The sequence below is a fragment of the Mauremys mutica genome, chromosome 1 (genome assembly GCF_020497125.1).
Source record: "Mauremys mutica isolate MM-2020 ecotype Southern chromosome 1, ASM2049712v1, whole genome shotgun sequence".
Lineage (NCBI taxonomy): Eukaryota > Metazoa > Chordata > Testudines > Geoemydidae > Mauremys > Mauremys mutica.
The window spans coordinates 309,414,220-309,486,308 of record NC_059072.1 but is presented as its reverse complement, the minus strand read 5'-3'; the positions used below and the strand labels follow the sequence as shown (position 1 = coordinate 309,486,308).

Below are 72,089 nucleotides of genomic sequence, written 5' to 3'. Positions count from 1 at the left end.
CCACTTTGGCTTCTCCCCTGGCTGACTGAAGACCTCTTAACAGTGCAAGGTTTGCAGATGTCCTCTGTCACTACAACTCCCATTCAGATTACCTTTTCACAGGCGCGGGCCCTGGGTTTTAATTATACTAGCAGGAGCCAGTGTAATCCAGGGCTGAAATCAGCCCTTTATGTACAATACATGAGCAGAACATCAAAACAAAGCATTTATGTCACTTAGGAAATGTGTAATACATTATTCCCTTCTCCCATCCCCAAGACTGTGAGGGGGCTAGGTGTAAGCTACGCTATGGTGTCGGTATGAGCCAGAGGTGCTGGAACAATTTTCATAGTGGGAGTGCTGAGAGCCATTGAACCAAACTGTAACCCTGTATATAATGGAATTATGGAAACTACTTCAACCCGAGGGTGCTACAGCATTCCCTGCACCCTTAGTTCCAGTACCTATGGTCTCTGAGCCATCAGTGTTGAAGTGGTCTGAACACTGAAGTTTGACTTAAGTGGGCGTATTGTGGAAGTAAAACAGGCAGAGTTTGGCCCATTAAGACTAATATTTGGTTTAATTTTAAAAAATGTGTTTATTATTTACAGCAGCACCTAGACGTCCCAGCTGAGATCAGGTCACGGCATTAGACACTGTACAAATACATAGGAAACAACAGTCCCTGCACCAAAGGGCACAGAACTTAGACATGAAGGACAAAAAATTCTGCTCTCTGTTACACTGGTGTAAATCCAGAATGAATCTGTTAAAGACAGTGACACCACCCTGGATTTACACCAGTATAACTGCAATCTGAATTACCTGGTCCACTGACATTTCCTGAATACTAAATTACCGTATTGTTCCGAGTATAGGCCGCTCCTGATTATAAGCCGCACCCTTAAAGTTTGGTGCTATTTTAAAAAAATTAAATTTTTAACTTTTTTTAACTTAAAGAAAATCTCAGCCGCCGCCGGGACTCAGAGGGCTCTGGGCTGTCTGCCGCGGGGGGGAGCCCAGAGCCCTTTCAATCCCAGCCGCGGCGGGGAATCAGAGGGCTCCGGGCTGCCCGCTGCGGCGGGGAGCCCAGAGCCCTTTAAATCCCAGCCGCGGCCGGGACTCAGAGGGCTCTAGGCTGCCCGCTGCGGCGGGGAGCCCAGAGCTCTTTAAATCCCAGCCGCGGCGGGGAATCAGAGGGCTCTAGGCTGGCCCAGAGCGCTCTGATTCCCCGCTGCGGCTGGGATTTAAAGTATTTTTATTGGGTTTTTTTTGACAAGATCCCGCTTATAGGCCGCACCCCTAGTTTAAAGACTTAAATTAGGGGGAAAAAGTGCGGCCTATACTCGGGACAATACGGTAGTACTAGCTGCAGAGCATGCTTGAAATGTTTGGAGACAGGTATCTCTATAACCTAGAGCTAGGGAAATAATGCAAAAAAGAAAAAAAAGTTTGGCAAATATTTGTTGATGAATTCACCTTAGCAATGTTCATAACTTATTTGTATTCCATTTCTGCAAACAATTCAAACAAATACGTTTTACAGGCAAAAAAATTTTATGGGAAGAAAATTTCAAAGGTGCACCTTTGAATACCCACAGGAACCAAATGTTAAGTTCACACATATAGGTATTCATACCAGTCAGGGATGAGAAACAATAACATGACTGATTGTGACTAACACAACTCAGATTTCCATTATACATAAACAATTATTTGAGTAAAAAAACTAAAAGGATATTCATTGAATGAACTCATATGATGAATATATTTGAGGAAATCACAATCTGCTCATATGCATGTCATGAGCAGAAAAAGAAGGTAAATCAACCAAATAAATTGCCATAAATTATTCTCTCAGCTCTACTATAAACCATTATAATCTGAACTCGATATCAAACATTTTAAAAATATATGAAAAAATGCTAAAAATACATAGTAATTACATATGTTGTTTACTATGGACCAATAAAATAAACAACAAAAGTAATGTCTGCATAGTTATATCCCTTTTTAATGTGTCATGTGCAATCGTTGACTCAGTGTAAAAGCAGGAGGTAAGAGTTTATCAGGTTTCAGTTTTGACAGAATCATACGGTCCACCCATACGCAAAGGCCAATCTGCCCAGGAGTAAACATACTATGAATAGTGTGTGTATTTTCCAGGGTATCATGTTTCTGTTTTGTCGTATATATGAGCCATTATAATATTCTCTCACATATTACATTCAACATTTTAAGTGAATTCATCATTTGTTTTTTCCCTGATATATTGCTGGAGGAAAAATTGACTTGCATCACATGATAGCATTTGTATATTAAATAATAGTAGGTTTAAGCAATAAACTAAAAACAGGACATTTGACAGTTACACTATAATCCGGGGGTTCTACTTGCTTTTATCCTGAGGAGGCTTCATGATTTAATCCAGTGCAGTGCTTGATAATTAGTTTTTACTTTTTCTCTTTACTTCATTGAAAAAAAATGTTTTCTACATGTCTGTTTGAAGAAGAAGAATTTTATACCCAAAGTCAACATAGAGGCCTGTGATGTAATACAGGTTCTCTTTTCAAAAATTGACCAGGGTTAGGTTGCCTTAATTACATCACTCAAAGATGTGGATATTTATAGCCCCAAGCCCTCAGTGATGTAGCTGCATCAACCTAACTTTTAGTGTGGATTGGCCTTAGTTTTAGCAGTACTCACTCTGCTAGTAGTCCCACTGAATTTGGCCCTTAGGCTTAATTGCTTTCTGCTTTCATTCATATGAATTACCTCTGGGGATTTTCTTCATATAATTTTGAAATAATGAAATTAATATTAAAAAGAACCCACTGACATGCACAGTAGTATCTGTTTATGATGCCCCGTTTGAAGGAGTCTGTGAAGCAGGGGCAACAGATTTTGCCTAAAAGTGTGGGGGCCACAAGGCCCTGCCCCCTTTCTGGCCCTGCCCCTATCCCCCCTTCCCTCTGAGGCCCTGCCCCCTGCCAAGCTGCAAGCCGGATCCTGGCTGGAGAACCCAGGCCCCTCCATCTCCCCAGGGTGGGGGGGCCCAAGAGCAGCCCCCAGCCTATGTCCCTGCCCCCGGGCTCCCCGCCAAGGGCAGGTGGAGTATCTGCAGCCCCCCACAGCTGCCCACATGGCTCTTACTTCGACCTGGCTCCGGCTTCCAGCCTGGCCTGGAGGGCAGGACCTCGGGGACCAAAGAGCCGCCTGGACAGCTGTGGGGAGCCGCGGACCCTCCATCCACCCTGGCCAAGGGGCCGGGGGTGGGGTCATGGGCTGGGACTGTTCTGGGGGCCCCCCTCACCCCGGGCAGGTGGAGGGTCTGCGTCTCCCCACAGCTCCCTGGGCCACTCTTACCTGGGCAAGGCTCCAGGCTCCAGCTTCTGGCCTGGTCGGGGGGGGGGGGGGGAAAGGGCCTCGGGGAGGAAGAGAAGGGGCAGGGAGCTGGGCTCGGTCAAAAAGTGGACAGGACAGGCCCATCCACTTTCAAGAAGCGGGAGGGCCATGGCCCCTTGGTCCCCCCTTCCGCTCCCCCCGTCTTGGCGCCCCCTGCTGTGAGGTTAGATTCAGGAGGGAGACCTAGACATTACAACACTGAGCATTGCAGCGCCTAACTTTTATGTGTACTACTGCCTAGTGACATTCACATCCCCAAGTTAGGCATCAGGCTCCCTATACAATGCATGGAGAGAGTTCGGCACTTAAGAATGGGATTCACAGAAAGCATCATGCTGAGCTGCCTAAGCGAGCCAGTAGCAAATGCTGAGGAGACAGTTGTGGCCTAAGCCTTGTCTTTCAAAGGGAATTAAGCACCTAACTCTGGACCAGAGGGAGGTGCGTCCCTCCACTTAGGGTGACCAGACAGCAAATGTGAAAAATCGGGACAGGGGGTGGGGGGTAATAGGAGCCTATATAAGAAAAAGACCCAAAAATCGGGACTGTCTCTATAAAATCGGGACACCTGGTCACCCTACCGCCACTTGGAATTCATAGCCATGGATCCTATCCCGAAGTTAGGCACCTAAAACAGTTCAGCCCTTTCTTAAGAAAAACCAAGGAGGAGGCATGGACCAGCTTCAACAGGAGACCTTGAGAGAAACCTGTCCCAGAATAGCCTATAGCCCAGTGGGAGGGAGGAGACCTGGGTTTAAATCCTTGCTCCACATCAGGAAGAATGGGGATTTGACATCAGGTCTCCCACATCCTGCGTGAGTGCTCTTATCACTGAGCTATTGAGCATAAAGGAAGCATACGACTACTCCCTTCCTCGGCTGTGTTTTGTGTGAGGCCCAAACTGGTAGGCAGGCTCATAGGCAGCCTGCAGGTGGGATAGGCAGGGCGACACCTAGTTTGTGCATTCCTCCAGGGCTTAGGCATGAGTTAGGCACCAAACTATTCAGTGATGTCAGGATGTAGGCAGATGTATGCATGCCCAGCAGCAGATATTTAGAGAACTTTATCAGTAAAATCTTAGGCACCTGCAGGGTCACTAGCAGCTGAGTAGTGGTTTTGTGAATGCCAGTGGCACCTAAATGTTGGCTTTAGGTGCCTAAAGAGGTAGTTAGGCACCTAAGTTTCACTTGTGAATCTAGCCCTGAGTGCCTCTCCACTGACTTACCTGGCGGTAGTGTCCTGACATTAGGCCTGCATCAAGGTTTTCCACTAACTTGCATTAGGAACACATCCCATATAAGGGCCTGTCTACATGGAAACTTAGTGCGTGGCAAGCTGGGGGGTAAATTACAGCACACTAGCTGGCTGTCTGGACCCTGCTACTGTGCACTAAAATTTCCAGCAGCAGTACATCAGAGCATGCTACGAAACATTTTGTGCATAGTAGCAGTGTCCACGAAGCCAGTTAGTGCAAGGCAAGCTAGTGTGCTGTAGATTTATATCCCAGCTTGCCATGCACTAAATCTCCATGTGGACAAGCCCTAAGTCCGTGAAAAAAGAGTAAATGTTTTACATTTATCAGGAGATTATGACTGGAATTTATCTTTTAAAATTATATTAAAGGAAAATTAACAGCAGCCCTATAAAGAAAATATTGACATAAGGTTTTGGGTCTCTCGTGGGATGAAGTAAAAGCAAAAGTGTGGTGGTGTTTCCCAGCCTGGGAGAGGGAGGTGGGAATCACCAAACTGGGAGACCTGGGGCAAAGGAAGGGATCAGTATTGATGGAGAAAGTTGCAGAACCATTCAGATCCATTTAGCCACGCACACTTCAAAAGTGCTGCTGGATCTGATATAATGCAGCTGGTGGCTCCTTGAAAAACCACTCCACCTTCCCTCTCTGCCCCCATGATGGCCACTAATGTAGCGGTCTGCAAAAGCGGTCAGGCAGCAGCCAGCCTACTCGAGTTTCTCTTCTGTTCTCCAAAGGCCCTCAGTTCAGCTGTGGGTTGCACTAATGGATTCCCTTCATCTGTAGCTTTCTGCAGAGTGGCAGAATGGGAAGGATCAGAGCTAGCAGAGAAGGGGAAACAAGAAAAGGGGTAGGAAGAGGAAAAGTGAGCAAAAAGAAAAAGAGGTGGTAAAGGATTAAAAGAATTCACAGAAAGGAAAAGATGCCAAGAAGGAGGGGAAAAAAGAGCAGACAGAAAAGTGAGAGACTAAATGGATGGAAAAAAGATGGCTGCAACTATGCCAGAATCTGGGGAGTGCCCATTTGTCAACCCATCCACATTCCAGACCCATGGCAGCTTTTCCACCTTACCTGGGACCTTGGCATGGGCGACATGTGAAGCCTCCATTTGGGGACGCTGTGCACTCTCGGAGTGCAGCCCCACCCGAGGGCCCGCCCCCACTCAGCCTCCTCCCCCCGAATCCCCACCCATGCTCCACCCCCCGCACATTCGGCCTCCTCCCTGAGGCCCCTCCGCCCACCACTTGCACCTCTTTGCCCCCTAGCCAGCCGGCCGCTCACCACTCACACGCGCCTTGTCACCCTCTTCCACAAGGCCCCTATGTGGGCAGAGTGGAGCTGGGAAGAGGTGGAGCCTCAGGGGGAAGAGGAGGAACGGAAGCGAGGCCTCAGGGCAGAGCACAGGCAGGGCCACGGGGCCGGGGCACCCCCCCTTTCGGCGGTGGCATGCTCCAAAGGTGGTGGGCCGGCTGTTTGGGGAGGCTTAGCCTCCCGTGGCCTCTTATACCCACTGCTTATGGACCTTGGGAAAACTCCTATGCTGGAACAATGTGGACAGTGGCAGATTAACTTATGTGCCCATGGGGCCCATGCCCAAGGGCCCTAGCCAATTTGGACAGCCCCCCCCCCCGCAGGAGCGCCAGAACCTGGGTAGAAGTGGAGGGGCCACCAGCACTGGAACTGTGGCCCCACCTCTTCCCCTAGAGCCCCACCCCCTGGCCAGGACAGAAGCCAGAGCCGGGCCATGGCAAGAGCCACCTAGGGAGCTCGGGCCGCTGTGGGGAGCCCTAGACCCTCCACCTGCCCTAGGCGGGGGTCAGGGGGCCTGAGAGCAGCCCCCGGCCATGTCTCCACCCCCGGGGCACGCCGCTGCCGGTGGGACCCAGGGCCAGGAGCTCTGGTCTTACCTCATGCCCCCTTCCCAGGACCTGCAGACATGCTTTGCAGGGAGAGGTGGCCCTGCCCTGGCCTGGGAGGTGGCGGGAAGCCCTGGGAAGGTCGTAGGCAGTGAGGAGCCAGGCAGGGAGGGCTCCTCTAGTGCAGCTCCAACTGCTGCTGGCTGGGCCTCAGCTGCCGCCGCACTCTACCTGGGCTCGCTCTGTGCCTGAGCCCAGTTCCCACTGCCAGGCTGCCCCCACCAGGTCCCTCCTGCTCCCAGGGACAGGCTCCCACCGCTGGCGCCTGGGCTTGGTGCCCAAGGCAGCAACCACATGCGGCAACACTCCTCCTGTCGCCTCTGGCCCGAGGCTTGCAGTTTGGGGGGGTAATGTCCCCCCCCCCCAAACTACACCCATGCTGCTGCCGCTCTGTGCCTGACTGAGGCTACTATGCCCATGTTATAAAGTGGGCGGGCCTGGTCCTCTCAGTTCTGGCACCCCTGGGCACCCAGGGTGTGCAGGGCCCAAATGGTCTTTGTGCCCAGGGCTCCAATAAATCTTAATCCACCTCTGAATGTGGAGGCAGTGTACTGCAGGATTCTGGAGTCAGGGCAAGATTGGGTAGGGCAGTGGACGACCTACTGTTGCCAGTATTGTCTTCTACTGGCTCCATGGATTTCTACGTGGAAATCCAATTGGGAGTTGATGCTGCTTTGAGTTGAGCTGCTGCAAAGGAGACCCAGCTAATTGCAGTGCTTTTGCAGGAGCAGCCATGCTAAGGAGGGTGGGTGGAGCCAGCAAAGCTACACAGATGACTCATCCTGTATTTCCTTTCTTCTCAAATCCCCAATACCCAAGACTCTTCCCACCTCAGGAGATAATTGCCCTGAAACTCCATCAGTTTAATTTCAGTTTCCTGGCCACTGTCCCCATCCTCCTACTGATTTCTCTGAGGGAGAGGACAATGTAGCATATAGCCTATAAGAACTTTGTATATCTGATGATGATGCTGGTGACAAACGAAGGCTTCCAGTGGGTGGTAAACCCAATTACACTGTGGATTAAAGATTTAAGATGAGCAGCCCTGAAAGAAGCCGTTTACAACAAAAAGAAAAATATTAGAAAATATCATGCAGTCTGGGTCTAATTCATAAAAAGAGATCATCTTTAAAGGCTTTGGCTCAGGTATGTAACACTAAAGCAAATATGCTTCAACTGATACAATACATGCAGTGTCTATTTCATGGGCCAAAATCACAGCTGATGTAACTAGATGCAGTTCCCCATCCTTCAGTGGAGTAGCCAGCCCTAGGATGGCTCAAATTTATAGTCTTCCCATCAGCTGTGACAGCTTCTCTAACATACCTGAGCAGATTAATAAATTATCTGTTCTGGGGTATCCTTCGGTAGTTATTATGCTTCCCCGGAAAGTTTCATTTTGTTTCTGGTTCCTGACTTACCAGTGAAGCAAAAGTCCCAACATTCTAGCCAAAATGGCCTCTGATAATGATACAATTAATGGCTTTGTTTTTATATTTACAAATAAAGAATCTGATGCAAAACTACAGATAGAGGAATAATTAAATCACAGTGCACTAGAAAAAATAACAATGCTTAATGCTTTCCACTTTAACAGCACTTTTCATCCAATGATCTACAAACACATTGTAAACACCAAAGCAAAACCATCCTTGTGAGGTACGAAGAGACGATTATATACATTTTATAATTTATATTTCCTTTTCATACCTCACAGGGTGTGGGGAGGGGATAGTGTATGAAATGCAGTAACTGTTCAACTGTGCATAGCAATAATACTACCCAACGGTTAGGTACAGGAAGTAAAGAAGAATACCACATACATTTGAAAATGTAAGAGGTAAGTTAGGTAGCCAGGATGTAGTTTTATCTGAGTTGGAATTTGACCCAGTCACTAGGGTTAACATTCTCTTTTGAAAAGTGCCATGGGATCTACAAAGTAGTTTTTAAGTCTATTACTATTGTGCTCTCTCTTCGTAGGTGAAAGTCCCATTGACATCTATGGCAGTTTCACCCAGGAAGTGAGAGCTAACTATCAGAGCAGAAACCCGTTGTGCTGACATGAGAGAAGAAATCTGTACTTGGTTCACAGCTCCAAATTTCTACTTTTTTGGTGGAACAGAAATGAGAATTGTAACAGCCTTTTAATGCAATTCCTTTAGGGAATGTTGTCAGCCCTTTAATGATTCAGATTTGTTTGATTAGAATTAATAATTTACTATATTTTTTCATAGTGTGTCTTAGCTTAAATATACATCTGCCTTGACTGTTTCTGGATAATTCTGGTATCAATGAGATTTTTAAAAAATCAAATTAAACAAAAAGCAAAATCTGCCTGCTTCAAAATATTGTAAAGATAATTTTTCTAGCATTTTTTTTTAAACCAAGTCAATTTTTTTAAACAGGTCATCAAATTTGAGTGGTAACCATTGTGTATTATTTAACCCAATTGCTGAATAACTCTGACCCATTTTTTAAGCACCTACTGCAACTATAAAATTGCTACACAAGCTTTAAAAGACTAAACCTCAATCAGCTTGTCATCACATAACTTTCATAACACCTTTAGGGAGCAGAAACAAACGGTTAAAAGGAAAGTTAGCTGACTCATTTCATGAGTAGCTGGTGTTAGTACTAGCAGCTTGGAAGTTAACAGATAAAAATGTTATCTAGTAAACTGTAAGATACTTTTAACAATTAGTGTACATAGTTATGTACAAATTAAGCTTAGTTAACTCTGTCCTAAATTTGTATGCAATTTGTATTAGATAATACTATTCTGATAGCCTAATTGAGGTAAATTAATACCTAGAAAAAAAGAGTAAGAGAGCCTTTTATTTTCATATCTTTTACAGAACAATTTTAGTAAATTCAGAACTCAGTTACTCTTGACTTCTTCAATGGAGTTACTCCATATTTACACTGCCATAACACAGAGCAGTACTTCTCCTAGAGAGTCTGGATTCATTTCTTTATTTCTATTCCTGTTAAAAGCAGGGGCCGTGCCATTTTATTTTACACGTACAATTCAGTTTCACAGTTAAAAAGGATTCAGGTCTCTTCATATAGATTTCGGTTTGCTCTAACCGGGCAATTCATATGTGTCACCTGAAGTATCAGATATCAGCGGTTATTCCTCGATTTGTTATTCTTGATTTGTTCGTAGTAAAATCATGTCCGCATTTGTGGGGTTGAAGAATTCTGTCAAATGCCACAAAGGGGAGCCATGGCTTTCCACAGCCAAATTAAAATAAGCAATAAGTCTAGTCACAATGCTACAAAGCCTCTCTGAGGAGAGCCACAGAAACAATTTAAATTAGTCACTGCTCTATACTGCCTAATTATGAGTATCAAAGTGAGAAGCGTGTTAAGACTTAGTGTGCTAGGTTTTTTGTTGCACCCACAACTTGTGTAATCATTATCCCCAGTGCGGAATGGATATCAGATGCTACAAAAACAGAAAGCTAGCATTTTACCCACATTATTCCTGTGTAAATCACTACCAAGGTGCAGGACAACAGCAAATCAGGCCCTCTCTCTTCAAAATGTGAATTAGAGAGAAATGAAAGGTGTGAGGGGAAGTGCACCTATACCCATTTGGTCTTACTTTTGGTGGACCTGGAAATAAAAAAGTCCAGAGGAAAGCCATCGTGTGAATTTATTTTTTGTATATAGGCCTACCCTGTAAGTTTGATTCTAGAGTATACCAGAAATAACTCCATCGAATTAAAGGCATTACACCAGTGTAAAACTGGTGGAAGGAAGGAGATACTCAGACCCTATACTGTCAGTGAAGCATAACCCCAACCACTATTCTGGCTTTTGCAAAGCCAGATCTTCCCATTGCTATATAAGCCAGTGCACACATGCACAATTATTGTGACCTTACCTCCACATCTGGGCACTTGCTCCTCATTCATGTTTGTCTGTTGCAGGGGAGGGATAGCTCAGTGGTTTGAGCACTGGCTTGCTAAACGCAGGGTTGTGAGCCCAATCCTTGAGGGGGCAATTTGAGGATTTAGGCCTGGTCTACACTAGGGGGGGAGGGTAGATCTAAGGTACGCAACTTCAGCTACGTGAATAGCATAGCTGAAGTCGAAGTACCTTAGCTCGAATTACTTACCCGTCCTCACGGCGCGGGATCGACGTCCGCGGCTCCCCCATCGACTCCGCTACCGCCACTCGCTCCGGTGGAGTTCCGGAGTCGACGGGAGCGCGTTCGGGGTTCGATATATCGTGTCTAGATGAGACGCGATATATCGAACTCCGAGAAATCGATTGCTACCCGCCGATCCGGTGGGTAGTGAAGACGTACCCTTAGTTAGAGATTGGTCCTGCTTTGAACAGGGGGCTAGACTAGATGACCTCCTGAGGTCCCCTCCAACCCTGATAGCCTATGATTCTGCACTGCAAGAAACAATGCAATGCAGTCAGGAATTTGTTTTTTTCATAACTTAGCATATCATTGTAGAAGCTAATGCAAAGGCACTATCTAAGGTTGCCAACTCTCTAATTGCACAAATTGCTCTGCCCTTGTTCACTCCATCCTCCGTCCCTCTGTTGCTCACTCTCCCCCACCCTCACTCACTCACTCATTTTCACCAGGCTGGGGCTGGGCAGGAGGGGGTGAGGGCATCAGCTGGGGGTGCAGTCTCTGGGGTGGGGCCAGAGATGAGGCATTTCAGGTGCAGGAGGGCGCTCAGGGGTGAGGCTGAGGGGTTCCACATGTGGGAGGGGGCTCTATTTTGAGGCAGAAGGTTGGGGTGTGGGAGGCAATACAGGCTCTGTGATGGGGGTGCAGGATCTGGGATGGGGCCAGAAATTAGGGGTTCAGGGTGCAGGAGGATCCAGGCTGTGGTAGGGAGTTGGGGTGCAGGGAGGCTGAGGGCTCCAGCTGGGGGTGTGGGCTCTGGGGATGAGGGGTTTGGGGCATATGAGGGGGCTCCAGGATGGAGCCGAGGGGTTCAGAGTGCAGGAGGGGGTTCTGAACTGAGGCAGGGGGTTGGGTGCAGGACGGGGTTCAGGGTGCAGGCTCTGGGAAGGCATTTGGGTGCAGGAGGGGGCTTGAGGCAAGGGGTTGGGGCACAGGAGTGGGTTCGGGGTGCAGGGTCTGGGAAGGAGTTTGGATGTGGGAGGGGGCTTGGAGCTGGGGCAGAGGGTTGGGGCACAGGAGGAGTTTCAGGGTGCAGACTCCAGGCAGCGCTAACCTCAGAAGGCTCCCCGGAAGCTGCGACATGTCCCTCAGCAGCTAGGTGGAGGCACGGCCAGGCAGGTCTGCATACTGCCTCCCCCTGCAGGCACTGCCCCCGCAGCTCCCATTGGTCACAGTTCCTGGCCAATGGGAGCTGCAGAGCCGTCACTCAGGGCGGGGTGGGGGCAGCGCATGGAGCCCCCATGGCCTTTCCTCTACCTAGGAGCCAAGGGACATGTCGCTACTTCTGGGGAGCCGTGTGGAGCCAGGTAGGGAGCCTGCCCACCCCACGCCAACTGGCCTTTTAATGGCCTGATCAGCTGTGCTGACCAGAGCTGCCAGGGTCCCTTTTCGACCGGGTGTTCCAGTCAAAAACTGGACACCCAGCAACCCTAGCGCTATCTGAATGTGCAAAATTGTCATTGTTTCTCGTAGCAGCCAACCAGAGCCTCATCATGAGCAGACTGTCATGAATCACGTGATGCATGTCTGACAAAGCAGAAGTGGGAGTTTGTACCTAGCACCTATATAATGCTTTTCATCTTCCAAGGCCTGTCTGAGTAATCCTCACATTACACCTGTGAGGTAGAAGTCAACATCCTTATCCTCATTTTAACAGGTGGGGAAGTTTAGGCAGCTCCGCTGCGACCTTCCCAAAGCCCTGGCAGGAGTCAACGTTAGAACTCAGGAGTTTCTGGCTCCCACTCGTGCTCACACCTTTCTCTCACTACAGACACAGACTGATGCTGAGTGGTAAATGAAAGAGCATTACCAGTTAGTGATTCCTTGGAAAGCATGCAGTTAATAGAATTTTACAATAATAGAGATGTGATCAGCGTGGCCAGCCCAGTAGCCTATTGTTAGTGCTCTGCACTGATAACTGAGAGAGAAGGTAGGTATGCCTTGTGACATGCATTGCTCCCCTCCCCACCAGCAATTAGGGAGCAGCACTGATTGGCTTTGAAAGGAGTCCACTCTAATCTTCCTCATCTAGAAGACTCTAGTCTCAGGGGTAGCAGTGATTAAAGCAGGGGGATATGAGTTCTATCAGGTCTCTGTGAGGAACATAGAGGATCCCAAAGAGCAGGTAGGGATGTTCACATCATGTCTGTGTTTGTCATGCTCAGTTATTTATAAGCATAACTCCTTGCCCCTGGGTCAGTTGTCAGCAGCAGCTATTGAAGCTGAAATTTTTGAGTCTATGAGCCTCTCCTGCCTGAGCCAAAAGATCCCTCCCTGTTAGCTGAGGCTGTCAAAAGCTCATCAGCCTCTCTAGGTGCTCCAGCACCCACTAAAGCATGGGACAAAGCATGACACCACATGGGTGCAGGTTACATACATTAAAAAATATAGGCCACTTAACCCCACAAGCTGTTTGCTACCTGCAGTGAATGTAGTTTTGGAACACTGGAACATGTTGTCAAATGTAATGCTAACATCTGAGACAAAGCAGAAAGGTTCAGTTCCAAGCAGTGAGCTCCATACTTTTCAGTATTCAGAGCCTACGGTTGCCAATCCTCCAGGGTTAGCCTGGGGTCTCCAGGAATTAAAGATTAATCTTTAATTAAAGATTATGGCATGCGAAGAAACCTCCAGGAATATGTCCAACCAACATTGGCAACCTTATCAGAGCCCCCTAGAGAGGCCAGGTACTTTGCCTACCCAAAGTACCTTGCACTAATGGCTATTGCCCTCTTATTTAGTGTCATTCCTGAAAGTGTTGCTGCCGGCACATCTGGAATTAACATGACAGTGCTGGAGCCAGTTAGCCACTGCCCAGAAGGAATGCCACTTTCCCACGGCAGCGCTTCTCTGACAGATATCCTAAAGTCCCCCTTCCTCACCCCAAAGATTCTATGTTTAGAGATTGTAACTGTAGAATGGATACATGCACATGAAACTAACGCAGACCAGTCAAATTCAACAACCAAGTTCTTTGTCCCACTCACACCCCAGGTCAGTCAAATTCATCAGTCTAGGGTTGGTTCTCTTGTCAGTATATTCTCCTTTTTTGTACACTCAGTAAATATGACCCATGTGTCATGATGTATTATTAGTTTTAGACCTTCAACTGGAAGTATTCTTCTCCATTACCCATGTGTCCCAGAATCTGACACCAGCTCTGGGTAGAAAAGACTTTTTTTCCCCCAGAAGATACTTGCCACTAAAAATAAATAGCCATGAATAATCAATGTGTGAACTCCCCTTGTTGGTGTGGTTTCCATCAGATAGCTAGCTAATATTCACTGTTCCAAGATCTGACTGCTGGCATCATAGCTCGTATTAGCAGCTATTGACACAGATTTGAGGGCGTAATTTTTCCCTCCTACCAGTTTTGACATTTTCTATTTGGCATACATTAACCCCTCCCCTATCCTCTGGTGTTTGTAATGAAGTGGAAGCCAATATGGCTGCCGTTGGCTCCATTCAAAACAGGGTTGGAAGGGAATAGCAACGTTTGCTAAATGGAGAAACCAAAACTGGCAAGGAAAAAAACCCTCCATTTTCCAAGATGGATTTAGCCTTTTTTACTCACTGGGAGCTTTGCCTGTGTCATGAGTGAGGATGGTGTATTGAATATGGCTCTATCAGGAACAATGGAAGTAATAATAATAATAATATTATAAATCACATTTGACAATGTCCTTTTATAACAGCCAATGGGCCACATTTCTCTCAGTTGCAGCTGGGTAAACCCATTTAATTCAGTTTAGCCCAGTATATTTACGGTATAACCAAGTAAATACCATCCTTACTTACAAACACAAGTACCATGCTGCAAGCAGCCAATGCCTGGGCAGTTTTTATGGTTTCAGTAGACCCCAACATAATTATTCATGGAGACCCCATCTCCTCAACTTCTCCTATCTTCTCTCACCACATCCTCTTTGCTCTTCTGATTTTGGTTGTGAGAAAGTGGAAAGTAAATTGTGGTTTTTTCCACCAAGGCTGGAAAAGGAGAGTAGCAGATTTTCCCTTCCCCTTTCTCTCAGGGTAGAGAAGGCTTGGTTAACAGGTCTCACTATTTTCCCAGAGTCGGACAGTAGAGACAACACTGGTCTTCACTCTGCTAGCTCTGCCAACTGCACCTAACATGAGGCACAGTGAGCTGGGTGTCGAGGCTCTCAAACCCGATTCAGCCAGGTACCTAAGTATGTACATAAGTAAACTCAAGAATAACCCCCTTAACTACTTACCTGCTTCAAATTAGGCACATGCTTATGTGCCTTGTTGAATCAGGGCCTCATCGAGAAGCAGATTCCAAAGTCCTATGGTACATTTGGGCTTGTCACATAATCACTTCCATATGCTTCCTGGGTTTTGTGGATCACAAAAGCTGGTTTTGCAGCTATTTCATGGAAAACACAGAATTGTTTCTAAACGGGCAGCTCTCGGTTGATATAATTTATTTTCATTCCTATTTTTATTTGCATGAACACTAAACTTTTGTTTCTTTAGAGTTTATCTACTTCTGGTGTTTATTCCTCACGTGGTGTCATAAATCTCTGTCATCTAATCATTTCCACAGCAACCAATTGGGATGTCACACTGGGGTGTGACTCTCAGAGGAGGACTGAGGAGTAGGAACAAATACACTTAATAAAGAGAAAAATTGCAAGGAGAACTGGAACGGAGAACACCAGATTGAAATAGGGCCCAATCCTGCTCCTATTAAAGTGGTGGGACTTCTATAATTAACTTCAATGGGAGCAGGAGAAGGCCCACAGATTGCTGAAAGAATGTTTGGTGTTTTTTTCCTTAAGGAAATTATTTTAAAATACCAAAGCAGTGGTGGTAATGCAGGTCAGAGCTCTGTGCCCACTCCATTTGAACTGAATAATTGAATAAACATATCTGTTCTGGGGACATATTCTGGGGGAGGGGAAGGAGAAAATGAATTGTTACCAACATAAACTAATTGAGACATGAGAATGAGCACATTTTAAACCCCAAAATAATGTTACGGTCTAAATTTAAACTTGAAAAAAAATCTTTATTTTGTTAAAATTCAGGGTCAGGCATTTAGAAGCCGCAGCAGCTTGAGGAGACTGATGTAACAGTGGAGGCGGACTGAAGATCTCTGTTTATTCACAGTGCTGGGAAGCAGGACAGAAAAGCTCAAGGCAAGCTTCCCTACGACATTCCAAAAGCAAACTGCATGCCTGACCTGAAGTGATCAGCCCCTGGGGAACAGGCGGGTAACTGAGACTTAGTGCTCAGTCATTCATGGGCTTCTTTCTGTAAAGCTGCCAGCCGAGCCAAAATTGTATATGTGTCAATATGTGCGTGTGTGGTTTAATGATGCAGGCTACTGTTAACTGTGGGCTAAGCTTCACCCATCAAACCCCATTTCATTTGCTCCCCTGTGCCAAATTTAAACATGCCATTCCAGCAGTGAAAGGTCTGCTCACTACAACACAGCACTAGCTAGTCATCCTGCTGGAAAATATTTTGAAGTCTAGCAAGGAATTCAAATTTGTCTTGAACTACTTCTCTGTTCATTTAACAGACAAAAGTTTTTGCTTCTGTCAGTCCTACAGAAGCTATGCTACAGATAAATGCATTTGCTTTTGCAACAAAGCTAAACTCATTGGTTTTGGCATTTGAATTTCATTTGTCCTGAAGATTTCGTTTGTGCTTTCCCTCCTGCCTTCTTACCTTTAATCTTTTGTGTAGGAAATGAAAAATCAGTCTAGGCATGTACTTTAAAATGCCCAAAACCTTAGAACTTCTCATTTCATGCTGCCAAAATGTTAATCTAGATATTTGAGCTTCAGTTTTAATAAGTGCTATTATCAGTCACACTGCAGAAAAACTGGCTCAACTGACAGTTATGCTGAAACTGAACCTGCATATTATAATTGCAGAGAAAACTAGTTGCAGTTTGGAAACCAGTATTTCCCTCTTCAACATATTTTCTTGTCAGATCTACCGTTGCACATTGTCATAGACAAGCAGGCCAAAGCAGATACTATGGGGATGAGCTCCTTAAAAGATGCCATTATTATTATTTCACTTTTTTTTTTATTGCCAAGGATGAGCTTCACGTTGTACAAGACATGAAAGAAGGCACAGTTCCCTGCACAAAGAATCGTTACAGCCTAAAGGCCCAATCCTGCACTCCTTTACCCATCTGATTAGGCCTTACTCAAAATGGGGTTTCATCCTGGGGCTAACTGACATCAATGGAAGGCCCCACTGATTTCAGTAATGCAGAAGAATGCAGTAATGCAGAGTTTGCAGTACGAGGTCCAAGATGCACAAGCCACACAAATCAGAGACCCCAGGAAACCAAGAGAGTGGTTTTGGCATGGATCTCTTTTGAAAAAAAAAAATGGGGTGGGTGAAAACATTTTGATTGCTTCTCTTTTACATCTAAAAAGATATGGCCCTAAAAATCTCAGGCAGGGTTTCTCCTAAGTAGGGACAAGTCACCAAAGGGTCTCCCAGTGTAACCCTCAAAGTAGAACATATATGGAAACTGCTTTTAAACACCCACTGAATTGCTTATTAAAAAGCAGAGCAGGTTTTCAGGGCTGGAAGACATGGAAGTATAAAATTAAACTTCAGTAGGATCACTGCCTTTTATGGAGCTGCAGGAAACCCTTCTCATCTCTGTTACATCCTGGTAAAGTTAACAATTTTTATTGGATTCAGGATGGCCCAATTGCATCATACCATAGAACTCACATCTCCAATACTCCATCAACGAGCAAAACACATGCAATTAGTTTGTTTTGAATTTTGTTGATCATTCTTTATCTCCTAAAACTATTTGGTTAGTAAATCATGTGTATTGTAATGACAGAAGAATTGATTAAACTGGAGCCCCTGTGCTGCTTAGTCCAAACAACCCATTCATGAGTTTGGCAGCATTTTCTGCTTCTGGAGCAATAGGAAGTTCTAAACTAGTTTACACCAGTAGGAGCAGATAGTACCACAATCAGGGTCTGGATACTTACTGATCCACACCATTGCCAATCTGATTTAGCAATGCCAGATTTAGAGGTCTAGGTCATATGACTATCCCAAAGCATTCCCTCCCCCCTTTTTTTTAAACTCACAATACCATTTAACAGTGTGGTATCTTCTAATACCCTATCTAGAGAGTGGTCAGATATTTTAATACCTCTTTTCACTCTTAATAAATGCTTAAAATGTTCATCTTCCTACTTGGAAGATAATAAGGAAATATCCACTTTAACAGCTGATGGTGAGCAGTTACATGCATCGTCCCATTAACTTCGGTGAGTAACCAAACATATTCCTCAGGTGGTGAGCATTGCAATCTAGCCCTTAAACATAGGATTGTTTTCTTGTTTTTACAAGAAAACACCCCAAACCCTGTTTACTCAGTGGCTAAAGGAAAGTATTAACATAATAATGTTTTACAGTACAGTGCCCATATAGGATGTCCCTCTGCCCACAGGATCCCAAATGTTGTACTGAGTGAGAGACAAACACATAGATCCAAAAGCAGAATTTGGCCCTTTATATAAAGTCTCTTTGCAAAATAATAATAATGATGCTGATGAAGCACAACTACCAGTGGGGTGGAACAAGACAGCTGTGTAACAATGCAAAGCAATACTGCATGACAGTTTCAGCAAGCAGCAAAGAATACCATCTCCTAGTATTTCAAGCTGTGGTCTGCCAAGCACTTGCCCCAGAGAGCTCTTCTTGGTTGCCCACAGAATGAACTGATATAAGGAGAAGGATTGACAGGAGATATAGTCCACGTAAGAGGTTCCCTCTCTTACAAAGTAACCTGTAGAGGGTTTTTTGGTTTGTTTTTTTTAAGGGGATGGGGGGTGGAGAAGGTTAGAAAACTACAAGGAGAATGTAAATAAGCAGAATGGAATTATCCACTTTGGAACTGTCAAGGAAAATGGGGCATCTTTTTATGATGACTGTCCTAAAGTAAGTGCAAGAGCAGTGGTGGAGTAGGAAATGTATAAGAATATTAATCTCTCTCTCCCCCCTGTCTAATACACCACTGTATCTGATACTACTTACAAAAAAATACATGATTTCCTCCCATCCCCCTTTTTGTGACACACTGGTCTAGAATGTTAACTACATTAAATGAATCATCTTTCTTCTGCTCTCGTTCCCACTGCTTTCGAACACCAAGGTCAGTTACGGACTGCAGCACTGAACATCTCAGTCCACCCACACACTGTAAGGCGCTCAGATCTGTGGTTGACATCTCAGCTCAGCGTGGCAGGTGCTGAAGAAGAAGAAAGGGGGGTGGGGAAGTGCATGTACTCTTTTTTTCACTTTTATTTAAAATATAGCCATAAAAGAGGGGGGTGGGATATGAAATGCTGGAAAGGTAGAGAACTATTTTGCCTCTACCCTACGACACGTAGCTAGATTGCACTGTCCAGATGCAGCCCTTCCTCTGCAGAGATGGATCTAAAAGGCATTGTACCTCAACAAGCCTGCCAGAGCTCCCGTGCATGCAGGGGGAAGTGTGCCTACTCCATCGCAGAGGGTATAGCATGTGTTCCCACCCACCAGTGGGCAGTGATGTGTGAACTTGCCTCTTCCCTGCCCAGTTAGTGGGGTGCAAGGAAAGAGGTAGGATTCTTGCATCTTCCATCCCACTCCAGCCAGTGACTGGAGACAGCATGGCCCAGAGTTGGAGATGAGGTGAGGGATTTCTATTGCTAGGGAAACTTACTGGGCCAAAGGCTTGGCTACAGCCACAATGCAAAGAGCACAAATCAGTACAAAGTTCCTCTTTGCACTCCCCTGCTCCTGCTCTCTACAGGCCTGACTTCCTGAGTCAAAAGTCACAGGAAATGGAAAATGCCAATAGTGTTCTGCATGGCAAAGGGCTGGTCAGAACAGGCCCCTTTTCCTCCAGCCATTTTTTGTTTTCCTGTTGCTGTGCTAGTAACAGGGAAGGAGAATGGTCATAGAGCCCCTAGGCTGGCTCTACAATTTTAAGAATTACCCTTGCACTGGATGATTTTCCCTAGACCTGCTGTAAGGCCAGATTACTCTACCAGCACAATGCAAAGCAGCTGCACCCTATGAGAAGATGAGATCCAATGTCTTTAAATGATAAGATTGTAGATTTTAATAACAGCTGTACATACCCAGGCATCAGTCTTGCAAACCCTAACTCAGGCAGCAATCTGCAAGATCCACAGGAAGGGGGCCCTTGATTTGGAGGAAGCTCAAACCATGGGAGGGAACTGAGATGTCAGCATAGGTGTTTAGCTTGTGTTTTGTTTTTTCCCTGAACACCCATTCTACTGCAGAATAATCTGACAGTAGCTCTGCATCCACACGGTAAAGTTATTGATAATTCTACTGTATTATAAATGAGTTATCAAATTAAATTTCCAACGTTCCAACTAAAAGACCTTCTGTGGCCCTGATGGGTATGGGAGCTTTGCCTTTTGCTCGCATGGCTCTGACTCAAACAATGGGGAAACAGCCTGATCAGTTTATTTTTCTTTCTTTATTCCCCCACTTTTATTTGGCAGAATGGAAATTCCCAAAATCTTGACCGTCATTCCAGCTTGTTCCTAGGGTTCCAAACTGCCAAGCTGCGAAACGGTGAACAGAAATCCCATGATGTGGTTGGGGTCTCTAGGCACTAGCACAATACAAGATGGGAGCTTCTGTTTTAGGTAGTGTGCAGACATATGGCAACAGATACATTCTTCGGGGCAGGATCTACAATCTCAATCGAGAAGACAGAGCCAGGGTGGGAAAAAGGAAGGCTCATCATCCCTGTTTTACAGATGGGGAATTGTGCCTCAAAGGGATTGTAGCAGGGTGGTCACCACACTCCAGCTCCGAAGCGGTTAAAGCAGCCCTGGAGAGGGCTGCAGCTGGGAAAAGGTAGGCTGATGGGGAAAGCAGCCACAGCTGTGGCCAGCTTAATCAGGGCCCAGCTGGCCCTTATAAGAGTGCAGTGGGCCAGAAGCCAAAGACACTAACTTCATTGAGAGAGAAGGACCTGGCTGCCTGGGAAGCTGAGAAGGGTGTCTAGCGTGGAGCAGTGCTGGGACTGGGCAGAGGGAGCTGGGGCACTTCGGCCTAGCACAGCCCCAGGCTGCAGGCCTAGTTAAGGGCCCACAAAAGAGTACCAGGGCTGCAGCGGGGCAGCCCAGATCTAGGCAGAGGCAGCTGGTCCAACCCCCCTTGCCGATGATGAGTGGTTTATAGACCGCAGTCTGTCCCAGGGAGCGGGGGCTATATGATGACTGGCAGTAGCCACTGAGACAAGGGGACGATAGAGGGTTGGGGGCTCCCCTGGGTGGGGAGACCTAGAGACTGCGGGGGTACTGCAGAGGGCAGAACCCTGAGAGAAAGGGCACCGGGGTCTGGGAGGGACACGGGGGCCAGCGGCAGGTGAGACACCAGCCTGCAGAGGGTACTCTGAGCTGGAAGAGTTAATTCCCAGGATGACCAGCAGGAGCTGCCATGCGAGCAAGTTATCGCCCTGCCACAGGGATTAAGGGATTTGCCCAAGGAGACACAGGAAGTCTGAATTAGTGCCAAGACCTGTACTAAGATCTTGCAAGTAAAATATTTTTGATACATCTCTACAATGGATAAAGCTACTATAGTGGGATATCCTATCAGACTGCTTGGTTTTGTTCAGTTTTTTAGCTCTTTCGAGTGCAATATTTTAACATTTTGTTTCAGAGAAGATGGGGATAAAATTCATCCCCAATTTCAGTGTTAATTGATTTGTATGAGATGCATTTGTCCCATGTGTTAAAATATGCCACCAGTTACAAAAAGGATACTGCTCACATTTTAGTGCGTGATTTCACATCTCTTCCATTATTCCCCTTCTTGATATGCCACTTCTCCACAGGGAATAAATCCCAGAACACAATCAAACCTATTGTTTCTCTCTTAATAGTTTTTGTTTTAAACTGTAGGGGGAACAATACACCTATCTTACATCTGATAAAATAAATCTACACTGACATCTTGTGGTGAGAGGATTATGAAATTTAAGAGCCCTATAGCCACTTACAATAGCACATCATATGTCTTTTCTATGTACCTGCTCACAAAAATCCAACACTTATGGGGGATGGGGATGGGGAGGGAAATACTCCAAGGGCCAGATTTTCAGGGATGCTAAGGACCCACAATTCCAGTTGAAGTCAATGGGAGCTGCAGCACCTATGAAAAATCAGGCCTTTAAAATCTCATTGAATACCATTTCGTGCCTGAAAGATGTCAGGGAAGAAGTTTTATAATTATAATCAAACCATATAAAACTGGACTTTCCGCTTTGGAATCATCATTGGAAGTATGTCACAATCCCACATTTGCAAATTTCATGATACTTTAAAGCTTCTAATAATCAAAGAACAAGTTTCAAAAGAAGAGCTATTTTCATACTGGGACTTGATTATCTCTGTAATCAGTGAAGCAAGAGAGATTTCAATAGCACTCCAGATCACCACTAATGTCATCTTCATGTGAAATTGCATGATTTAAAAACAAAAGAAGTTTGCAGTTTGAGAAAGCATTCAACGTTTTTTCCTCCCTGTTTTCCCAATTATTTCGGCTCCTCCTATTGTTCAGAAGGAGTACAACAGGCCACCATTTCTTTTTCCGTGCTTATTTGGAAGCCTGTTGGGAATTCAGCATGAAGACATTGCCTACATCAGGACAACCACCTTTGTAGTTGCATGGGTGCAAGCCCCTGCAGTAGACACAATCCACTCCAGTGCAGCAGGGTGTTCTGTTCTATATAGGTTCTTATAACATGCTCATCATAGTATCTGAGCACTTAAGCTACACTTTGTATAAACTGTGCCTACATTAGGGGTTTGCAGTGGTGCCTGAAAACCCAGTGTAGGAATTGCTCCTCAAGTTTTCTGCTAGTGTCGGCCTGGAGATCATGTGTCTGGTTTCTTACACGATAGAACAAATCATTTTGTTCAAGTTTGGTTTCAAGTAAACCATCGGTGTTCTAACTGGAGATCAAATAGGCTTTCAAAATAGAAGGCATCTTCCCACCACCAGCTTTAAGAAACTAAAACAAATGCACTACACTGGCACAGTTCACACACTTGGTATTTACATACTGCTCCTGTTCTACCATGCTGATACAGTAAATAGTTAATCCATTCATGGGATTTTATCCCATGTTCTGTAATCCTTTCATTATAACTAGGGATCATTACTGAGAAATCTTTAACATGATATGTCTGAAGTGCCAAAGCAGGCACATGGTCAGATTCAAGGGTGATATTAATGGCTACACAACCTTGGAAGCAGGTATAATTTACACACTAAGTGGGGTGGTGTGGAGAAAGCAACAAATCGGAAGATGTGAGGGAGGCATGTGAGATCTCAGATTTAGGATTCTCCTCTTGCTGATCTGAATGTTTCGGTTTTTCTGTTACATTTCAAGATGTGATACCAGAAAAACAAACGTGAAAGTTCAGGCAGAAAGCCAAAACTATAAATAGAAGTGTAATAATTCAAATGATTACAATTAATGTCTAATCAAACAGTCCACACTGTGCTAAAATACTCCCAAAGAATGACATTAAGAGTTTGGGTGTATTTGCTGGGATAAAGAAGAATACTTTTGAAGGCAAGCGATCCAAATCTGGTGTTCTGTGCTGATCTGGTATAGGCCTGGAGAGAATCAGAGGATTTTCAGAAAATGCCATTGCTGAACAGAGCTTTTCACATTTTACTAGATTCCTCAATATCCCCCAGGTAGGCATTAATGGAGCCCATTAATGATTGACTTGGAAAATACAATTACAACCCTGCTCTGTGGTTTATGCCATTATCCCTCCATGTATTGCTTTGCAATGGCACTGCAATCCCCACTGGTTTTAAAATATGTCCCCCTCCATTAGAAATCCCATCTTCAGCAGCCCAGGAGGCAAGAATCTCAAACTGGAATTTTTAGATGACCAAAATCAGTGCCGTCACTGCTCTAGGTCAGTTTGCTGCATTACTAATGTTTTTGTAAGTGACAAGTGCAGTCTACACACAAAATAGAATCGGCAGATGCACAAGTGCCAGATGGTTCAGGACTCTTATGGTAGCATTACAGATGACTAAAAGGTAGAACATTAGTGATCCATTAACAAGACCTCAGCTTCATACATTAAAAAAAGAAAACGTAACACTATGGCAAATAATTAATGGTATTCTACTTTCCACATAGAGCCTATAGACTTGTGAAATCTATTCAGAAATAAATCTATACACCACTTAATCACTGAAAAAAAAAATCATGACTATGTCACACCCACAAACTAATACATTGTTTAAAGATTATTGTTGTGATAGGACCAATAAAATCAATATAAAAAAGGTGGTTTTATCCAAGTCTGACTAATATTTCAAACTCTGTATTTTAAGTTGCAAAAGAGTTTTTATGTCTTAAGTTAAGAATCTGGGAGCATCGATTCTGAACACTCCATTGGGTACGAGAGGTAGCTCCACATACAGACACTCAAAAGTGTCACCACTGGCACTATCCTGGTTTCCTCTGAACGTCCCCAATCAGGCTTACATACATACATACCTAGACCAATATTTTCCAACCTAGTTTCCTACAGTTGGACTACAAAACTGTATTTAAACTTCTGAAATAGCCGCAGCTTGATTTTCAAAGGTGCTGAAACCCTGCAGCTCCCATTGAGAGTTCCTCAAAGTGCTACGGTCCTATTATACCTTTTCTAAGAGATAACATTCGTCTAGTTCCCATAATGTAACACCTTGGTGATTAAGTACTCTCATACACAACTAAACCATCTAACCCCTCAGAATTAAAATTGACCATGAAAATTTCCTGCCTTCCATATTAAAATGCAGGTCAAGATAGACTCAAGACAGAAGAAATTATTTCTAAGTGAAATAAAAGCTACTGTAACTGCAGTCACTTTGTCAAGTTTTTGGGGAAAAAATCCAATATGAATTATTTAAGCAGTAATACGTTTTCTTTTTGGCCTCTCTCATAGAACAGCTCCATGCATCGCTGGCTAGGTGAAAGTCTGCAAGGTACAGTAGTTGTAAACCTGAAACACACCTGGGCACTGAGCTGAAAATTAAACAAACCTACCACCAAAGATACCGCTTGGTCTCGCTGCAAGAGCGGGAAGTCTCTGAAGATTTCTGCAGAACTTGAACCTTTCTTCTCTCACTACTCCTATTTAAAAGCCACTTCCCTTCAAAAGAGAGCCAGCATGCAGAAAAAGTAAGAAAAAAAGAAACCAGGCTTACCTATACCCTACAAGATAACAGGATGTCAAATAAAATTCTGATTTCAAAGACAGATGTGATCAGACTCTTTCATTTGCACTTTTGTGACTGAGTAAAAACAAAAAAGAAGTGATTAGGCACAAGGTAATTTGATTTGCACAATGACAAAGCTGATGTTTTGCCTCCATTGCATGATTTATTGCTTCCTGTATCATGGCTTTCAGGAGTAATAAGTATCTGAAATACTAGCCAACAGACTATATAGAGAACAAGTTAGGACCTCCAGTTCCAACAGCGAGGTGGGGGAGAGGCGCGAGAGAGTGCACAATCTATCAGACTGTAAATATGCTAGAAAAGCAGACAAATGTAGCCTAGAGAGCATCAAATAGAGCCTGGGCAGAATAAAGGATAATAGAAGGCCATATGAAAGGCAAGAAATACATAAAACATGCTTAACAGATTTGGAGCACTGTGCAAACGTGGATCATCTAAGAGAAAACATGGAACTTATTTCATGAACATCTGAGCACCACAGAATATAGTACAACAGAGCAGAAGACAAAGTTATAAAACAAGAAAGTAATAGAACTCTATGCCTCTTGATAAGATCTGAACCTCCCATTTCAAACCCTGCAGGCCAGGAGATAAACAGAACTTAATCCAAATACTGGAGTAGGATTGAATATTGCCTGCTCTGATCCAGTATGATTGTGGGGATTAAATGACATGTTCCAGGGCATTTTTGTGGCAGGCTGATTGATTTTTATTTTTTAGTGACAGGTGTTTGAAGCTGCTCGGGTTTGGGATTTTAGAAGTAACCCTGTGATAAAGGGCAGAGTGCAGGAGAGGCTGTTTGACAATATGCCACATGTACATTACCATGATTTATGTAAAATATTTTAATATAATAAAGTGCTGCAGAGAGCAGAAGGGAGGGAATTCTGGAGAGGAAAGAAGGTTAAAAAAATAAAACTACTTCTTGATGGTAAACCAGATTAGGCCACGGAACACAGTCTCTCAAGGGAAACAGTGGAATCACCCACCAGCAATTAGCATATTTAAAAATAAACCACACAAAATATTAATATGCAACAGGGAACAATCCTGAATTGGCAGGGGGTGGAGTCAACGACATTACTGGCCTTTTTTCATCGCTAGATTCTGTGACCGTACAGCAGAAACCAGTAAAATAAAGACCATTCTGAGAAATCTATTTACTGGTTGTTTTGGATAGGCTTAAAATGAATTAAATGGTGAATCAGGGAATTTGTACTGCAGAATTAATGACATTTTTGTTATGTACAGTCTATGAGCTGCAGACCATTCTCTCCATTTTGTGTATACAAACTAAGAGAAGAGTGGCAAATTTTAGTTGTTGTTTTTTTTAAAAAGTTCATACAATTACATCTTTCAAATGAGGTGTTTACAATGTTTTACTATGCACTGACACAATGGGTTTTTTAAAGTGATCACTTGTTACTTTGATAGACTCTTCTTTTCAAGACTAAGGTCTGTTTCTTTCTCATGATCATCAATCTCCTTAAGAAGTTCCTCCTTTTCCTGGAAGTAATCCCGGAACCATTCAATATGCTCAGCTTTTTGTTTAACACTTAGATATGGGTTCTTGGAAAGCCCGCAGGTCACTAGTTCCATGAAGTGGCGAATAGGTCCTTGCTTGGGAAAGTCTTCTAGGTATTTATCCAGAAAGATATGTTCATGAAATTCAACATCATCTTCAATACCTATAAGGTGAATTGCAAAACACTGTTATATCATAGTTTCAGTTTGTCTTGTGTGTGTTCACTAAGTCTTGCATGTAAACTCCTTCTAGTTGGTAGAATTAATAGTTCAGTGCTGTACCCAAAAAAACAACAAAAAAAACCCAACCCTGCAGTGGAATGGAAGGGGACTGTGGTGAGGTCCAACACACACTTCGACCCCTGTCCTCCCCAAATAAGAGAGATTTCTGTGCACAGATGTCATGTCAACATCCACAACTCTTTATTTTCATATTGTGTTTCTCTTTAAGAGGGCAATTTTTACCTATATTTCATATTTGGTAATGCCATTGAAGCCTGACTCTGAAATCCATTTCCTTATCAAAAAACCCTGTTTTCTTCAATTACATGCAAATGCTGGTTTGTTATGGGCTATGAAAGCTGGGCTGCTAGCAATATTTTTTAAAGACTGAATTGAGTATTTACTTGTAATAAGAAATATACTGGTTGCATAACTTTGCAAAATGGTTTAAAGGAAAAAACACAGTAGTACAAACTGAACAAGCCTACCTTCGAAAGTATTTATTTGAATGCGTTCCATGCTTATACACCTTTACCTCGATATAACACTGTCCTCAGGAGCCAAAAAAAAAAATCTTACCGTGTTGTAGGTGAAATCACGTTATATCAAATTTGCTTTGATCCACCAGAGTGCACAGCCCAGCCCCCACCCCCCCCAGCACTGCTTTACCGCATTATATCCGAATTCATGTTATATTGGGTAGTGTTATATTGAGGTAGAGGTGTATGTTCATTATATTTCACAATTTTAGGTATTTTACTATTAAATTTGAAACAGGCAATGTTTTTAAACACTTCTTTTAACCCTTTCCAGACTTTTGCAATCATAAAAATACGAATAGATCGAGGTACACACAATTGTAAGATTTTGCAAGTTTTGTCAGATGTTACCTTTAGCAGTGACGAATGCAAAAATATTACATTAAAAAGCATTCCGTCTCACAGCTAGGTGGCATAGTGGTTTGTTACAGACCTTTCACCAAAAATGCCTCAGATCAATCAAGTAGTGATTTCAGGCCTCTTTCTAGTGGATTTCACTGGTTTCTGCTCTGTATTTTGACACTGGTGTTCAAAGGACACACAAATCAAAGTGTAAGACGGGGTAGACAACCTATGGCACGGGTGCCGAAGGCGGCACACGAGCTGATTTTCAGTGGCACTCACACTGCCTGGGTTTGGCCACCGGTCGGGGAGGCTCTGCATTTTAATTTAATTTTAAATGAAGCTTCTTAAACATTTTAAAAACCTTATTTACTTTACATACAACAATAGTTTAGTTATATATTATAGACTTATAGAAAGAGACCTTCTAAAAACGTTAAAATGCATTACTGGCACGTGACACCTTAAATGAGAGTGAATAAATGAAGACTCGGCACAGCACTTCTGAAAGGTTGCCGACCCCTGGTGTAAGATCTTGAGGACTACAAACTCAAATATGTATAGAAAAAAGGGATTGTCTCAGAAATACCATGAGATTTGGCCATATTACCAATCCAGAAATCAAGGCAGACTAGGGTCTGTGAAGAATCCTGTGGCACCTTATAGACTAACAGACGTTTTGCAGCATGAGCTTTCGTGGGTGAATACCCACTTCTTCGGACTGCTTGCATCCGAAGAAGTGGGTATTCACCCACGAAAGCTCATGCTGCAAAACGTCTGTTAGTCTATAAGGTGCCACAGGATTCTTTGCTGCTTCTACAGAACCAGACTAACACGGCTACCCCTCTGATACTAGGGTCTGTGACTGCACAGAGATTTTTTCCCCCTCTTCAGTTGATAAAAGAACCTGTCACTAATTAATGTAATTATTTGATAAGGTATAAAATTAACTATCATGAATGCTGTGATACATTTGTAAAGACTACAGAACAGTAAAGTGTTTGTTTATATCAGAGGGGTAGCCGTGTTAGTCTGGTTCTGTAGAAGCAGCAAAGAATCCTGTGGCACCTTATAGACTAACAGACGTTTTGCAGCATGAGCTATCGTGGGTGAATACCCACTTCTTCAGATGCAAGTGGTGGAAATTTCCTGGGGCAGGTATATATAAGCAAGCAAGAAGCAAGCTAGAGATAACGAGGTTAGATCAATCAGGGTGGATGAGGCCCTGTCCTAGCAGTTGAGGTGTGAAAACCAAGGGAGGAGAAACTGGTTCTGTAATTGGCAAGCCATTCACAGTCTTTGTTTAGTCCTGAGCTGATGGTGTCAAATTTGCAGATGAACTGGAGCTCAGCAGTTTCTCTTTGAAGTCTGGTCCTAAAGTTTTTTTGCTGTAGGATGGCCACCTTAAGATCTGCTATTGTGTGGCCAGGGAGGTTGAAGTGTTCTCCTACAGGTTTTTGTATATTGCCATTCCTAATGTCTGATTTGTGTCCATTTATCCTTTTCCTTAGAGACTGTCCAGTTTGGCCGATGTACATAGCAGAGGGGCATTGCTGGCATATGATGGCATATATTACATTGGTGGAAGTGCAGGTGAATGACATTTTGCTCATGCTGCAAAACGTCTGTTAGTCTATAAGGTGCCACAGGATTCTTTGCTGCTTCTGTTTGTTTATAGATGAACAAGATAGTTTAAAAAAAAAAGTGAAGTCAAGTCCATTGGTCTTAAGTTAAAAGATCTAGTAGATACTTGCCTACATCCCAAACCCAACAATTTGACAAAATTAAGCCCAAAATGTTTATGCCAATGACCACTATCGTAATAACAGAGATACCGGCAGAGTTATTTGTGGAAGCTTGCACATCACTTATTATGAGTGTTATTAATCCTTTACATAGCTGTGAATAAGCATTACAGTTTCCTACACTAGAAGAGAACATTTAAAAGTATTTAAGTGATTCAAATACACCTAACTCTTTTACAAGCCAAAACCCTTAGAACTAGAGTGGCCTATCATGAAAAAACATCTCTGTACAGTAGCACATTAGTTTGGTGCATGTCATCTTAGTAGAACATAATATTGAAGACTGGAATTTGTACTACTCTTTGTAGGCTTACATTCATTCTCTCTTATATCTGTAGTAAAGAAAACTCTCTTTGCATTATCGGAAAGGATTGACTATATTGCAGGTAAATACTTCCAGGTAATAAAACAGGAATGAATGTAAAATTATTTTGATACTAACCAGGATATTACATATTTGGCAATAACCTTAATCATCAAAATGAAAGTGAGATAATACAGACATATTAGTGCAAGGATTAATGGCATGTCAGCTTCTTCCAAACCTCTAGCAGCCCAGCACTGTAGCATGGAAGTATCTCTCAACTTGTGCACCATACTTGCAAAGTTACCATGGTTTCTTTCCTGTTTTTCCTTCAGACACTGCAATTCCTAAAGAAGCTGGAAAAGGATGTCTATTTTCCCACACTGCATCATCAGTAATATGTGCAGTGTTTATCAATACCAGCTACCCATCCCCTTTATCTCCCTTGTCCTTGAAAGAGAAACCAGATGTTTCCCTCTTCCCAGAAGCTAACATTTTCTTCACTGATCATATTGGCTTTAAAAGGCATATTTCCGCTGGGCTTGGAAACTCAAATCCACTTTGTGAATACTAGGAATCCTCCAATTATAATAACAATGGGTTCCAATTCTCCTTTTCTCCCCCAATATTTTGTGGTTTCCTGAATCAGGAAATCCTGATAGTTATTGTTCGTGATTCTAGGGTCCCCCTTAAAATATTCCTGTAATCTGTTGGTCATAAAAGTCTGAGAGAAATTGACTGATTTTCTATTAAAAGAATCTGAACAATGCAATAGTGAAATAGAGAGGCAGTGACTATTATTTTTATTATGTATTTGTATTATTGTAGTGTCTATGAGCCCTAGTCATGGGAGAGGACCCCATTGTGCTAAGCGCTATATAAACACAAAACAAAATGTTCTCATTGTAAGCCCTCTGTGTTCTATACACTAAATGAGTAGCTTTCCACAGAAGTTTAAGGGTACTTTTGGTAGGGTTATATAGTCACTAGTTCCAAGTATAGATATTAAACCTGATCAGAGTTTTGGAAATGGGCAAATAACTTTTTCAGATCCTAAAAATGCTGGCCAACATTTTTTGCCCTTTTCTACCATTTTTTTTTTAATTAAATAATTTCTATTTCTCTTTAGTAGTAGTGCTCCTTCCTAACCCCAAAACATGAACACTTGCAATTTGGGAAGGAAGTAGAAGAAATATGTGATAGCTTCACAGTTTGGCATTTAGTTGAGCCAAAACCATTTAAGAGAATTACTGAAACAGCTAACATATGACTGATGGAACTTATGCATATAGAAGCTGCCAGATGCAATTACATGTTTGCAAAGATTTCCTTTAACCCTATCACTACAACAGTGTCAACCCTTGAAGCACCAATGATCCAGAAGTATTGGTTCTCCAAAATGAGGCACTTGTATATGGGAGAGAACCAAGATGTGTTTTGTCCTATTTACCCAGTGAGTTATTCAGAAGTCATGTGATCAAAGCATGGACGTACAGCTCAAGCCATTTTAAAAAGGGACATGGATGCTTCAGAAGGATGTCTGAAAAAGTAATTGCATATTTTTTCTTTCCTATCTATATTTTATTTAAAAGTTTAAGAACTGGGGTACCATTATAATGCTCCAAGTTAAACATCTGTTCCCACAACAGATACAGTCCTAAGCAAAATTAAAATGTATAACCACAGGCTTATGGTATATAAAAGGAAACCTCTTTCTTGGTACAGAACTAGGTGATGGAAGGTAATGCTACTGAAGAGACAGGGATACAAAATCTAGAATTAGAACTGGTAATGAGTGCCACTTTTCTGTAAGGCTGTTAGAATTACAACAAATTTGGCACAACTTAATGAGTTTCCCCAAGCCTTCTATTTTACTTTGATGTACATGATGTGATTAATGACCTGTAAACAGAGTTGGCGCTTTGATAGGATGGAATTTATTGGCCTGATTTTTGCAACCCGTCCTATGATAAATTTTGGAGCTCTCGGTTGGCATTTTCCACATGACTAATTTTTGTGGACAAATCAATAAAGATTCTTGCTTAACTATAAGTGAAGACTCCTTGCTAATTCACTACCCCCAGACAGCAGGGTTCCAGCCACATTACAACATCAGAAATGCCACTGGCCACAGTGATATAAGATTGCAAAAACATGATTAGTATATATTTGGATTAGTGCACAACAGAACAGATCGATTCTCATAGAAGCAGTGATTAAATTCTAAGAAACCACCAAAACAGGATGAGAACATTAAGAAACAGCTCAACCACATTATGCAATTTACAACTCTACACAGAATGGCAGATTTTCAAGGAGTATCGCCTCCAGAAACCAACCTGTTATGTGTTATATCTTTAATAATTTAAGACCACTGCCAAACTTTCTGCAGTTATTAAAACCGTATGTTCACACACTTTCTGTATATCTGCATTTCCTCTTCCATGATGTTCTCTATATGTTTATTGTTGTTTAACTTCACATATAGATGCTTCTATAAAAAAGGAGAGGGTTACTTATGTACTGTATAATTTATGTCCAGCCAGTAAGACTGTTGGAACGGCTCAATGTTGTGACTTTGATTTTGCTTATGAAATGGACAGGCCTAAAGGAACAATCGGCCTGTAATATTCAGTACATTGTTGTATGCAGTGTTGCTGTAGCCATGTCAGTTCCAGGATTTTAGAGTGACAATGTGGGTGAGGCAATATATCTTGGTGAGAGAGACAAGCTTTTTGAGCACCAAAGAGCTCTTCCTCAGGTCTGGGAAAGGGACTTAGTGTGTCACAGCTAAATACAACACTGAACAGATAGTTTAGTGTAAGTATTTAGTACATATTCTAAGGGACCATTCAAGATGAAGTGGCCAGTTAATACCCCTGTAGTAATAGGAGAAGAAGGGGAGTTAGTGGGATACAGATTGTTCTAACAAGCCATAAATCCAGTGCTTTATTAACACCACGGTTTTTAATGTCTTCTTTGAGGATGAGGACTGAGAGGCGAGATAGAGTGATTGCTTTGTGAAAAGTGTTCACCCACAGATGATAGGGTGTTTTTGTCTTAATATTTTCCTATGGAAGTGCATTGGATGATGTACACCACATGTGTTAGGCATGTGCAGGATCCCTGGATCTTGAAAGCTGTGTTGTGGTGATGAACATTGTAGCAGTGGAGATATCCATAACTTCACTAGACACTAAAAACCATGATCTTACTAAAGACACTGGCTTTATGGCTTATTATATCAACCTGTAACCCAAATGCCATAGTAAGAAGTAGTATGTTATATAGCTGGGTGACCTCTTGGGGGTTGGATCTGGGGTAAACGCCAATGAAAGCATTTAAACTATATCAAAATGTAAATGATTTGTGTGGTTAGTTTCCTTTTTATATTTGGTTTGTTAGCTTTAGAGTGTCTATATAAGTAGCAGAAACTCTCTAGCTACAAAATCCTACTGAGAACCAGTGAGCTTGGATGGATTTAAGCCATTTCAAGCCACAGCTCTAGACCTGTTCAGTGATCACAACTTCATCATGCTTCTTCCCCAACTCATTTTAATATTTAAACTGTTTTCCTTAAAGTTTTGATTAGGATCTAATAGCAAAATTTCCAGGATGTCTTCATCTGAGGCTTCACTAATTTAGGACAGTTTAAAGTTGCTTACTTGAGCAAAAACATTAGTAAACTATTGTATGTGGAGGCACACCTGAAATACATTATTAAAACTCTGAAGCATTAGTGTTGGTGTTCTAATTCTCTACAAATATAAAGAGACCACAAAAGCTACAGTACACTTACCCGCTTCATTATTAATAGGGAACTCCCACAGTTTTCCCTCTTTTGTCCACTGGATCATCTCTTCAAACCCATTCCGAGGTGGCTTTTGATTTACTGCTGCAATCTGATTAGCAAGTTCCAGATCCCAGAGTGAAGGTGAAGACTCTAAATAAGAAAAAAAAAAATACCCCAGACCTGTCAGTTTGCCAGAGAATTATTGACTTAAGCATATTTTGTTTAAGATTATCAAACTTAATGAAGGCTGGTCCTTTCACACATACATTATTTTAAGTTGTAGCTATTAATACCATATTTCATGGTGTGCTTTTGCAATAAAAGCCCACTGAATTCTCAAAGGACTATTAAACTAGCCTACTGATCTGTCAAAATTGCAGCTAAGTTATTTCAACCCCTTTCCCAAATATTAAGAATAGGAATTAACTGTTTCCATTGTGTGACAGTTTCTGTTTTTGACACTTTTTGGCTGCTTTTTGTTAGTCACAAGTTTTTATATTTAACTCATCAGATTCTGAACTTGGTCTATGTACTCTTTATTAAAGACAAGTGGACCTTGTTTACTCTAAGGGATTTCCTGGTATTTCATGATTATGCTCTCATTCAGCAAGGCAGCCCACATCTGCAAATGTTCCCAATTGTTTACTCTGAACCTCGCCCATTTTGTTTGGTGGCCCAGCTTTTCTACTAGTTGAGATTTTTGGATGCCAGAGTCAATAATCTAGCATACAAAACTGAGAAATCCTGACTTCCCATTTATCTCACTACCTTAAATGTTGTCCTCTTTCATAGAATATACCATAAATAATCTCAAAACTCACATCTTTCATTATGCCCACAATAAATGAGACTGTCATCATTAATATTAAATGATAAAAAAAAACATTAGCTATACTCAAGGACATGCACATGACTGATCTGAGTAACTTATATCACTATAATGCTCATTCTCCCACACCCTGACCCCTCCGTGTTTGTCATCCCTCAGTCAGCCATCGCATCACGCTATCTAAGATTACATTGTAAACTCTGAGACCAGGACTACGGCCTAAATTTTCAGAAGCGACTAGAGTTTTTGGGTGTCCAACTTGACATGATTTAAAGGGGTCTGACTTTTTCAGATGTCTCATGCTGGACACCCAAAATCATTGGTCACTTTTGAAAAATTAGGCCCACGTCTTTCCACCTCAACTGTGAAGTGCTGTAAAATAGAGAGAGAGAGAGAGAGAGAGTGTGTATATATATAGAGAGAATTTAACACATATATATATTAAATACTATATGCAAATTTTTATAGATTATATATAAAAACTATAATTTTGCATTTTCTCAAGCACTCTTAAAAGATTAATTTTGAGGCAGTTACTTCTTCAGACAGTTTACTTTGCTTTCATAAGTGCTAAAAAAACCTCCATTCATCTTTTCCATTAAACAATCCTTTCTAAAATATTCTAGTATTCCCTCGATAGCTCACTCAACCCACCAACATCCTTGGAATTCGGCCAAAGCATTATATGTTATGAGTCCTATTCATTTAGTCATCTCTTGGCTTCATGTCTAACATTTACATAACCTGCAGCAGGCCAATTCAGTGCTCATCTGACCCAGCGTTTTTACTCATTTACACGTTCCTTCCTGCTTAATTTCTTTTCATTCTCAGGCACATAAAACAAGCCATTGCCCATCTACAACAGATGACGGTCCACTACACGAGAGCGAGAAGATGCATGGTATTTGGAAGCAGAGATCAGGCCAAACTGCCCTACAATAATTTTCTAACTGTGCAGACTTCTTTTTCAAAAAATGTGTCCCAATTTAATAATGATTTGTTGAATTAACTTTGGTTTCAGTGGAAAAATTATCCCTTTCCATTGAAAAGCCTCCCTTGCGATGAGTTTCCATTTTTATGTTTGTCTTTGCAAGGAAGAAAGCTGGAGTTTCCTAAAATGAAAGCTTAGGTCTTCAGAAGTCACATGGTTTACAGGTCACAGCCATTCTGACATTTACTATTTCAAACATTAGTAGTTTAAAACTAATGAACTAATCTTTGGTCTTGTGGACCACATCAACTAGTTGAATCCAGTAAACTAACTTCTCTTTCTTTCCTTTGCTACAAAAATGGCAGACACACGCAGACTTTCACTCTTGAGAACATTTCTATTTTGAGGGTGATAAATTAGAAAACCCTTGTTCAAATTAATTCATACTTGGCAGAAAAATCCTGCCTCAGCCATACCCATCAGTTACCCATTTTCATGTAAATATTCTTTTGTTTGGAGATGTTAGAAGGATACCCAAAAAAGATGTAATGAAAATCGAGTTACAACATTAATTATAAAGGAATCATTGCTTCTACTTTATCCTTTAAGTAATTATAGTCTGATAATTTTCTACTAATCAATCTTCTTTAAAAGAACGACCCAGAGTTTCAGTTTACAAGCATGGTGTGTCTGACGGATGCAAAACAACCTTACGTTTACTTTTATGGAACAGAAAACAGCATAGTGTAAAATGCTCCTTTCTCTACAGATTTAACAACCTTTAAACAGGTTTCCCTTGATTTTCCACTTAATATTCAGGATTTCAAAATAAATATTCAACACAAAACAAGGAACCTGCATTCATAGTGGGTTTAAACAACATTTTAGTTCAATATCTGCACTAATATGAACTAACAAGAAAACAAGGGGAAATAGCGTAAGGAATCAAATATCTTATTGGTATTTCCTGCTATTAAGGAAAAAACTGTTTTGCAATGAGAGTTTTAGTCAGTACAGTTGTGTAATATGGCTTCTGGCTTGAAATCTATTGTAGCTTTCCTCAACACTACTGGGAATTAAACAAGGAAATGCTGCTAAAAACTGAAAGAGGCATCCTTGTTGATATCTTATGACAAATCCCATAAAGTTCACTTGCTTTCTTCAAATTTTACTTGTGCTAAGGTCTATTTATAAATTAGGGAATACATAAATAGTATATGGGTCTTTAAATAGTATGAACAACATTTGCAGTTCTGCTTTTTATAGGGCTGTGTACAAGCTAGTTCAAAGGGTTACTTATAAAAACAACTATAAACACCAGTCATTATGCCTGAACATGCTTGATTCAACCCAAAATTTAGCCATCTGTATTTTTGGAAGGGTAATTTAAAAGAATATATATAAAATCAGAATGTGTAACATAGTAAAAATGGGCTGATGTTTTAAAAACCTAATAATCTTACATATATACTAATTTGATTCCTAAAGGAGATAATTGCAGTATTCTGTTAAACAGTGCTCACGTTCCATCTCAAAGGTGACTGCATTCAGTAAAATCAGCAGCTGCTTGACAATATGGAACACTCTCTTGGGAAGCCCTATGTCTGAAAAAGATTTGGGGATACTGGTGGATAATCAGCTGAACATAAGCTTCTAGTGTGATGTTGGGGCCAAAAAGAGCTAATGCAATCCTAGGGTGCATAAACAGTAGAATCTCAAGTAGGAGCAAAGAGGTTATTTTGCCTCTGTATTGGACACGGGTGCTGCTGCTCGAATATTGGTGTCCACAATTCAAGAAGAATGTTGATAAATTGAAGAGGGTTCAGAGAATAGTCACAAGAAGGATTAAAGTATTAGACAACATGCCTTCTAGTGATAGACTAATGAGTTCAATCTGTTCAACTGAACAAACAGAAGGTGAAGGAGTGACTAAGTATCTATATGGGGAACAAATATTTAATAATGGAGTCTTCAATCTAGCAGAGAAAGGTATAACATGATCCAATGACTGGAAACTGAAACTGGACAAATTCAGACTGAAAATATGGTGTAAATTGTTAACAGTTAGAGTAACTAACCATTTGAACCATTTACCCCGAGTGATGGTGAATCCACCATGACCGACAGTTTTTAAATCAAGACTGGATGTTTTTCTAAAATATCTAGGAATTATTTGGGGGGAGTTCTATGTATGGACTGTGATATACATGAGATCAGACTAGATGATCACAATGGTCCCTTTTGGCCTTAGAATCTATGAAACGGCACTAAGTGACATTTTAGTACAAGGAATAAATAAGCTATACAATTGAAACTGCAGGAAGAAATTAATGGAGACAACATTACCCAAACTAGAAGCTGGCCAAAGCAGTTGAACTAACACGAGTCTTAAAAAAAAACAAAAACAAAAACCCTAAAAACAAAACCACAAACCCTAAAATGGGCTCTTTACTGATCCGCAGAGAAGAATGCCATCTACTGAATCACCAACACTATTTCTACAGCCTCTAGTTTTAATTTTATTATAACACTTTGCAATGCAACAGTGCCTTTTTTCCCCAAAGGAATTCAGAGTATTTTACAAAAATCAGTGAATTCTGATTCATTGCCTACAAGGCATTACTGTACCCATTTACAGAAAGGGAAACTTAGAGACAACTTAAGTGATTTGACCATAGTCACACAGTATGACAGTTGGGAAAGTCAGGCCTCAGCTTTAACCCCTAAATCATACACCCACTCCGGCTTTCATTTTTTGAAGACTATCCCATCCATGCACCAGTCAGGCCTGACCCTGCATAGCAGGTGAGATCTGTTGATATAAGAGTGGTACAGCTACCGGGTTTTCTGTTGTTTTTATTTAAATAAGATTTCTGTATGTGTCTGAAGTTCATGCAAGTGAGGGATTATTTATACCAGGTAAAACTAGGCATAGTTTATCCAGGAAGTCACAGTAAGGTTCTCAGAGTTCTGACAGTACACTTCAATCCTATCCAATTTCCCCTGTGGCTGTAGTCTCAAGCCTCTTCAGAGCAAGATCTGGTGCAATGGTTTTGCAATACGGACAAATGCCCACTAAGAACTAGGGTAAACCAAGTATACATTTCTACTGAGAAAATGCAGGGGAATTTTAGTGCTCATGGAAGAAACACCAACAACAGTGGCAACGGGTCAGCTTTACCACATAACTGTTAGTGTACATTAGTCCTGATACAGGATCAAAAACTATTATCCCATAACACTGTGTAGAAGTCTTGCCTACCAATGACCAGATTTAGACCGCACATTAATTTACGATCAGGTTTGAAACCAGCAAGCTAGTAGCCAACCCCTCTCTTCCACGAGACAGAGAACTTCTCTATTTTTTTGAAGAATTTCCTCCATTTGGGTTTTTGTTGTTGCTTTTCCACTAACCTGCTTCAGGTGTCACTTCTGTAACAGTGGGAGAAACAGGGAAAATGTTAAGCCTCCTTCCTAGGTGAAGCCCTCTTCTATAAACAAAGGAGACAAATGATATTTGATATTTCACAACACAGCTAGTTTAAAATTAGGTTTACAAAACACAGAATATGCTCATTAAACTCTAGAGCGAAAGTCAACCATCCCCTGGAAACAAAAAATACCAACATATTTAACATTATACTAAATCTTTAGACTTGGTAACCAAAAGACAAATCATTGCATTTGAGTTACTGCTGTATAATGCAATTAATGAAGCACTGGAGCCAGATTCCCACCACACTTTCCAGTGAGGTAATTAGCATAATTGCCATTATTTTACATTTGATTTATTCCTATTTATATATTTAGAAACCTTCATAAAGTCAAATGCTATCAGTCCATGGTACCTTAGTAGCAGATAGTTCTTAGAAAGTGCATTCCTTGGGGTTTTTTTATGCTTTTGTTCTACTACACAAAATATTTCACAATTCAGGAAAAAAGACAACAGATAAATCAAACTAACCCTGATTTATGAAGTAAACAGCCTTTTTGGAAGATTATGTATCCACCCTTTCCTCTCTGCCACATGACTAACACTCAAACTGTTGTGATAAGCTATAGTCTAAACAGTCTGTCATTTCTGGGCTCTCTTCTGGATAGTAAAATATATTTGGATTTTTTTTGCACAACAGCAGCTTCACACTTAATAGGATTCTTTATTAAAAGAAAGAAAGATATTCAACAAGCAAACATCTTTAATAAGAGCAGACAAACTAATATTTGGATTATAAATTAAAAACTCAAACAGCTGGTCTTCTCCCCTCAACCAGTCAAAGTGAATTTTCAGATAAATACAAAAACAAACAAGAAAATAAGTTTATTGTAATTTAGAACAAATGATTCCTTTAAACATTTAACCTTTCCAGTTTGGGTACATTTCTAATGAAATTCTAGTGTTCTTCGTTTGTGTTATTACATATTCATTGTTGCCCGAGCAACACTTGCCTTTCCTGCCCTTAAATTTCATCCCTCTGCTTTCCAGCAGATTTCTGAAGGCCACAACTACTATGGCAAACCTGATCTTGTCATATTACATATTACTAACGTAGCTACCCTGGATCTATTTCAGAAAGAGACTAATATAATTACACAGTCTCAGAAGAATGTGGAATTTAAACAGATTTGGAATTACATTTTCCTATCCATTCATAACTTCCAATAATGTTAGTAGCAGATGTAGGCAGGATTTGGAACAAAACACCTAGTATAAAGTTACTAGTTCAAGTTACTATAAAGCAGCATCACCCATTAATTACAGTGTATTTTTGACTGTTAGAATTTTATAGCCACAGGAAAAAATCTGAACTTTGAGACTGGTAGTTGAAATCTGCATAATGAACAGTTTATATAACAACACCAAGACTTTTACACTAAACATAACCTCATTACCTAAGATGGTCAGAGAACTCTCATATAATTGGTGACAGGAAGGGAATCTTTTCAAATGCATTGCAAAACATATTTTACTTTCCTTTTATTAAAATATTGTAAGGTGTTTGATCAATTCTATATCAGCTGTTTTTATTGTCTATATTCTAAGTTGCTTTTCGTTTACATTACTTATTTACATATTGCAATAATTTTTGCCAAAGTCAAATACTATTGAGATCCACTCTAGTATCGTCACTTTCACACTGTATCATACTGAAACGACTTTCAGTCTCTACCAGCCTAGGATGAATTAATATCCTCAGCCTAAAGGTAACAGGCTACTGAACCATTCAAAAATTCACAATGCATTTAGTTATTCTGCTCCTTACATTGGATTCATTTACAGCTTCCCAAGAATACTGAAAACCTTGGGACAAAAGGTTTCCATACAAGTCAGTGAGGGCTCATTCTCTTCCCTTGTTCAGTTCCCTGTTCTCCAGTCTCAGCCTTGTCTATCCCCTCTCCATGACTTGCTGCATTTGGGGGGGCGGGGGGGGTGTTGAGAAGTGGAGCCATTATGTACTGTTCCCAGCTATGTGAAACTCTGCCTTCAACATACTTTTCTAATGGCTACATAAGACAATTGCCAAAATCAGAAAAAATAATATTACTTAGAAACATTTCAGCATCTACAGATGTTTTCTGATGATATAACTGTGAATATAGCTCCTTTGGGTTTTTACACTATGATCTACATAGCTTAAGAATTCATATGCTCCCGTTTGTTCCTCACTTAAAATCATAATTTTCTGATATACTGAAAAAAATCTGTTTCAGCCAAGGAATGCAAGGACATTATACAGCTACTGACCCAGGAATGTTTATTTCTCAGTTATGCAAATCCTGCCTTCCAAATTTCCCACATATATGCCAATAAACATGGTTCTCTCAACTTCTAACTCCACTTAAAGTCAGATTTAGTTACTTTTAAAAGGAAATAATCTAACTGGGAATAGAAATGTGGGGAGAATATCCTAAGACAAGTGACTGTGAGGATGCCACGTAGACTGTGTGTTTTAGGGACATAATACAGGATGAGACACCAGCTAATTACAGTATAACAAAGTAAGGGTGCTCTCTTAACAGAGTAAAAATAACCTGGGTTAAGTTAAAAAAATAGCAAAAGGTGTTGCCATTTTCAGGGAGAATTCTCAAGTAACCATTTTAAATCATTAGTTCCAATTTTCATGCCTGAGGCAACAGTAAACTCAAGAAATGACTCAGGTGCAAAGTTCCTATTTTCCTTAGCAAGAAGAAAAAAAACTCAATTGGTGAAATCTACACAGACCATTTTTCAAAGTTTTCCTTCAAATGACAGTAGCACTTTAAAGTTTTTTCCCCATCCCATAACATGTTAGAGAATGAGATGCAAAAATATTGTGCATAAGTGATGCATTCAAAAACCACTCAAACAGTGAAGTCAAAAAGTAGATTATATACTAGCATCAAACATTTGCAACAATCAGGTTTAATACTAAAAAACTGCATTTACTTTGATCAGTTTAGTGTAACATAGTTAATTGTAATAATCTACTTTAATACTATGTTTGGAAAAAACAACTACTTATAAAATAGTGTTAGAAACACATTTTCTTTTGTTTCCTGCAGTATCCTGTATGTAGAGTCAGAGCATTTTTGTGGAAGATACAGAAACTCACGGAGAACTCTTTAGCTTTGAAGTTTTGGAGTATAGTTGGTGTTTCTTTATTACTAGAATTTAAAAACTTAACTGGTTAATATTTTATTGTGGGAAGAAGCACAAAGAGAAAACAGGCAAGTAGAGAGTACCTTTTACTTCCAGCAAATTCAGACAGGACACCTCTTTGAAACATGTCACCTTGCCCATCATCATCATCAAATGAAATCTGACTGGATGGCCTGGATACACCACGGGTGAGATGGCGTTTCCCAATCTTCATGTCTGCAATAACGTTGCTGACATCAAAAAGACAAGCAGAACAATGAAAATTCCACAGTATGAAACGGTAGCAAGCTTAGTTACATGCTTTAATAAGGCAAATTATTCCCAATTGTTTTCATAAGCCTATATTGGACAAACTATATGAAAGAACTAGACGACATCGCCACAAAACATCCGTTGACATTCTGAAGTCATGGAATATGCAAGTCTTGTTTTTTTAGAAAAAAGAAAATCCCACTTACCAGTTATTTCCTAAATTTAACAAAAAAATTCAATTTAGCAAACATATGCCAGTTACTGCACTCCTTGAAGAGAAAATCCAATGAACATTCTTTGAATTGCAAATTGAAATATTTTTAGTTTATTTTATGCTGCCATATACTATGTTCAGAGAACGCATTAGACATTAATGCAAACATGTGCAGCAAACAGGGGAGTTTCAAAGATCATAGCTACAGATCCTGTGCTTGGAGATAGAGGGATTTAGCGTGAGGAACACTGGTTCACCTTCTATGTGGAAAAGGGGCTGTACAGTTTGGATGGCTTCCATCTCCGCAGCAGGGGAACCAATTTTCTAGGGGAATGGCTGGCCAGAGTAGTCAGAAGGGTATTAAAATAACAAAAAAAGTAGAGGGTGAAAAATGGAAACTAATGAGTAGTCATTTAACAGAATATCAAGATGTTGAGAACAAAGTTAATCAATCAATGCACCAAGGAATGCGAAGAAAAGAAATTCTTTAATTGCCTATACACCCAGGATAATAAACAAAAGGAACTGGAATTGTTCATCTAGAAGCACAAATTCAATCTAGTTGGTATTGCTGAAACCTAGTGGATAGATTTGCACTATTGGAATGTTAAAAAAAATAAATCAATGGATAAAACTGATTTAGGAAGGATCGAGTGGGCAAAAGGGATGGAGGAAGGCACTCTATGTCAAAAATGGCATTACCTGTTTCTGAGTCACTGACAGAAGAAAACCATCTTGATCTATTAAGTGATAAAAAACAAGATGGGATACTACTCTGTGTCTGCTACAGACCACCAAATCATACCAGAGAATAGGACGACCATCTCCTTACGCTCCTATCTACAATGTGAGGGGGAAAATGTACTATCCTGGGGGAGTTCAATCTGAGCAACTTACACTGGAGGTCTCACGCTTCAACTACTAAAAAGTCCTCAGAATTTCTAAATATTTCAGATGACAATTTCTTAACTCAAGAAGTGTTAAATTGAACACAGGGACATTCTATATTAGACATCACCTTGACAAACAGGAACTGATCGCAGAACTAAAAACTAGTGGTAGCTTAAGTACAAGTGATCATAACTTTATCACAATTTACGTGCAAACAGAATAAAGTCCATACAAGTAACAGTTGGTATATACCAGGGGTCTCAAACATGCGGCCCGCGGGCCGCATGCGGCCCTCGGAGCTCTTCCCTGCGGCCCGCGGAGCTCCCCCAGTTACTTCCTGTCGCCGCCAAACTCCCCTCACCCCCGCCCCCCTCCCCGAGTTATTTTCTGTGCCTAAGCTCCCCGCGCGCTGCTCCCCAATGTTTGGGGCCGGGTCTCTCCCCTGGCCCCACCTGCCGCCCCCACGCGCCTCCCCCCAGTGTCTCCCGGCCCCCACTTCCTGCCCCTTCACCGCCCAGTAGCCTGCCCGGGAGCTCACGCTGACTCCACTCCTCCGCTATGCCGGCTTCCGGCATCACCTGCTGCCGCAGGGTCCTAGCGCCCCCCTGCACTAGGGCCAGGGCAGGCTGCCCTTCCCCTAGTCCTGAGACTCTCCAATGCCCCGAGCCTCTCCAATGCCTCAAACCCCTCACCCTCAGCCCCACAGCCCTCACCCCTGCACCCCCTCCTATCCCCAAACTCCGTCCCAAAGCCTGCACCCCCACCCCCTGCTGCAGCCTGGAGCCTGCACCGAGCACAGAGCCTGCACTCCAGACCCCCTCCCCCACCCCCACCCAAACTCCCTCCCAGAGCCTTAGGCAGTAAATCTAAGTGCGTGTTTTGTCCTTTGAGTGAGGTGCATTACTGAGTGTATATATTTATTAAAACTGCTTGGAAATGACTTCGTCAAAAAAAAGAACACTCATGGAAGAAAAGAGAATTTTCCAAGACAAATGGGAGAATTTATATTTTTTCACAGAGGTAAAAGATAAAATTCAATGCCTTATTTGTCAGCAAACGATTGCTGTTCCCAAGGAGTATAACGTGCGTCGGCACTATGACACGATGCACGGTGAAAAATATGATGCATTCACCGGAAAAATCCGAGAGGAAAAAGTTCAGCAACTTAAAGCAGCATTTGCCAAGCAAAGAAATTTATTTTCAGGGATTAACAAGTCTAGCGAAGATTCAGTAAGAGCAAGTTTTGTGATAAGCGAAATGATAGCTAAATCATCGCGACCTTTTACAGAAGGCTTATTCATAAAAGAATGTCTTATGAAGGCCAGTGAAATTTTATGTCCTGATAGGAAGAAAGTTTTTGAAGGCATAAGCTTGTCTGCAAATACAGTTGCCTGCAGGATAATGGATTTAGCTGATAATGTGCAAAAACAATTGATTCAAATGGCAAAAGACTTTGAAGTATTTTCAATTGCTCTTGATGAGAGTACAGATGTATCAGATACCGCACAGTGTGCAGTGTTCATTAGAGGTGTGGACTGCAATTTGAATATAACTGAAGAATTGCTAGACTTAATGCCACTGAAGGGTATCACAACGGGACGTGACATATTTCAAGGATTGGAAGAGTGCATTGAAAAAGCTGTTGGTGGCGCTTAGCACTTTCCAGGAGGGATGGGGGAGGAGCGGGGAGCCGCGCGCTTAGGGGAGGAGGTGGAGAAGAGACAGGGCAGGGGCGGGGCCTCATGGAAGGGATGGATTGGGGGTGGGGCCAGGGGCAGCAAGGGGGCGTGTCAGTGATGCGGCCCTCGGGCCAATGCACTAGTCCTCATGCGGCCCTCGGGGTCATTTGAGTTTGAGACCCCTGGTATATACCGTACTTGGTGCTTTAAAAGGGCCAGTTTCAAAAAGTTAAAAATAGCTACGAGTCAAATCAGTTGAGAGGAAGACTTTAAACAGAAAAATGTAAATGGTTATTAGGAATTATTTAAGAACATTTTACTAAGTGCCAAAGAAGACACATTCCACAAATGAGAAAAAAGGCCAAACTGGTCAAACACCAACCTGATTTAGTGGAGAAGTGAAAGTAGCTATAAAAAAAATAAACAGCTATAATAAATGTAAGAAAGGTGAAGTTGATGATCATAAATATGAATCATATGGAAATGGTAGAATTGTCAATGATAATTAAAGTCTATGATTTAGTCACGGGTATTTTTAGTAAAAGTTATGGATAGGTCCCAGGCAATAAAGAAAAAGTCACGTCCCATGACCTGTCCATGACTTGTGCTATAAATACCCCAACTAAATTTTAGGTGCTGGAGGAGGGGGGGCGCACACTGGTGGATGCTGCTGCTGCTGCTCTGTGGAGGGTGCTCCAGCGGCCACGGCTGCTGCTCCTGATCTGAGGGCAAGAGGAGAGAGAGACACTCCAGGTGGGGGCCAGCCCGGGGCCCCATCAGTGCTACTGCCTCTCCGGGCGAGGGGCTACCCGAGCAGGTGTGGGCAGCCATAGGGTCAGCAGCACCAGCCACTGCAAAAGCCATGGAGGTCCTGGAAAGTCACGGAATCCGTGACTTCTGGGACCTCCTTGAAAGACTCCCAGCCTTAAGGATAGTCCAGAAAAGGCAGAAGTTCTGTATTTGAGATAAAGGCAGATGATGTAGTTATGTCACGATGATGGAATACTTTTCATTCCAACAGCGGCTACGGAGGACATGAAACAGCAGCTACTAAAAGTTAGATATTTTTAGATCAACAGGTTCAAATATTTTAAAATCTCTGATGCAAGTTAACTGACTGAGGAGCTCTCTGGTCTGCTTATGTTAATTTTCCAGGAACTTTTGGAACACTGGGAAAGTTCTAGAAGAAAGGTAAGCTAACACTGTGCCAGTATTTAAAAGGAGTAAATAGGATGAACCAGGTAATTATAGATCTGTCAGCCTGAAATAGATCCTCACCAAAATACTGGAATGACTGATAATGGACTCGATTAATCAAGAATTATAGGAAGGTAATATAAATAATGCCATTCAACAAGGGTTTATGGAAAACAGATCTTGTCAAATTAACTTGATTTCTCTTTTTTATATGAGATTACAAGTTTGGGTGAAAAAGGAAGTGTCAACAGAATACACTTAGACATCCTCTTGGTACTGCACGTTTTGATTAAGAAACTAGAAGTTTGCCATCCACCCACCTTCCCATGCTAATGGTTAAGATTTGTAAGAGCACCTGAACTTTTAATGAAAGGTTCAGCAAGTAGTAGTTTGCATAGATCACAGATTTGTCTATCGCTGGGAGTTAGGGAGCTCCAGTCAGGTCTTTGGTTTAGGAAGGTCTGGCAGGCCCTGGCCAGATGATGTCCTAATGGGAGGTGGGAAAACTAATGACTGTTCTGGGCTGCTGTTCCCCCTCCCTTCAATACAGTCAGGGCATGAGAGCTAAAGGCAACAACTTATTAATTATTATTTTGATAAAAGCTGGAGAATCTTGGCCATATATTTGTGTCAATTCTCCTGGTTACTACCCTCAACAAGGATTGTAGTTATAGTGACAGAACTCTTTAGATAAAACTCTTTAGATATAAAGTTGTGTCTATGCCTTTAGGGAGAAGGACTGTTAAAAGCTAAAAGCCATTATTAGATTTTGGGACAGTGCAAGTGAGAACGATAAAAATCGGTTAAACTACAGGGCGTGGGTTTTAATAGATAAAAATCTCTTTTCAAGGGAACAGGTGTGGTATTAAAAGAACAGAAACAAATTAGGTCAAAAAGAAAGCTTTGTATACCTAAATGCAATATATATATTCCCACTGTTGCGATGCTTGAAGAGTGTCATAAAGTATATATTTAAATATTCTCTTTTGGATGGTTTAAATCAGAGGAGTTCTTCAAAATAACTACTTACAACAAAAAGATGCCCTAAAATGTTCAGAATCTTGATTTTTTCTAAGGTTAATTTTAAATCTGACATTAACAAAAGAAGTTCAGTTCCTCTGGATCTCTCTTATTTTAGTAATTATTTTCTGTTACTGTTATTCTTGGCATTTATGAGCTAGAGATGATCCAGAGACTTCACAAGTTTTCTGAGGGTCTGACTAGCATCATGCAGTCTGCCCTTGCCAGAAGCAAAGTCACAGATTGCCCAGCCCAACTGTTTTACTTGGCAACCATGCTAAAACGATAGAATGTTGTTGTACTTCATAGCGATCACACTCCCTCTGATCAGTTCTCTTTGAGGGTCTGCACAACTGGCCAAACTTTCTTCTGGCTATGCTGGGAATCTAATACACAGTCCACAGTGTCACAATTTTGGATGGCTAGAGTCCTAATGTTGTGTCACTGGTGCATGAAAAGTGAGCAAATATGTTTTCATAATAGTTTTTAAAACAAGTGATTGCATGGTATTATGCCAATCATGTTGTTCATCTTACACATATTTTCTCTAACACATTGAGAAAGAAACAAGAAATTAACCAAAAACAAAACCAGAAAGATATTTACGGCCCGACTTCCTTCCACAACAAGGAATGTCAGATTTCCAACTGAAACTTCATCCCCCATTCAACCCACTATGTATAAGTACTGCAGATATATCTGAACAGGAATGATCTTGTGCACTACATGGGTTAAAAAAGAACAAGAGAAGGAGAATTCAGGGTGCATTTTAGCTTTAGTTCGGAATTCCTTTCCTTCTGTTGATATAATTCTAACCTTTAATATTGCTGAATTTATTTTCCTATGGTGGTGTTGTAATTTCCATTAAGCAAAACTTCTTCTGACACTAAAAAGAATAAAATCCTGTATCATTAATTTTTCCCCTCTTCTAGTGAACATGCTGTCCTCAATATGTCTACAAAACAAACTGATGGGAGAAGACTGTACAACAGTGACATCCAGAGGGCAGACTGTATGAAAAGCACAATATAAGCTCAGACTTCTTGGCTATAATTATCTTAATCATCATTTTATATCGCCTCATAAATCTGAATATTCTGATTTATAGTAACAATGTTATATTGTATGGTTCTTATGCTTGTGTAGGTATTTCAGTTATTTACATCCATTTCTGAGAGTTTTACATAAAATATCTACTGTCTCAGACCAGTGGTCCACTTAGTTCAGTATCCTGTCTCAGAAGCAAACAGTACTTGATGCTTCAAAGAATGGTAATCCAGCCATGATGCACCTAGTCAATTGTACAACACAGAATATGTGGGATGGGGGAGGAAAACCACGTCTTCCCACCCCACAAAGAAAATAATGAGTTGTCTTACACAGTGGCAAGCAGGGCTGAAAAAATCCACTTATGAATGAGTACAGCGCATTCACTGGTCAGTGTGGGGACCTCAGCTCTCAATTTCTGCAGGATTCAAGCTTTCATTTAAGTAAAAGGGTTTTAAACAGTTTTTTTAAACTGCAAAGTCTGAGGCAGAATCTAACTTTTCATCCGGTATATACAGTATCTAGCACATTGAGGCCTGCCCTCTCTAGTTGCCACTGCAAAAGTAGTAATATAAATAATAATGATTATTGTGAAGTTAACCTGACAAATGTGAATGAAATGCTCACTAATATAGCAGTGTCTTTCAAACCACAGACTGGTCTGGTGCCTCTGATAATTCTTAGTTAAACTAAGCAGAAGCAGTCTGTAATTAACTAGATTCTAGTTAGTTTTCACTGCCTCTATTCTGAACTCTGTAGGAGGGAGTGAAACTGTCAAATTCATGTTGCTGCTGCTACTTGGGAAAGCTATGAGCAACAGAATAGCAAGCTCTGGAACTATTACTTGGGAACAGCAGGGATTCTAAAACCCCACAGAATGGTACAGTAGAGTAGAACTACTACTTCTCACAGCTCCTGGAAGGAAGAGCAAACACTCTACCCACTTAGGGAAGCCAGAGGGCCTTGAATGAGGAGTAAAGACCAAGTTCCCTCTCCTTTTCAGTAGGTGGAGGGTAGTACAGTCTGTATGCTAAACACAGAACCCCAAACAGGGACCAAGGAACAAGTATCCTTCTCAGCAGCTTGTAGCAAGGAGTGCTGGGCTTCTCACCAGGGCATTGCCCAAAGTCTTACTTGTGGGGCCTCTTTCAAATCTATCACTGGCTAGTAGGTGTCTGGTTAATTTAATCAAGCCCTAGTTGCAAGCAATTAATCCATTCAAATCCAGCCAAACACTCTGCCTCAACATCCAGCAGCAATGTGTTCACTATACAAAATAGGAAGAAATATCGCCCTGTTTGTTCATCCTAACTTACAGTATTTCCTTTAGCCTTTCCTTAAGACTATACAAGAACTAAATGGAGAAAATGATCTGTTTTTACACAGCTCAGTCAAGTCTCCTCTAACTCTTTCACCTAAATCAATGGTTTTCAAGCTATGGTCCATGGACTCGGGGAGGTCCAGAGACTATGACGAAGATTTCCCAAAGGAGACTGCACCTAAGTACGCTCTAAGCTACGCAGCTGCCTATTAAGCCCCGCGTAGAGGCGCAGGGCTGCAGCGGGGAGAGATGCCTCTCCTCCGGCAGAGGCGGCTCTTCCCGCCGGCCCCAGCACGGACCTGCCCCGACTTGCTGCGGTCAGGGGAAAGGTGACCCTCCCACAGCCCTGGCATGGACCTGCCACAGCTGGGAGAGAGGCTCCTCTCCCCACCCCACCCCAGGTGCTGCTGCAGGGGGTCCTATCACCCCAAACCCCTTATCCCCGGCCTCACCCCAGAGCCCAAACTCCCAGCCGGAGCCCTCAAGCCCCTCAAACCCCCCGCCCCGCCCCTGAATCCTCTGCCCCAGCCCTGAGTCCCATTCACACACTCCAAACCCTTCGGCCCCATCCCCACCCCATGAATTTTGTTATGTGCATCAATATGGAGGTGATGTCCTGCACATAACAAAATTCATTCTGTACATGCGTGGGAAAAATGAAAGAGAACACTGGTCCACATCTGCATTTGAAATTTTTTAGGGGTCTGCAAATGAAAAAAGGTTGAAAACCACTGACCTAAATAATCCAAAGATATGCAATACCCACAGCATCTCTAACCACTTCTATCAACCCTCTCTGAATGTTTTATATTTCTGTTGAGAGTAGAAGACTTAAACTGAACATGTTACTCCAGGGAAATGTATACCATTGTGCATTATCTAGTGTCTTCGTAGTTTCCACCACCACTTTTTTTAAAAGCACACACGCTTCTAAGCATCTGAAGAGAGAACTTTATTTACCTGTCCACAATAACCCCTAGCTCTCTTGATTGAGAATTACAAATTCATCCACCTGTATGGGAAGGTTACATAGTTTCTCTCTTTCCCAAAGACACTCTCTCAAGAATATGCATTACCTTATATTTAATGAAGTTAACATTTATCTACCATTGTGCTTCCCCACCATTTTGTTTATTTGTAACCATCTAGACTGTCACAATCCTCCTTAGTTTTCACTGCTGGAAATGGCATATACCAGCAGCAAATATTAACAGTGCTGGCTACTTTCTCTACTACTCATGGGTATATTTACTGAACACAAAAGGCCCTATAACTAACCCTTATAAAACCCCACAAATAACTTTTCATCAGTCTTATAAATCCACATTTCCTATCACTTTACCCGTTAATTCATTATCTGAATTTGCCCCAAATCTAGCTACTTTCATGTGACATATTAAAAATAAATCTGTAAGCTACTTGTAGTTTGTTACTGCCAACCTGCATAATCACAGGCTTCTACATTCTCAGTTGCTGAAGATCCAGTTTTCTTTTTTATATTCAGCATTTTCTGAGCTGTTACATTGAAAGTAGCATAAAAGTCAGCAGCCTGTCTTTAGTCATCACCAAACAGAAGGGCAGTATACACAATTCCTTCAGTTTCTAAATAAGTGTTGTTTGCCTGGCCAGAAGCCACATTAGGAAAAAAAAGATCTGTGCCAAGGGATGAGTTTATTGGGCTGCCTGGAAATTTTTTAAGGGTAGGGTGGGACTTAAAATAGAGGTTGCTTTACTTAGTGCAGCTTTCAAAACGCAGCCATTAAAATTTACCAGTCCACATAGATGAATTTTCAGACTTTCTATCTCAGTGATGGTTGATGAAGATGCAAAAAATAAATCTAATGATACTTCAACAGACTGACGGACCAACCAAGGGAAAGCAGGCACTAGAATTTTGAAAGGCTGCTCTAGAGGAAGGATGCAAGCTGGATGGCTCAAAAGTTACAGAAGGAATTTAGTACAAACAGACTAACTGCACTTCAGTTATTAGCTTTTTAAAGAAGGATAACATACTCAAGCATATCTTTTTAGAGCAGTTTTTCTGATATAAAGTCCTCAACCACCTTACATTTGACAGTGTAATATTAGAGGCTTCAGCACTATTGGGAAATATTCAATCTACAGACCTTATGTTAGTTGTTTCTCCTTTTTTCTGTGCATCAGTGGCTTCTTCATGCTTCCTTAGTTGTGCAAGTAAATCTGATACTGTCTGTTTCCTGTCGAAAGGTAAGGAAGATGCAACAGCAGAGGCAGCTTCCACCAATTCTGGATTGAGAGGCTTGCTCCTGTAAGAGACAACAGAGGTAAAAAACAAAAAATCAAGGTCTTATGGGTCATTATTTCACAAGCCATTTTTTATTGTAACTGGTTATTTTATGTCTTAATGACTTAAAGGTAATAGTTATATGCTATCAAAGAAGAGACCCAAGTTTGTCTCTTGATGCACAAAACTGCCAGAGGCTGGGTGGCACTGCAGAGCTGGTGTTCTTAAATCATGGTAGGGATAACCTAATGTTACTGAACCACCATCAAAAAAGCTTTAAAAAAAAAAAAAAAAGGCGCTTTGCTCAACCCTTCCTAAACAAACAGAGTAGTTAATGCCGTGACAGCGCTTTAACGTTGCCAGTGAAGACATGCCCTAAGTCTCACTCATTCGCATTAAGGCAGGAGCCCAGTCCCACCCCCTTAATGTCTCTCCACAGATGCACGCAAGCAGGCCCAGCCTCCCTCTTCCCCTCCCACGGTGATCTGCTACCAGCTGCTCCCAGCAGACATGCCCAGGCTGCCGTGGAAGGGGCATGTGTTCCTCACAGATTTCTTGGCTCCCCCATTTTTCTACAGGGGAGACAAGAAATCTGCAGAAGGTATGAATTCTGTGCCCCCCACAGGGTACAGAATTCCCGCAGGAGTATATATTTCTGTAAGTATGCCCTTATTCAGATAAAAGATTTTCTCAGACTGTAACTAAACAACTGAGTTTATCTGCATATTTACATTTTAATAAGTTAGCTGTATATGATCAATTGTGTACAAAGAGAGGCAATTAAAAAGAGATTTACTTTTTCCCTTTCCCAGATTTTATTTTCTCATAACTGAGTAATGACATTTCAAAGGGAAAATTCCCTCACTCCCCTTAAATTGATTGTCTGTGGACAGCTAGTAATATTTCATTTTGAGGCTTCAATTCCAAGAAAACAAGTATGTAGTAAATATACATGCTTAGTGCAACTATGCCATTTGTTATTGCTTTTTGCAGGGTACAGTTGTGCCATTACCAAAAGGACTGTTCCCATAGAGGATTCTTTTCTATACAAAGAAAAAGACATTTTATGCAACTATTTTGTCCTAAGTGACAAGGAGTCCTGTGGCACCTTATAGGCTAACAGACGTATTGGTGCATAAGCTTTCGTGGGTAAATACCCACTCTATCAGAGGCATGCTAATATTTTGTCCTAGAGATTAATAGAGTCTACTTCAAAGAAGAAACACTTGAACTGTGCATATTGCATTTTACCTCTTAGCTTTACTGTCTGCTGTAGCTTTCTGAAACATGCTACTTGCACTCTCCATACTTTCTGGCTGGTCCTTGGTTTGCTCCTTGGTCTTCAGTGTTTTTAGTATCTGGAACTTCTTCTTTGAACTTAATTCTACTTTCATTTCACTAATAATGTTCAACAAATTCTTCTTTGCATTTCCTGGTGTTGCCTTCTCCTGATTCTCTGAAGCCTTCTCAGCACTACTGTCTGTAGAAGTGGCAGATTCATCTTTCTTGTTGTAGAATCCAGTGCTAGTGCTAAAGCACTTCTGTGCTTTACTAGACAAGATAGGAAGGGAAAAGGTATAAATTACACAGAACTGCTTTGTTAGTCATAACTGATTGGGCCTAATTTTGCACAAACTGAACTGGGTAACTTGAATGTACAATTGTACTCTGAAGGCAGGTCTAATAAACCATTTACTCTTTATGATTTCTGCAATATAACGTAAACAGCTTTCTTTTCTCCATGAATGAACTGAATCAAAAGGCAACAAGTAACTCTCTGCACTAAACAGTATGCTGAGATGTTGGAATCCCCACAAGAGTTTGATAACTATAACAAACTGTGGGCTTCATTTTGGGCTGAGGTATACACCGTGACCTTGTGCCTTTGTTAAAGCTACTGGAAAACCAGGTAACTTCAGAACCTCATCAGAAAAATCAGCAACTAAGGTCTGACAGGTAAACACATTAGAACTCTAGGAAAACAAAAGATGACTACAAATGCCACACATATCCATCAGAATATTTTTCACACTCATTCAACATTTTCAGTCTCAGCATTTTGACATATTAAGCAGAGTAACCACAGCAACGGTACAAAGTACGTCTTCATGGGCTGCTTAAAAGCACCTACATATATTCCAAACATTAGTATACTACAAAGAAAATGAAACAGGCATAAACCAACACCATCGGTGAAAAAAAGCACACTGTGAACAAAAAAACTAAGTAACACTTCACAACCCCATTAATTAAGGAGGCTACGGAAAGCCTTCTGACTTACACCAAGCAGACTTTGCTATTATCCACTACAATTCAGTCTCTCCATAATTTTTCCCCCAAAAGCATCTTTTCCCATCATTTTACATTAATTATTGGAAGTAATTATTTGCTCCCTGCATGAAGCATTAGGAGCAGTTTAGAAATGAACATGGGAAAGCTGTAGCCACTTACAATAACTACTATATTATATACTTTGCATTACCAGTTCTTCAAAATACCCTCCAAACATTCAACACTGTACAGAAAGAGGATATCCTTCCATTATTAGGATACCTTGCTTGTGTAGTTTATTCAAGATGGAAAACAGGCAGTTCTGAAGTAAAAAAAAGATATATATAGATAGATCACACACACACACACACGCAAATTCTTATTGGAAGTGATTAAATGTTTCCAGTGCCCTGTAAAATATACTGGTTTCCAAACCAGGCTCATTTTTATCCAATGCTTTGGGCATACATCTGTACCAACAGACAGCATTGCTTTATTGCTCCCACGCACACACACTTTAAGTGCTAATGAGACCACAAATATATATATAGCAGTTTGGAGTTACAAGTTAGAAGAAGAGACATGATACTTTTTTACTTTTGTATATGATAAGCTACATAACAACGGACACCAACAGTGGATGGATGCTAATAATGTGCAGCCCCGTTCTCTGGCAGCACTACCAGCTCATTGAGCAGTCTACTGCCTTGGATGAGAAGACCTTCCACAAATGACACCGAGGAGTGGGAAAGAAAATGACATGAAGTGACCCAGCTGCCCTTGAAAACACTTCATGACATCTCTACTATCATACTGGTACTTAAGTAGTGTTTTAAATCCTAAACTGCTTCCAAAGCAATAGGGGCTAAACCAGAGAGAAGCACTAGGAGAGTCCACTGATACTGGTATAAATATAGGGGTATAAATTCACAGCTTACCATACACCTGTATAACTTCTGGTTTAGAATAAGCTTTTAGTCTCGCTGTATCTCAGTTCCCCATCTGTAAAAATGGGGATACTAGTACTTTCCCCACCGTTGTGAGGACAAATACCTTAAAGATTTTGGGGTTATAGTTGAAAAGCAACACTGCACATGAGCTCCCATTGTGATGCTGCAGCAGAAAGAGCCAATGCGTTCCTCAGCTGTAGAAAGAGGGAAGCAGCGAGTAGAAGCAGGGAGGTGATTTTACCGCTGTACATGGCATGCTGTTGCTGGAATACTGTGGACAGTTCTCGTGTCCACATTTTAAAAACAATGTGAAAAAAGAGAGGGTGAAGAAAAGAGCCGTAGAAGTGATTCACGGGACTTCCAGTGAGATACAGAGAGCTCAGTCTGTTCAGCTTATCAAAAAGAAGTGACTTGATTACAGTAAAAGCAGCAAAGAATCCTGTGGCACCTTATAGACTAACAGACGTTTTGCAGCATGAGCTTTCGTGGGTGAATACCCACTTCGTCGGATGCAAGTAGTGGACATTTCTAGGGGCAGATATATGTATATGTGTATATATGTATATGTATGTATATGTATGTGTATATATATATATATAAATAATGTTTCTCTTTGAAGTCTGGTCCTGAAGTTCTTTTGCTTTTTTTAGCAAAAAAAACTTCAGGACCAGACTTCAAAGAGAAACTGCTGAGCTTCAGTTCATCTGCAAATTTGACACCATCAGCTCAGGACTAAACAAAGACTGTGAATGGCTTGCCAGCTACAGAACCAGTTTCTCCTCCCTTGGTTTTCACACCTCAACTGCTAGAACAGGGCCTCATTCTCCCTGATTGAACTAACCTCGTTATCTCTAGCTTGCTTCTTGCTTGCTATATACACATATATCTGCCCCTAGAAATTTCCACTACTTGCATCCGACGAAGTGGGTATTCACCCACGAAAGCTCATGCTGCAAAACGTCTGTTAGTCTATAAGGTGCCACAGGATTCTTTGCTGCTTTTACAGATCCAGACTAACACGGCTACCCCTCTGATACTTGATTACAGTGTTTCAGCACCTTCGGAGGGAGAAAATACTGGGTTCAAAAGACTCTTTAATCTAGTGAAGAAAAGCATTAAAAAAATGGCAGGAAGCTGAAGTCAGACAAACTCAAATTAGAAATAAAGCAAATTTTTTTGGAAGTGGAGGAGAAACCACTGAAACAAACTACTAAGGCCTTTGGCACGCGAGCTAATTTTCAGTGGCACTCACACTGCCTGGGTCCTGGCCACCAGTCCGGGGGGGGGGGAAGGGGGGGGCCTGCACTTTAATTTACTTTTAAATGAAGCTTCTTAAACATTTTTAAAACCTTATTTACTTTACATACAACAATAGTTTAGTTATATATTATAGACTTATAGAAAGAGACCGTTTCAACACGTTAAAATGTATTACTGGCACACAAAACCTTAAATTATAGTGAATAAATGAAGATTCGGTACACCACTTCTGAAAGGTTGCCAACCCCTGTACTAAGGGAAGGGGCTCATTCAGTCTCTTTGTGTCTCCAAACTAAGACTGGATGCCTTTCTGGGAGAGATCCTTTAGCCACACACAAGCTGTTGGGATCAAGACAGAAGTAACAATGAAATATAAAGGCTTGCAGGTTTTTTAAATTATTATTATAATAATAATTGGAGATATACCAATCGCCTAGAACTAGAAGGGACCTTGCATCAAGTCCAGCCCCCTGCCTTCACTAGCAGGACCAAGTATTGATTTTTGCCCCAGATCCCTAAGGGGCCCCCTCAAGGATTGAACTCACAACCCTGGGTTTAGCAGGCCAATGCTCAAACCACTGAGCAGACTAGATGATCCAATAGTCCCTTCTGGACTTCAACTACATTCACTTGAAACCCAGGTCAGAAAATTAGTTAAAAGTAGCCTCAGAAAACACACCTGCCCGGCTGCTGCTCTGTAAAAAAAAGCCACACGAAGACCCGCCTACTCCCACTGCAGTCAGTGGAGTGGGCCTGGGCTAAATGTCAGCCAGCACTGATGTCACCGCACTAGTCGGGCCACCCCCAGGAAACAGCGGAAGATTCCCCGGAGCGCTGGGAGGCCGGACAAGAACATCCTTCGGTGGCGCTTGTTAAAAGCCGCGGGCCGGGCTCTGGGGCGGGGCGTGTCCCTGTACCCCCGGCCGCGGCCAATCCCCGCCAATTCAGTCCCCCCCGGAAAGGCGCAGCCCGGGGTTCCCGGCCGGGCGCCGCCGGCACAGACCGAACCGCGTTTCAGGCGGGTCCGTCCCACTGCGAGCGCGGCCGGCGGCCTCTCGGGGCCGCTACTGGCACGTCGCGGCACCCGGAGCGGCCTGACGGACACGCGCTCAGCGACCCGCCCCACGCAGGGCAGCGCGGGGAGCTCACCTGCCCGGTCCCGGGTCCTGGGCGCCCCGGGGGGAGGAGAGGAGGCGGCAGCGGCTCCCGACGGCAGAGACGCGGCTCCACATCGCGGCAGCCCAGAGTCTAGAGAGCGACGGTCGGCGTGTCCGCGCCTCTAACCGGCCCCCCTCCTGGCGTGGGTCCCTTCCTCAACTTTCCGTCTGGAAACAGTATCCAAGGGAACTGGTGCCGGGATCGATTCCCATAGGGGAGGCCTGGCCTCGTGTTCTGCAAGTGGGAGCTAGCTGGTGCCCTCAGCTGGTGCCTAGCGCGGGCAGAGTGAAAGGGACACGTTTACAGGCGTGTGTATTTAAATAACAGCGTTTTATGTTGTGGGCCAGGAGCTTCCCCAGTGGGAGGAGAGGTCAGATGGTCCTGTGGCCAGAGGATTGGGCGTGAGGAGACCTGGATTCAATTCCTGGCACTACCACAGGTTTCCTGTGTGACCTTGGGCAAGTCACTTTGTTCACAGGCAGTTGGCAAACTGACAACAAGGACACAAGTACCAGCAATGTGCGGATGACACACGGTTCTATCTCAAGAGATCAAAAATCATGAAGGGTTGGATTTTGGGGGGGGAGGCAGGTTAAAGATTAAATTTTCTCAGTGGTATGCCTTTGGAATGTGTGTCAATTACTGTGGCCCCAGGGCAGCGCTGTTCAGATTTGGCCTGGCTGCCCCTCCATCATATTACGGCCCTGTAGTGGGTTAATCTAGCCCTGACTGTGGTGACTTATCTAGATCTTTCTGTGACACATCGATGAGTCAGCATCCACCCTTTGGGAAGCACTGGTATAAAAGATCCCACTTTCAATTATATTCAGTTTATATTTTTTCTTTAATATACCACTACTCCTAATTGCAGCTCCTTTTAGTATTCTGAATAACTTTGTTCCCTTCATTGTGTTTACTTTTTTCTAAATTGCTGTTGATAATTATTATGCCCTCCATTTTAGGCTTCATTTCAAATTATCTACATTGGGTTCTTTTAATCTTTACTCTTAATTCAGTCCTCCAGCCCCATAATCAATATTGGTATTAGAGATGACAGACCTGGAAAAGTATTTCTCTTGAGCCCTACACTGCCAAATTTTATCAAAACCAGCCGAATATTATGGTTGCTTGTTCCCCAGGATTCTTCAAAATCAGGATCCTCTCTAAATAGGGCATTTGCATGGCTGCCTGCACCCCTGCTGGAATGCAGCAAACACAGACAGGTGCCTGCTGCTCAGAGATAAAAATTTTATTACGATGATGTTAAAAAAAAAGTGACTGGTACAGAGTTTAAGCATAGAAGTTTCTGGTTATCAGGGAATAACATACAGATTATCAAGGGTGCAAAGTTTGGTTTAAGATCAAGTGGCATAAGGAATACATAATCTGTAATATCTCTGATTGGGGGTAAAAGGTTGATGGGTCAAAGTACAGACATTGAGATATGAGAGTATGAAGTTCATAAAGTGGCTATGTTTGGGCGTGGAGTATAATGAGTGGATTGACCCTCATTTGATGAGATTTAATGTTCAGGGAGTTTATGGTTCCAGTTCATATGATAAAGGTAATAATTGGAGATATACCAGTATTAATCTCCTAGAACTGGAAGGGACCTTGGAAGGTCATTGAGTCCAGCCCCCTGCCTTTGTTAGACAGGACCAAGTACTGATTTTGCCCCCAGATTCCTAAGTGGGCCCCCTCAAGGATTGAACTCACAGCCCTGGGTTTAGGAGGCTAATGCTCAAACCACTGAGCTATCCCTCTCTTCCTCCCAATGGAAAAAGTGTCTTGGTCTCTTTCTCATAGTTACTACCTTATACAGCACCACTTTTGGTGCCACTAGCTGTGGGGAGTAGGAACAGGCTCCAGGGCTTCCACTTCACCATGTCCTTCTCTCTCTCTTCCCTGTTCTCTTCTCTCTTTCTTTCCCTGTCTTTCACACACAAGCATATACCATGAAATGAGGAAACTGGAAAGGATAGGGAACAGTGAAAAGAAAGAGCGAGTAGTAGAAATAATCAATGTGGGATATGAAATGGATAAGGAAGGAGACTGAGCGAGAGTAAGTAAATGAAGGAACAGATGGAATGAGGACATGTGAGAGAATGCACTCACATAGCCTGATTCTTATCTCATTTACTCCACTTTTACACTGGTGTCTAAAAATGCTCACAGTTTGATTGTTTGTCTCACAATATTTGATGTTTTTTTGAAAGTCCTGGACCCTTGAGTCATGTGAACACACTAGAATCCGTTTTCATTTAAAAAAATAGTAAGTTTCTAGCCCTCATGGTGGCAAAGATAAACTTGAGACCCCTAAAGGCTAAAAAGCCTGAAGGCAAATAAAAAGAACTCCTGATATATTATTTTTAAATCTCATTTTTAATGACAAATCTTACAGTTTTGTGGGGGCCTGACTCCTGATTTGTGGGTGCTTGGGATGGGAACTATTATGTGTCTGTTTTCTGCAATGGTGTTACTCCTGGTTTAACAGTGGAATATATGAGAAGAGATTCAGACATTCGGTATTAAATTTAAGCTTGGGAGTTATTCATTCCACACACAGAAAAAAAATGGAACAATCCATTTTTTAAATATTTTCTCTTACAATATTCCCTCCTCAGTCAATGGCAAAACTCCCACTGACTTCAGTAAGAGCAAAGACAAGACCTCAGTTGTAACATTAGTCTCTGATTTCTCATGTCATTTTGTCTTGAACATCAAAACAAAACAAAAACAGTAAAAGGACCCAAAAATTGCCACCATGACTAAACAGCAGATTAAAAGAGTCAGTTAAAGGCAAAAAGACATCTTTTAAAATTTGGAGGTCAAATCCTATTGAGGAAAATAGGCACATAAATTCTGACAAGTCAAGTGTGAAAGTATAATTAGGCAGGCCAAAAAAGAATTTGAAAAGCAACTAGCAAATAATACAAAAACTAACAGTAAAACATTTTTTAAGCCTGCCAAACAATCAATGGGGCCACTGGAAGATCAGGGTGCTAATGGAGCACTCAAGTAAGACAAGGCTATTGTGGAGAAGCTAAATTAGTTCTTTGCATCAGTCTTCAATGCAGAGGCCATGAGGGAAATTCACTAACCTGAGCCATTCTTTTTAGGTGATAAATCTGAGTACCTGTCCCAGACTGAGGCATCATTAGAAGAGGTTTTGGAACAAATTGATAAACAGTAATAAATCACCAGGACCCACAGGCACCGACTCCGTGGGTGCTCCAGGGCTGCAGCAGCCAAGCCCTTGCTGCCATGCCCCACTTCACCTCCGCCTCCTCCCCCTAGTGCGCCACATACCCGCTTCTCCACCTACCTCCCAGCACTTGCCACCACAAAACAGCTGTTTCGTGGTGTAACAAGCTCCGGGAGGGAGGGGGGGAGGAGCAGGAACGTGGCACGCTCAGGGGAGGAGCCGGGGAAGAAGCGGGACCAGGGCTGGGATTTGGGGAAGGGGTTGGAATAGGGGCAAGAAGAGGGCAGAGACTTTGGGGAAGGGGTTGGAATGGGGGCAGGGCTGGGCCAGGGGCAGAAGGGGGGTCGAGCACCCACTGGCACCAGCAGAAGTCAGCGCCTATGCCAGGACCCGATGGTATTCACCCAAGAATTCTGAAGGAACTCAAATATGAAATTGCAGAACTACTAACTGTGGTATGTTACTTATCACTTAAATCCACCTCTGTACCAATGACATGGATAGCTAATGTAATGCCAATTTTTTTAAAAGGCTCCAGAGACAATCCTGGCAATTACGGGCCGGTAAGGCTAACTTCAGTACCAGGCAAATTGGTTGAAACTATAATAAAGAACAGAATTATCAGACACATAGGTGAACACCATTTGTTGGGGAAGAGTCAACATAGCTTTTATAAAGGAAAATCACGCCTCACCAATCTATTAGAATTCTTCGCGGGGGACAACAAGCATGTGGAGAAGGGTGATCCAGTTTATAAAGTGAATTTGGATTTTCAGAAAGACTAGGACTGCAAGGGGAGAGATACGATAGAGATCTATAAAATCATGAATGAAAAAAGTCAATAGGGAAGTGTTATTTACCCCTTTACATAACACAAGAACCTCAGGTTACCTGATGAAATTAATGGGCAGCAGGTTTAAAACAACCATAAAGAAGTACCTCTTCAGCCAATGCATAATCAACCTGTGGAACTCATTGCCAAGGAATGTTGTAAAGGCCATAACTGGGTTAAAAAAAAATTAGATAAGCTCATGGAGGATAGGTCCATCAATGGTTATTAGCCAAGCTGGTCAGGGATGCAACCTTATGGCCTGGTTTGCCCCATGTCCTTAAACCTTTAACTGTCAAAAGCTGGGACTGGACGAAAGGGAATGGATCACTCAATAATTGCCCTGTTCTGTTCATTCCCTCTGAAGTATCTGGAACTGGCCACTGTCAGAAGACAGGATATGGGACTAGGTAGACTATTGGTCTGATCCGGTATGGCCATTCTTATGTTTGTATACAAGTGTATGGACTGAGCAAAGCATTATGCGCAATAGTGCAGCTGTTTCTCAAACTTCTCTGCACTGCATATTTTTCTGATCTTTGGTGTAAATCAAGTCTCAGTCAAAAACTGTAAAAAAGTTAAATTACATATAAAGAAGCCTTTACTTTCTGAATTTTCATGTGGTTTCATCATGCCTGCTGGAATTATATCCTATGATGTGCCAATTGGCTCCTGTAAGGTGTTTAAGGGCTCTCAATTCCCAAAGCTTTTAATGGAAGTTGAGGGTACTCAACACACCTCAACTGCTAGAACAGGGTCTCATCCTCCCTGATTGAACTAAACTCGTTATCTCTAGCTTGCATATATATACCTGCCCCTGGAAATTTCCACTACTTGCATCCGACGAAGTGGGTATGCACCCATGAAAGCTCATGCTCCAAAACGTCTGTTAGTCTATAAGGTGCCACAGGATTCTTTGCTGCGTCTGAAGGGTAAGTTTCTTTTCTGGTTTCTCCCATATGGCACATATCCCTGAAGAATGTTATTTTAAATATGTATTAATTAAACTCATGTGTCCAGTCAGATGTTTCTCATTATTTCTGTCATCCAATGGCGCCATTAAAATGAGTCAGTTTTAGAGACATTTCCTGTCACAAGAAGAGGTGGGCACACCAAGGCTGATTTGGTAATAGTTAAATGTACGTTAGTAGCCCACAGTGCCGACTGACGTCTTTGTCAGTTTGAATTTCCAAAACATTGTTTTTGTAGACATTAGTAAATATGGGGGCAAAGTGAAAAGCTTAAAATATCTGGGATTATATCACTGTATACTTTAAAAAGCAACTGGTAGATACTAGCATGTACCAAATAGTTATATTTTTGGAAGAACAATGCAAAAAATAATATGAAAACAAATGATTGTGAGAAGCCAGAGAAAGATTATCATTTTATACCATTCCCATTAAGGTACAGACTGATCTGGATTAAACCTAAACAAATTTACTCTAATTCTCATCCCAATTTTAGACAGGCACTGGAAAAGCAGAACACTTCACAATTTTACTGTAATTGAAATAGCAAGATGCTTTTTTAGTTGGAGCATACACGCTGTTATTTCCACAATAAAAAAAAATCTGAAATAGAAATCTGAAAGGGATATAAACCCTCATGTTTCAAGGCATAAATCAATCTAATAAAGAGAGTTAAAAGAAACTTGCACTATGGGCAGATTATTCCATATATACCCACTTTGGATTTCTTGCAGCTTCCTCCAGACCATGTGGTACTGACTACTCTTGGGATAGGATACGGGGCTAGATGGAGCACTGGTCTGATCTAGTATGGCATTTTCTATGGCACGTAGAATTGCAGTAAAACCTACCTGCAGTCATACACTATGGAAACACTGTAATTCTTTTGAAGCATAAATTTTACATCCAAGTTTAAATGTTGTTTGGGTTGAGATTCTGTGCTGTACCTCCTAGAAGGGCAACTCGGAAGGTGCAGGCCAAAATAGAGAGCAAAAAGGTGGCTTCAGGTCACCATTGTGCCTTCCGGATGGGTGGCTCCCATATATTAGAGTAGTCCATAGCTATTCTAATTTACACCAGTGGCCACACTGTCTCCCAGAGCAGTCCAGAATCCTAAGGGCATAAAGGTGGATTAATGCACCTTCTCTCCTCTTCCTGGACTGCATATGGAGTGTGTCACAGCATGTTATACCAATAGAATAAAAACCAGCAGGATCTTATTAAGAGGGGTAAGGCAAAGATGCCATATTTATTGTAAATATAATAATAAAGCAAAAGATAAAAGTAAACAATGTTGTTTAACTACTTATTTCTATCACTACTTATTCCTTACACACACACACATTCATTCACACAATCATTTATTTAAATTCTGTATAGGTGTTATAGTTACCAGCCTAGAAGTTGCTCATGCCGAGTTACTGGCCAGATATCTTAGTCATGAGGATGGAGCCGAGTCTGTGTCAGATGCACCTGATGCTCCTGGAGGTTGGCAGCAGAACTAGAGACTCAAAGTCCTCAGTCTTTAGAGTCCATTCTTATAGGAATTAATTCCTATGTTAGTCTATGGGAACTGTTTCATCCTGCTGTTGCTGACTCTCAGTCAGCAGATGGCACATTCCTGGTGGCTCCACACTGTCCAAAGTTTGTGTTTTTCATCCTTCCAGGTGTTGGGGTGGATCCCAGTTTATCTTCCAGGGGTTGTCTGGTGGTCCACTTGACACATTCTTCGGCCGATGGATACTCCCTTTCTAGGCTGGCACCTCCCTAACCATTTATGTACATCAAGCATTCATTAACATACATTTCATATCTTAACCATATTTTAATTTACTGTCTCCACCACTTTTGGAGTGTGTGCTAATTTATTTGAGACTCCCGGCCCTTTAATCACAGAAGGTGGGGGTCTGTTCCTAGGAGCCATTGCTGTTACAATGAAGTGAAAGTCACTTAAGGGCTTACAGCGTTTATTTACATTGTGTCAATTACAGCTTAAGGCTCACAGCAGGGGTGGTAGCATAGTGTTCACTTCAAGAACAAAGTTAATTAACTTGTTGGTAAGTTTTACATAGTAATAGAGGTATCTTTCACAGGACAAAAAGAACCAGTACTTGTGGCACCTTAGGCCTGGTCTACACTAGGAGGTTATGTCGAATTTAGCAGTGTTAAATCGAATTAACCCTGCACCCGTCCACACAACGAAGCTATTTAGTTCGACATACAGGTCTCTTTAGTTCGATTTCTGTACTCCTCCCTGTCATAAATAAACAGATCAGGGTTAAGGTCTCTTTTACCTGTAAAGGGTTAACATGCAATACCTGATGACCACCTGACCCGAGGACCAATCAGAGACAAGATTTTTTCAAATCTCTGAGGAGGGAAGCCTTTGTCTGTGTTCCCTGTTTTGCTCAGAGAGCTCTTTTTGGATCTAAGAGAGGTCAGTCATGTCTCCAAGTTCTCCTGGAGTAGTTCCTACTATTTAATAGTGAGTATTGATTAGAAAGGCGAATTAGTCTTTTGAGTTGCTTTCTACATTTGCAATTGTGTGTTTGCTAAAGAAAATTCTTTATTCCTGTTTGCTGTTACTTTGCTTTTACTGAGAAAGAAAGGAGGGGGGATTCTCTCCAGAGATTGATAAGCTTAGACCCTGTATTGTTCTATCTTGAATTACAGAGACAAGTTACTTTCTTTTTATTCTTTAATAAATTCTTTTCTATTAAGGACTTGTTTGGTCTTTCCTTGGGTGGATTCTCAGGGAAAGAGAAGGGGGAGGTATCCCTCTGTAGTTAGATCCCGGTATCTCTCCTAGGAAAAGGGACGGGGGAGGAAGCAGGGGGAATGGTTTATTTCTCCTGGGTGTAAGAACTCCATGGATTTGGGGCTCTTGGAATCCCCTAGGATTTTGGGGAAGGACTGTGTCTCAATCCACATATCTGATTGAGTGGTGGCAGCTTACTAGATCTAAACTAGGATTTTAGTTTAGAGGGAAACCAAGTCAGGTCCCCACATTGGAGCCCAACAGCTCCAAGTGGGGGTGAGACCTATGACACTCCCCGACGAGGGGAGTAGCGCTAAATTCGACATGGCCATGTCGAATTAGGCTAGGTGTGGATGGAATTCGACGCTAATAGCTCTGGGAGCTATCCCACAGTGCACCACTCTGTTGACGCTCTGGACAGCAGTCCGAGCTCGGATGCTCTGACCAGCCACACAGGAAAAGCCCCGGGAAAATTTGAATTCCTTTTCCTGTCTGGCCAGTTTGAATCTCATTTCCTGTTTGGACATCGTGGCGAGCTCAGCAGCACTGGCAACGATGCAGAGCTCTCCAGCAGAGGTGTCCATGCAATCTCAGAATAGAAAGAGGGCCCCAGCATGGACTGATCGGGAAGTCTTGGATCTGATCGCTGTGTGGGGCGATGAGTCTGTGCTTTCGGAGCTGCGCTCCAAAAAACGGAATGTGAAGATCTACGAGAAGATCTCCAAAGCCATTACAGAGAGAGGATATAGCTGGGATGCAACGCAGTGCCGCGTGAATATCAAGGACCAGAGACAAGGCTACCAGAAGACCAAAGCGGCAAACAGACGCTCCGGATCCCAGCCCCAGACATGCCGCTTCTATGAAGCACTGCATTCCATTCTAGGTGCGGCCGCCACCACTACCCCACCACTGACCGTGGACTCTGAGGATGGGATAGTGTTGATGGCCGGTTCCTCGGAGATGTTCGCGCACGGGGAAGATGAGGAAGGAGATGAGGAGGATGAGGCAGTCGACAGCGCTTACAATGCTGATTTCCCCGACAGCCAGGATCTCTTCATCACCCTCACAGAGATCCCCTACCAACCCTCCCCAGCCGTTAACCCGGACCCTGAATCAGGGGAAGGATCAGTCGGTAAATGCTTTAAACATGTAAACATTTATTTTTAACAGAACAGGAATATTAACAATGGAAAAGAAGGTCAATATGTACGGGGATAGAACAGAAATCCTCATGGGAGATCTCCACGAAGCTCTCCTGGAGGTAATTGAAAAGCCTCTGCATGAGGTTCCTGGGGAGAACGGCCTTATTGCGTCCTCCGTGGTAGCACACTTTTCCGCGCCAGGCTATCATCAGGTACTTGGGTATCATTGCCTCGCAGAGCATGGCGGCATAGGCCCTGGTTTTTGCTGGCTTTCATGCAGCATGTGGTCTTTATCTGTGTCACTGATCCTCATCAGGGTGATTTCGCTCATGGTGGCCTGCTTTGAATTAGGGGAATGTTAGTATTGGGACTGCTTGCCTGTTCCTTTACATAACTGTAACCGGCGGTTTACAGCCACGCGGTGGAGGCGGGACAGGGGCAGCATACAGGGATCTTTCCCGCGGACAGCCGCGAGGGGGTGGGACAGGGGCAGAGTTCATGCTTTCCGGATTGCCGACAGCAGGAACTGGCCAACGCTAGGAGCATTGCTTTGACCATGAAAGGAGGGCACTGCTATAAATTAAGTTTTAAGCAGCCAAAAGTCTACGGCTTACCATGTCTGCCTGCTACACAAATTCTGCTGTCCTGCCCTTCTTGTCTGATCTCCACTGCAAGACCCCAGGCACTGAATGCGAAGGCCGAAAATTCGAACTTGTCCTGAGTGCGCATGAGATAGGTGCTGTGCATGGTCTTGTTCACAGAGACAGACTAGACTATGTTCATTGTTTGCAAAAATGTATCTTTGTAAGGAATTCACTCCCTTTTTCCCATCACACAGCTGCAACTGTCTCCCGACCTACCCTGGCATCCCCCTCACAGAGGCTGGCGCAGATTAGGTGGCGAAAGAAAAGGACACGGGACGAGATGTTCTCAGAACTTATGAGCTGCTCCCGAGCCGAGGCGGCCCAGCTGACCCAGTGGAGGGAGAACATGTCGCAGTACCAGTGCTCACACAGCGAACGGGAGGACAGGTGGCAGCAGGAAGACCAGCAGGCGACTCGAATGCTGCTTGGACTAATGAGGGAGCAAATGGACACGCTCCGGCGCCTTGTGGATGTTCTGCAGGACCGGAGGCAGGAGGACAGAGCCCCACTGCAGTCTATCTCTAACCGCCCTCCCCCGCCACAAAGTCCCATACTCCCCTCACCCAAAGTACCAAGAAGGAGGGGCGGCAGGGGCTGTGAAAACTGTCACTCCACCCCTGCAGAGTGCTCAAGTACAAGAAGGCTCTCATTCCCTAAATTTTGATAAGTCCTTTCCTTCCCGCCTCACCCAGTTTCATCCCCTAACTGTCTAGTTGATGATAAAAAATACTTTTCTGTTAATTACTGTTTCCGTCGTGTTCTTTTAGAGGAGACTGTGTTTGAAGGGGGTCATTCCTCAAGTTTAGAAGCGGTCTTTACATCACTACCCACCCTACCCACCACAGTCTGCGTCCCAGTTTCAACCCTTTACCGCGAAATCAGTAATAAAGAAAATGGTGTTAATTAACAAAGTTCCATGTATTTTATTTTTAAACTTGTGTTGGAAGGGGGGGAACAAACTTAATAGTCACAGGTTACCCTGCTCACTGAGGAACCTAGCTTTCAAAGCCTCCCGGATGCACAGCGCTTCCCGCTGGGCTCTTCTAATTGCACGGCTGTCTGGCTGGGCGTAATCAGCAGCCAGGCTATTTGCCTTAACCTCCCATCCCGCCATAAAGGTCTCCCCCTTGCTCTCACAGAGATTGTGGAGCACACAGCAAGCTGCAATAACAATGGGGATATTGGTTTCGCTGAGATCTGAGTGAATCAGTAAGCTTCTCCATCTCCCCTTGAGATGTCCAAAGCACATACCACCACCATTCTGCACTTGCTCAGCCAGTAGTTGAAGAGTTCTTTGTCACTGTCCATGGCTACATGAGCCAGGGCATTAGCGGGTAGGCTGGGTCCCCGAGGATCACTATAGGCATCTCCACATCCCCAACAGTTATTTTGTGGTCCGGGAAGAAAATACCTTCCTGCAGGCGTCTAAACAGACCAGAGTTCCTGAAAACACGCGCGTTATGAACCTTGCCCGGCCATCTGATGTTGATGTTGGTAAAACGTCCCCTACAGTCCAGCAGTGCTTGCAGCACCATTGAAAAGTAGCCCTTTCGGTTAATATACTGGCTGGCCTGGTGGTCCGGTCCCAGGATAGGGATGTGAGTTCCATCTATAGCCCCACCGCAGTTTGGGAATCCCATCACGGCGAAGCCATCTATGATGACCTGAACGTTTCCCAGGGTCACTACCTTTGAGAGCAGTAGCTCAACGATTGCGTGGGCTACTTGCATCACAGCAACCCCCATGGTAGATTTGCCCACGCCAAAGTGGTTCGCTAGTGACCGGTAGCTGTCTGACGTTGCAAGTTTCCAGAGGGCTATGGCCACTCGCTTCTGCATAGTCAGGGCTGCTCGCATCCAGGTGTCCTTGCGCTTCAGGGCAGGGGACAGCAACTCACACAGTTCAAGGAAAGTTCCCTTACGCATCCTAAAGTTTCACAGCCACTGTGATTCATCCCAGACCTGCAGCACTATGCAGTCCCACCAGTCCGTGCTTGTTTCCCGGGCCCAGAATCGCCGTTCCACAGCATGAACATGACCCATTGCCACCAGGATGTCCACGGCGCGGGGTCCCGTGCTTTATGAGAGGTCTGTGCCACTCTCAGACTTCATGTCCTCACCGCGCTGCCGTAGCCTCCTTGCCCGATTTCTCAGCATCTGACTGTGAAAAAGGTGGATGATAAGGTGCGAGGAGTTGACAACGGCCATAACTGCAGTGATGATCGCAGCGGGCTCCATGCTCGCAGTGCTGTGGCAGCTGCGCTGTCACTCACCAGAAAAGTGCGCGAACTGATTGCCTGCCGGTGCTTTCAGGGAGGGAGGGCGGGAGTGACGGTTGAATGACGACAGTTACCCAAAACCACCCTCGACACATTTTTTCCCCCAGCAGGCATTGGGGGCTCGACCCAGAATTCCAATGGGCAGCGGGGACTGCGGGAACTGTGGGATAGCTGCCCACAGTGCACCGCTTCCAATGTCGACGCTTGCCCCATTAGTGTGGACTCACAAAGTCGAATTACTGTCCTTAGTGTGGATACACACGTTCGACTTTGTAATATCGGTTCCACAAATTCGATTTAAGTAGAATCGAACTACTCTGGTAGTGTAGACATACCCTTAGAGACTAACAAATTTATTTGAGCATATGGACAGGACAGATACAATCAATGGTTTCTACAGACAGTAGCTTACAAGTTTTAACAGAAAAACTAAAAGAGATTTTTGTACTTGATGAAACTGTTGGATTTTTAAAGTGTGGGGGACAAATTATGGGGGGTGGCCACTGTCACTTGGGGGAATCACTGTTAGTACCTTCTTTAATATCCCTACAAGCACAGAAACTCCACAGTGCCCTCTGCCACAGAGAGACCACTAACTCCTGCCTCTTGTGTCAGGTCTTGCAATGAGGCAGTATACTACATCTGTGGGGGATTTCTCCCCCTAGTCCCTGCAGCACAATTATGGCTACTGCCACTGTGGCAGAACACAGAATCTGTCCCTTGATCTTTTCTCAGAAACTGCATTTCTCATTTTCACTCACTTCATCCTTTGAGGTTTTGTTAACTCAGTCTTTAAAATGGCATTCTAAATAGATACTTCACTGGCTCTGAGCAAACCATATATACTTATTTTAAAGGGTTCCTGAAAACCTACTCAGGTATCTGAGCTGGGTAACATGAAATTAGATTTCCATGCCTCTCATAAGTGTAGGATTAATTCTATAGCAGGAAATACTCTGGAGTATGACATTACTGAATGGTACTTAACATAGACAAATTCACAGACATATATCATGGGTGCAAACTGTACACACAGAAATTCACTGACTCAGCAGAAACTCTGGACTCCATTTAATCCCTCTGGTGTATGAGTACAATTGTTCCTTCTCAGGATCCAACCTGGGATAGAGCTGAAGTGTCTGTAATGCCACCCTTCTGTGCAGAGCTGATCCAGGGAAAGGCAGCTTTAAATTACTAGAAAGAAGGCATAAAAGGTTTGGGTTGTTTGTTTTGTGTTCCCCAAAAGATTGCCCCACCCTGTGAGAAAGAGTGTATGGGGAAAAGGATGTGGCCTTGCTGTTGCAAAAAAAGCAAATGCAGTTTTGCGTTGCATTAACAGAGGCATACCGTGCATGTCACAAGAGGTGACAGTACTCTGTACTCAGCACTGGTTAGGCCTCAGTTGGCGTATTGTGTGCAATTGTAGTCATCACTGTATAGAAAGGATGTAAAGAAACTGGAAAGGATCCAGAGGCAAGCGACAAAAATGACCAAAGGCAGTGGCACTGGAATTGTTTTTGGAGTGGAGGTGCAGTCCTCTTACCCCTGTCTGCGCCCCCCACCACCCCAACCTGGGGCTGGGAGCAGGGCTGTGGCTCCGTGATGGAGTGATGTGGACGGGGTAAGACAGCGGAGGCTGGGGTCACAGTTAGGGGCAGGTGCAGAGCCCTGGGTGTAGGGCTGGTGGCCAGGACCCCAGACCCAGCAGCTGGGCCAGACCTGGTGGCCAGCAGTGGAAGCCCTGCGGTTGGCGGCCCAGTAGGACCCTGGGCCAGCAGCAGAGCCCTCAGACACGGGTCCAGCGGCCGAGCAGGACCCAGGGCAGGCAGCAGAGCACCTGGGCAGCAGAGGGGCTGGTGGCCAGGACCCTAGGTGTCAAGAGCGCAGGGCCAGGGGCCGGAATGCTGGGTGCAAAACCTGGGGGTGCTGCAGCACCCCCTGCACCCAGACTTCCCACACCTATGACCAAAGGGATGGCATGCAAGCCATATGAGCAAAGGCTGAAGGAACTGGGTATATTTAATTTGTTTGGAAAAGAGGAGATAAAGGGGGGACACATTAGCAGTCTTCAAATACTTGTATGGTTGCCATTAGAAAGATGGAGAAAAAACGTTCACTTTTGTCACAGAGGGCATGACAAGAGGCAATGGGTTCAATCATATCAGATTTAGATTAAAGCTCAGGAAAACCTTCCTAATTGTAAGACCAGTAGGACAATGGAACAGACTGCCTAGGGAAGTTTTTGAAACCTTCAGTGAAGGAGATTCCACAAGATGCTGGGTAGCCATCTGTCTTGGATGGTTTAGACGCAACAAATCCTGCATTAGGGGGTTAGACTAGATTACCTGTGTGGTCTCTTCTAACCCTGTGGTTCTATGATTCTAAGATATTACCCTTTTAAAGGACAGGCTGGATGGAGTCTAAAGCCTACAGCCTGAGGATAATCAAGGAGTACCGGCCCTACCTGGAGTCTGGGCCATATAACAGAAAATGGAGCAGAGAGAGAGAGAGAGAGAGAGCTCCTTGTTGTAAGGATTCCTGAACTGAAGACTGATTAAAAGGAGATGGTATTTTTGTTAATGTGTGTCAGCTTCTTCTTGCCTCATGACAGTTAAATCTGAAATCTGTTGTTCCACTGGGGGAAAATGAAGATGGGGCATAGCTCTAGTTTCACAAGGGGGGCATGCAGAGATTGTTCACCCATTCACAGTCTGATGACCTTGTTTTTCCTGGAAGCCTCTGTGGACAACTAAAGACCTACCAGGTTTACATCATAGGCAGAAGTGAAAGTGGGCCGG

The 72,089-nt window shown here is 42.7% G+C and overlaps 1 protein-coding gene across 1 annotated transcript; it reads right to left on the bottom strand.

The window, feature by feature from the left end:
• Window positions 1-25,845: 25,845 nt before the first annotated feature.
• Window positions 25,846-57,661, bottom strand: MRPS31 (mitochondrial ribosomal protein S31). The gene is made up of 7 exons (XM_045014888.1): window positions 57,456-57,661; window positions 53,077-53,376; window positions 51,689-51,847; window positions 42,025-42,171; window positions 38,719-38,795; window positions 33,551-33,694; window positions 25,846-26,703 (listed from the first exon to the last, which is right to left on the bottom strand). Exons 1-7 carry the CDS (start codon window positions 57,536-57,538, stop codon window positions 26,438-26,440), a joined length of 1,176 nt encoding a protein of 391 aa, XP_044870823.1. The 5' UTR covers window positions 57,539-57,661; the 3' UTR covers window positions 25,846-26,437.
• Between the last annotated feature and the right edge of the window lie 14,428 nt (window positions 57,662-72,089).

What these genes read in the sequence shown, in the direction of transcription:
- MRPS31 (XM_045014888.1), bottom strand. Translation starts at nt 57,538, where the DNA reads ATGTGGAGCCGCGTCTCTGCCGTCGGGAGCCGCTGCCGCCTCCTCTCC. An exon ending in GAATTTGCTGGAAGTAAAAG is followed by an intron (nt 38,796 to 42,024) that starts GTACTCTCTACT and finishes CTTTGTTTATAG; the next exon opens with AAGAGGGCTTCACCTAGGAA. An exon ending in AGAAGTGACACCTGAAGCAG is followed by an intron (nt 33,695 to 38,718) that starts GTTAGTGGAAAA and finishes TTTCTTATTTAG; the next exon opens with AGTCTTCACCTTCACTCTGG.